The following is a 72,089-nucleotide window of genomic DNA, read 5'->3' as shown; positions in this document are numbered from 1 at the left end:
TCATGAATTAGCATTTCTTACGAACGATCAGGAGAGACAAAACAAAATGAAAGGCCTGTCTTACTCCAGTTCTCTTTTAGTTATACATTTTCTCATGTTGTGACAGTTCGATTGGTTCTCATTTTGAAGTGAGCCAAAACCTAAGAACATTCTCACTTATAATTTCCAAAGAGTATTATGCAGGCACGCAAACTCAATTTAGTTGTATTTCATTTAAATGTAATGGGTAAGAGGGTATGAGAGAGAATGCTGAGCTATGAAGTAAAATGGTAAAGTAAAAAGTTTGTCAGATAGTATTACAAAAGCCTGAATATTGCAAGAGCTCCGGAGTAAAAACAGTCAGGGAAAACCCTATGTATGATAACATTGTGAGAGCGTTAGAATGCATTGTGACGCGTCGTTATTTAATTTACATTCTTTATTCATATTTTTCATTAAAAACACAGGTAATGAGCCGGATTGGGTTAAAATTCTCACTTACAGCTTTGTAGAAGTCTGAGTCAACAGTATCACACAGTACTTCAAGACGTATTAGTACAAACGATTTCTTGAGCCTGCACCGTTTCAGGCTCTGTTCTGGATACGGCGGTAGAAACTCATTCTTTTTTGTTGTTTATTTTATTATTATTTACTAATCTCTTTTCTAACTTACAGGTAGCGGATTTCTTTGCAGGCCAAATTCGGAAATATACTGTTGATTATTACTTATACATTTTCTCATGTTGTGACAGTTCTGTTGGTTCTCTTTTTAAAGTGAGCCAAAACCTAAGAACATTCTCACTTATATATAATTTCCAAGGAGTATTATGCAGGCACGCAAACTCATTTTAGTTGTATTTCATTTAAATGTAATGGGTAAGAGGGTATGAGAGAGAATGGAAAGTGCTGAGCTATGAAGTAAAATGGTAAAGTAAAAAGTTTGTCAGATAGTATTACAAAAGAAACTCATTCTTTTTTGTTTGTTTATTTTATCATTATTTACTTATCTCTCTTCTAACTTAAAGGTAGTGGATCTCTTTGCAGCCCAAATTCGAGAATGCCTAGAGACAGGTAGTAACCAAATATGCTACTATAATTTAATAAATAAGAAATAACCATTCCAGTATGTATCTTAGTGTGCACAGTAAGACAGATCAAATCAAATAGGAAAACATCTGAGCACTAAGACTGAGGTCTGAATTTGCACTCAACTTCTTCCAATGGCTAACGGATGTTTAATTTTTGAATTTCACTGACCTCCAAATTTCACAAAGAAAACCTTCTTCTTGTAGTTGCATGATGGTTAATATGACATTTGACTGATATTGGAGATGTTTGCGAATCTGATCTACTACCTTTAATATTATTAAATCAAAATGATTATTTGAAAGTTCGGAAATGCTGGAAATATCCTACCACAAGGAGGCAAAATATAAATGGTTCACATTTACAATTCATTTTGTTTTAAAAATTTTCTTATTTATTTTCGTTTTTGACAAACTCGCATACCAACGGCTGATATACTAGTAAAGTGAATGTTTCATCTTCCAAACAGCATCCAATGGGATGGAAAACTCCAACTGAAAGGTGGACACCGTGACCATACTCGCTAAAGAAAACGCGTAATGGGGGTCGTTCTTTCTCACGGATTAGATGGAAAGTGTGATGTACGAGCGTATATAATCAAAGGGTATCAAAAAGGCCGAAATTTGGGAAAATGGTATATTGTTCAATCATGATGAAGTACTTCTTTAGGGTGCAGGAAACATTTAAGGAATACTTGTTTTTAAGGCCCAAAAAAATCATATGATCATTACTCGTTTAGGGGCCATTTTGAAAGTCCATGTATGAGCATGGTGTCCACCTTTTAATTGTCGCTACCCCTCCCGGGACAGTATCAAAGGACCGTTTTGTTAATTAACGCAATCCCCCCTTCCTTTAAAAATCCTGGCTTCAGGCCTGCTAACGCGGATATACAATAGAAAAAATAAAAGTTAAAACAACACCAGGAAAATCACTATTCTCAATTTTGCGGCGCGCTACGCGCGCAGAGTCTCGAACACAATTAAACTTTGCAACTTCCTGGCAAAATGAGTTTTTACTATTTCCTAGATGAAATACCGTAACGCGATTGCATGCAACAGACAAAAATACAAATTTCCTCGAGACTTTAAAACGTCATTAAAACAGTCAAAATTCACAATTTGCGGCGCAAATTCTTATACAACTTTTGTAGTTCGGTCGTCCAAAGAATATATATATATATATATATATATATATATATATATATATATATATACAATTGTGTGTGTGTGTGTGTGTGTGTGTGTGTGTGTGTGTCATCATTGGTATTGGTACCGAAGGTCCGTTTTTTTAGTGACCGCACCCCCCCCCCCCCTTGAAAAATCCTGGCTACGGGCCTGCTCTCGTTCATGAAGATAACGTGTTGCCAATGTCCCAGTGGAAGCGTCCTGAGCTGCCTGCCCTAAAGGAGACGAGCTACCCCTTGGCGAACCGCAGACGTGGACATCTAACCAATCACCGTGCTCGGGAGCCATGTTGAATCAATCTGAGATTGACTGTTGATCTTGAGACGTTGATTCCATGATGTCTCCTCCACAGTGTTGAAGACGACTCTACGGTAACTTCCGGTTTTTACGGCTAAGATTCAACAGTTGGCGATCATCTCTACTTGTTATCAGTCTGGGACGTCCTGGTGATTTCCGTGGCAGTACATTTCCTCTCTCACAATGACGCTTAAGAATTTTGGAGACTGTGCCCTGTGAACTCCATAGGAATCCTATACGAGACTGCTTGTAGCCCTCATGCCTAAGCGCATTGCCGTCAGCATTGGACCAGGCATAGTCTAGGGGGATTCTGTACCGATTTTTAATGCACACAGTACAGAGAACTTGGAAAAAATAAACCTTCTCTACGCGGTGCAAAATCTGCAAAAAAGGCAATATTTCAACTGCACAGGGCTTTATAGTCTGCACAAGGTAACTTCGTTACGTAATAACACATTCCTCATGTTAAAATATCACCTGAATAATGGGATGACACTACGTAATCAATAACATACCAGATTGTCTACAGACAGCCTTTTCAAAACGGTTGACTTTTATTCAAAACAAAATTATTCCACCTTTTTGACCAACAGTGTATATGTATATATATATTGTATTTGTTATTCTTCGTATCGCTGAATTTACTGTAATTCTTTTTTATCATTATTATTGAACGATTAAAATGAAATGAATTGAATTGAAGTGAATTGATTATATCTTCAAGAAACAGTTGGGATTTGATAATAGCTCGCACAAATTGATACATAACATTTGTGTTTGTGTGCATGGGGACGATCCGATGGTTCATACAACAAAAGGGTTTCGTACAATTATTTTCAACATTGTTAAACGTACTCTTCCACATTTACGTAGCATATAATGTGTCTTTATATTTATTTGGATTGTTATCTTGAGAATTGCTAAAAACCGTTATTATGAAAAAGTGGACCTTTCAGAATTTGGGGGGGGGGGGGGTGTGCGTACGCACCCGACGCACCCCCTTGGCTCCGTATTTCTGCGCTTCATTCAGTTTTACATTTTCTGAATTTTGAAAGCAAACTAAAATCTAAACGACATCTGTTTGGTCAAAAATATGAATTTGATGATTTTTCAATAAAACTGCTTTTTTTCGAGTTTTTGTTGACTGTTGAGGTGAGATGTGTGATATACTGAAGTAAACGTGACGTTAGTCATTCTTCGATAGGATGGATTTACCTGATCGATATCTATTTCGAGAGGGTTAGAGTGGCCTGGGAAGAGCCAGGTCCAGGTGCTGTAATTCACTCTAATTTTCACCGCTAGCGATTTGTAGTAGTTTGGATTAATTAGTAATTTGCGTTAGTTTGCATTAATTAGTAGTTTGCATTGAGTTTGCATGGAGTTTACATTGAGTTTGTATTAGTTTGCGTCAGTTTGCATCAGTTTGCGTCAGTTTGCATCAGTTTGCATTAGTTTGCGTCAATTAGTAGGACCGTATATATATATATATATATATATATATATATATATATATATATGAGTAGGTCGTCCTCGTGTTGGCATGATAATAAGATAAAAACACAAAACTGGAACAAAGTTCATGCTGTATTCACCAACATTTTATTTCTGCACAAATTTTCGAGCGATTCGCTCTTTCTCAAGACTTTAGAAAGAGCGAATCGCTCGAAAATATATAAATATATATAGATGTATATATGCACATACATACATATAAATTGTTTATATATATTTATACACACACACACACACACACACACTATGTATATATATGTATCCACGCTGCTAGTGTAATAAGTGACAAAGAACGTCTTTCTCTCTCACCTCCCCCGTCTCCCTCTTTCTTTGTTGTAATGATGTATCTTTAAGATACATTGATGCCAGTACGATGTAGGGTCAGCTTTACTTTGTCTCACTTCTTTCTTTTTTTTTCTTCCACTCAAAACTTAGCAGACAGATCTCAAACATTAGAAACTAAGCTTTGGTTTATTCGTCACTTGTTTCCCTTTTGTATTTGAGGTTTGTAGAGTAACGATTCTTCTTCTTCCACTTTGAGTCTGAGTGCAGGAGAAACGGATGAGATTCGTTATTTCGAAAGTTCGTAAATCCGAAAATGAAATTATTATTATTATTATTATTATCATTTCGTTTTATTTATACAGGGTGGCCCCGTCAGCAATCAAGTACTGTTTTCCAGGGGGCCCTGTAAACACATACATACAAGGTAACAATCACAACAAATAACATTTACGTAACTCCGAATAGTACATCAAACATAACAGAACTGATCATAACATTGGGAAAATGAAGAATGAGACTAAATGTAGCAGTTTGCAACCGGGATGGAAAAAAAAATGCAACTTACTGTCTGAGTTTATAAAGAAAAATGCACCCCCTATGATGAATATAAATATATCATATATATCAAAATATACATGCCTGAGAAAAAAATTATACAACCATTAAATTTTTTCTATCAATTTACCAAATCAAAAACTATTATCTACACCAAACTCTTCATTCACTTATACATTATACTATTCTGTACATCAAAATTCAACATTCATTTCCAACAACAAAAATCAACTATACTCAATATTAATCATCATACAATATCAAACAACAACATACAAGAATAAGAGAATTGGCGAGCAGTTTGGCACTATCTGTGGTAAGGTACTTTCTGACTCTGCGCAATAGGGCTAGCCTATAACCAATTTTGCTTGAGATGTACTTTACATGATCCTGCCAAGTCATGTACTGGTCCAGCCAGACTCCCATATATTTAACACTGTTAACCTGGTTTATTGATAGATCAGACACATTGATTTTGATTGTTAACAAATAGTGCAGAATAAAACGAGCCTTCGCAATTACTAACTTTATAAATAGGTTCGTTATTCGGAAACACATTTTCCCTATACCTAGATGTTCAGTGATACAAAATGAAAAAGAGTTCCTTAATTCCGAAGGACCGTCAATCCGAAAATGAAGTAAGGTTCGTTATTCCATAGGATCGTTAATCCAAAAATGAAAAAAAAAAAGGTGTGTACAATGTACTAGTTAACGAGCCTTCGCAATTACTAACTTTATATTACTTTTGGATAAACGATTCCTCGGAATATCGAAGTTTATATTTCATTTTCGGATAATAATACTTCGGAATAACGAACCTTCGGAACAACAAACTGTCCGGGTGATATTGCGTGCTACAATGTATGTTCGTTATTCCGAAGGTTTGTTAATTCGAAATTTAATAAGGTTGTTCAATTCGAACAATTGTTACGCTATTTCGAAGGTTCAGTATTCCAGAGGTTTGTTATTCCAAAGGTGTGTTATTCCGAAGGATCGTTTAAATGAAATGAAGTTCGTTATTCCGAAGGTTCGTTAATCCGAAAACGAAATAAAGTTCGTTATTCCGAAGGTTCGTTAATCCAAAAATAGATAAGGTTCGTTAATCCGAAAATGAAAGGAAGCTACGTGCTAGTCACGAGCCTTCGGAATAATGAACATTTGTTTGGGATTAACGACCCTTTGTAGTAACGAACCTTCGGAATAACGAACTGTAATCGCTGACTCGAAACTGCCGGGTGATTTTACGGGCGAGGTTCGCTAATCCGAAGGTTCGTTAATCCGAAAATAAAGTAAGGTTTGTTATTCCGGAGCACACAAATTTCATGTACACCAAGATGTTTGTTAATCCGAAAGTGCATAGAGTTGTTTCATCCGGTAATTTTGTGACGCTGTTCCGAAGGTTCATGAATCCGAAACTGAAACGAGGTTCATTATTCCAAAGGTTCGTGAGTCCGAAAATGAAATGAGGTTCGTTATTTCAAAGGTTCGCTGTTCCGAAGGTTCGTTCCTAAGGTTTATTGATCCGAAAGTGAATAAAAGAACTATACCTCGGAAATGACTCACTTCACACACTTGGTTAAATTTGGCACATGTATTACCAGACTGAGATTCTTATAGGGAAAGTTTTGGGTCTTGTGGTCAAAGATCATGGTAAAATGCTAAAATTACATTATTTCGTCACACCTTGCAAATGACTCACTTCATACATTTTAGTTAAATTTGGTGCATGTATAGTTAGATACATGTATAGTTAGATATATGCATCAGTGTACAATGCTTCTGTAAGTAAAAATTTGGTCCGAATGGTCAAAGGTCGAGAGTCAAACAAGGGTCTGTCCAATCATGTTTAACTGTCGTCACACATTGTCAGGATGTGCTGTAGAAGTCTTGGGAGAATAATGTGATATAGTGGAATCACCTATACTTATACCATCTTTCAATTCATTTTCGGATTAACGGACCTTCGAAATAACCAAACTTCGGACCACAGAACTGTAACCAATTTCGCTTTTAAAAAATGTAGTGTCCATCGAATTTTCCTCCTATCTATTGAATGAGTTTAACGTCTTTTTATGAATCAGACAACGCCAAAGAATTGTATCATAGTCCACTCGAGATAAGAAGAATATCGTTATCAGAGTGGATAGAAAATAATTCATGTGCAAGTGTTACCGTTTCCCTTGTATTGAAAGCTTTTGACAAATTTGACTGTAAGCTTAGTCAGAGGAAGTCTTTCTGAAGTTAGAGCAATTCAATTTCGTTTTACTGAAAAGAACTAGGAACCATATACATTTGTCCAAAAACAAAAAAGAGATAAAAACAAAAGCCGGTGGGTATTATATTTAAGAAAAGAAGTCTTGAACTGCACGATTCATCTCCCTGATTTGCTAAACAGTAAGCAGTGATTTCCAAGACAAAATTCAAGTTTCATGTTGCTCAAGTTAAAATCAAGGAGACACGGCAGACATCGAAACACAGAAACAAACACGTCCTTCTAACTAGAAGTGTACATGCAGGTAACACACGCGGTATCCCCCCCCCCCCCCCGTATTCAGTGCAGCTGTTGAAAATAACCGATCAACTTGTGTGAGATTTCAACTGGTATTGATAACGTTGACCGTGAGATGTTATTATTGGGTTTTTTTCTGAATTGAGGTAATGATTGAAGATTATATATATATATATATATATATATATATATATATATATATATATATATATACACACACACACACACACACACATATATATATATATATATATATATATATATATATATATATATATATATATATATAATATACACACGAGGCTGCCAAGCTTCAGGCCTTTCTAAATCAAATAGATTTGTCAACGATCATCTACATAACTGATAGAAAATGACCCTACTGAAATGCAGGTTGTCCAGGCACTTTAGGATGGTGTGCTGAATATAAAGAATATTATACGTATAATACCAGTAGGCCTACTAAGAGTTAGGGCATGATTACTCTGAATGCTAATATTCTTCTACAAGGCCTTGACATAACCCAGTTGCAAACTCAGGATGATTTCATATTCCGGAAGGAAAAAAAAAACAGTCGTAAACTCATTCAAACTCATTCAAAAACTTTTTTTTAATGCATGTGTCGTGTGTATGAGGGTTTGTGTTTGTCTATGTGTGATGATATGTATGTGAGTGTGTGTGTGTGTGTGTGTGTGTGTGTGTGTGTGTGTGTGTGTGTGTGTGTGTGTGTGTGTGTGTGTTCGTGTGTGTGTGTGTGTGTGTGTTTACATCGTCCAGTCCGCGGGGAAAAAGTCCAAACATAAGTCATAAAGTCATAAACTTGCAATTCTGATGGAGAAACCAAACCATCGAAAGAACCTCATTCAATATTCAGAGCCAATAGATGGGTAAATGTAAGTGTGTATACACTTCTGTGCATTTTTTGTCATTATGACAATATAAAGATCGATAGTGACAATAATAATGATGTTACTTCTACTTTCACAACCACTACTGAATTTGTTATTATTATCATTATTATTATTATTTTTAGCAGTAGTAGTAATAGTATCATTATTATTATTATTATTATTATTATTATTATTATTAGTATCATTACTATCATTGGTGACAGGAAAAAAAAGAATCTGACAATTCATTTTATAACATTTTTCCAATCTATTTTTCCTGGGTGGACATAAATCAGGCACCATTTACATGCGTCCGGAAGGAAATACTCATCTTACCTGACATTGTTTATGGTTGCTGCTATTGTATTTTTTGCTGTCTTTTGCGATACTTTTGTCTCTTTTTTCCATACATTTGACTAGAGGTTTTTCCTATTTAATGAGTATAATGTCAGTCGACTCCAGTGTGTAATATTATATGCTTTCATAAAATCAGTCTTGTTCGGATTTTTGCGCTTATATTAGATTACGTGCGTGGGCATGGTACAGAAGTGTAGTTATCATGAATTAAAGATTTTGACTCGCAATCGTACTTCGATTTCCGCGTACGAGCCAAAGTGATTGCATCCTTGAGGGTTTTGAGATATTCAAGATGGCCGCCAAAATGGCTGCCCAAACCGGAAATTCCCATGTATTTCCTTCTAGATGGTGAGAAATTGAAAACAATTGATGGATTTACCCTATTTCGAGGGTGTCGAATCCGAATCTGGATGATGCAACTGTTGCATCCTTGAAGATTTTGAGATATTCAAGATGGCCGCCAAAATGGCTGCCGAAACCGGAAATTCCTATATATTTCCTTCTAAATGGTGAGAAATTGAAAACAATTAATGGTTTTACCCTAGCTCGGTGGTGCTGAATCCGAATCAGAATGATGTAACTCCTGCATCCTTGAGGGTTGTGAGATATTCAAGATGGCCGCCAAAATGGCCGTCAAAACCGGAAATTCCCATGTATTTCCTTCTAAATGGTGAGAAATTGAAAACAATTGATGGTTCTACCCTATTTCAAGGGTGCTGAATCCGAATCTGGATGATGCAACCCTTGCATCCTTGAGAGTATTGAGATATTCAAGATGGCCGCCAAAATGGCAGCCAAAATGGCCGCCAATTAAAACCGGAAATTTCTATGAATTAGCTTTTAAATGATGAGAAATAGAAAACAATTGATGGTTTTACCCTGTTTCGAGGATGCTGAATCCGAATCTGGATGATTCACCTTGAGATATTCAAGATGGCTGCCAAAATGGCTGCCAAAACGGAAATTCTTATGTATTTCCTTCTTATAAATGGTGAGAAATTGATAACAATTGATGGTTTTACCCTATCTTAGTTTTGACTGAAAGATTTCAGGTTTTCGTCAATGGAACAGTTTGAAATTGCTGTATAATACAGTGAAACCAGCTCTACCGGATATCTTTGAGTTGGTACGATACAAGTGTGCAAGCGGTTCATCTAAATCATATTGTGATAGTGATGTAGAGAAGTTTACTGAAATTACCCAACATTACCTGTCTTAATCCATGAGCAGTTCAAATCTCTTCATCCATGAACACTCAAATTGGTTAATTGGTTTATATTGGTGGTCTTGATGACATTATTGGAGACACGAGTTGGACATTTTTATAGTTATGCTTCATTATTTTTTTTCGGCAATATGATGTTACATTATATATATATGTATATATATATACATATTTTTACACCATTTAGAAGGTAATATAGGGCTTACATGGAAAATTTCGTTTTTGACGGCCATTTGGGGGCGATTCTGGCGGCCACCTTTATTATCTCGAAACCCTCAAGGAAGCAAGAGCTGTATCCTGGAGCTTCAAATTCAGCAAACTCAAAATAGGGTAAAACCACCAACTATTTTATATTTTACACCATTTAGAAGGACATAGGGGGTCTACCTATGAATTTCCTTTTCGGCGGTCATTTTTGACGACCATCTTTACCATCTCTGAACCGTTAAGGATGCAAAAGTTGTATCCTGCAGCTTCGGATTCAGCACACTCAAAATAAGATAAAAACCACCAATTGCTTTCACATTGTCACCATTTAGAAGGAAATACATGGGAATTTCCGGTTCTAATTGGCGGCCATTTTGGATTTTGGCGGCCATCTTGAATATCTCAAAACCCTCAAGGATGCAAGAGTTGCACCATCCAGATTCGGATTCAGTACCCTCGAATTAGGGCTGAACCATCAATTGTTTTCAATTTCTCACCATTTAGAAGGAAATACATGTAAATTTCCGGTTCTAATTGGTGGCCATTTTGGCGGCCATCTTGAATATTTCAAAAACTTCATGGATGCAAGAGTTGTATCATCCAGATTCGGATTCAGCACCCTCGAAATAGGGTTGAACCACCAATTGTTTTCAATTTCTCACCATTTAGAAGGAAATACATGGGAATTTCCGGTTTTAATTGGCGGCCATTTTGGCGGCCATCTTGAATATCTCAAAACCCTCAAGGATGCAAGAGTTGCACCATCCAGATTCGGATTCAGTACCCTCGAATTAGGGTTGAACCATCAATTGTTTTCAATTTCTCACCATTTAGAAGGAAATACATGGGAATTTCTGGTTTTAATTGGCAGCCATTTTGGCGGCCATCTTGAATATCTCAAAAACTTCATGGATGCAAGAGTTGCATCATCCATATTCGGATTCAGCACCCTCGAAATAGGGTAGAATCATCATTCATTTTAAATTTCACACCATTTAGAAGGAAATACGTGGGAATTTTCGGTTTTGGCGGCCATTTTGGGGGCCATCTTGAATATCTCAAAATCCTCAAGGATGCAAGAGTTGCATCATCCAGATTCGGATTCAGCACCCTTAAAATAGGATAAAACCATCAATTGTTTTCAATTTCTCACCATTTAGAAGGAAATACATGGGAATTTCCGGTTTGGGCGGCCATATTGGCGGCCATCTTGAATATCTCAAAACCCTCAAGGATGCAAGAGTTGCATCATCCAGATTCGGATTCAGCACCCCCAAAATAGGTTAAAACCATCAAAAAACATTGGGTGGACGGTAAAACAAGGTTCAGGTGGCATTCGTTCTTTGGCAAAGCTGTAACCAGGTGGGCGTTTAAGCGTCCGTTATAGACTCCGTTATTTTTTTGTAAGTGCATGATTCATGCAAACGGCTAAACCGCTACCCAAGCTCTCCTCCCAGTAATTAGCTAAGGCTGCTTTGATTCAGTAATGAAATACGGCTTTGTCGTATTTTCAGGGATGTTTCATTCCTTACTTTTTCAAATGTTGCAGTCATTCCCATCATGAGAACTTTGTGGCCGTATTAATCCCGTTTGAAATTCATACACAGTCAGCTGATATTGTGGAAATGATCAGCCGTAATATGTTAAAAACGTTTATTTATCAATACTTGTTGGAAATCGTAATGGTCTCACCGATGTGAATTTAGAATTATACCAGAATTGACGGTAGACCCAAACTTTCATATGGTAAAAGTATAGTGAAAATGTAGTTAAACTTTACAGTGTATCTGCGTTGGCGTCTAGAACAGGAAAGGAAATAGGAAGTCTCTTTTTCAGCTAACCTGATGTGGATAACTTACTAGCAGCAAATAAACGAAGAACTTCATGATGCATGAGGTGGCAAAATGTTGCAGCATAACAACTGTTTTTGTATCTCTCAGTTTTTGTCCGTATGATTCGTGAGATGCTGTATTTTCTTTTTCTGACTACTTCTCCAATTGACTTTTACACGAAACATCCTCAAAACTTCTTGCTTTAAATCGATTACGCATGTGAGGAGTGATGCCTTCGGAACAACTTATTCTGGAGTAGAAACTATGAAGTTGAAAAATGATAACGCTTTACAGGCAGGGGAGTTGTTATAATTACTAAATTATATCGATATTGATCAATATGCTGATGATGATTATAATAAGTGAATTGAATTGTATTGAATAATCTATTTTCCACAACTAAGACTTGAAATATGCTTCCACCAGCGTTACATATCAAAATATGAATAACAATATATTTATCCAAAGAACAGAACATACTCTACAGAGAACATCTGACAAACAAAAATTAATGAAAATGATGACGACAACGATGATGATGATGCTGATGATGATATATAATGATAATAATAATAATAATAATAATAATAATAATAATAATAATAATAATAACAGTAGTGATAAAGATAATAATAATCATGCACAACACAATGGGAAAGTTTTAGACTTTATCATTATAATCAGCATATACCTTTGAATATATATATATATATATATATATATATATATATATATATATATATGATGACTATTATACATGATTGCAGGTTTTACATCTGAAGCCTAGGCTGTTTTGTTTTTTTTTTTTTGCCCCACTTTGATGGGACAGTTCTTTCTCTTTCTTGGTTTTTTTTCTTCCATTACAGTCAACTTTGTGTTTAATTCTACCATATATCAAAGCATTGGTAATGTTTGGAAATGCCAGTGACAGCTTCCTCCGCGCTTTCCAGTTGAGTATGAATTTGCATAATTTTTATACACAAAATCCCCTTTCTTTATTTTCGGGGAAAACACATGCGAGTACATGCATATCATCACGTCATTGTTACATGTATGAACATAACATGGGTGCCCATATACATAGACACTCTTGGAAATACATGATTTCGTTGATTCCGTTGAAGATTCAATGGCGGGAAAAGGGGGGGGGGTGGTAGACATAAAACGATATATGGTACACAAAGTCCGACTTGTCTACATGTAAGTATTATAGTGCGTTCCAGGCATAAAGACGAACAATGATAAGTTCTTTTATATGAACAATGTAATCTTCCAAAATGGCGTTTAGAGGACGTCACGGCTTAGTGATCAAGCTAACAAGGGGGAGGGGAGGGGTGTTTCTATTTCTGACCAAGGCCAAGCAAAGCTGATGCGGTCACAAAATTCGTAAAATGAATAAAGAAAAATCTGACGAAAACAAAAGCTGAAAGGTGATCTGCAGATGAGCTACCGATCGCATCATAAGACTGTGGCGCTGTATGATTGCACTCGGTCTTGTAGTCCTATTTAGCTTCGCTGCTGTCATTCATTTTATTCGCTGATAGTTTAAACTGTATAGCACTGTATTAATAGCATTCTATATTGTGTGCCTGTTCGAGTGTGCATGTGCACGTGTTAAATCGTTGATGAGCAGATGATTCTAGGTGGGTCGCTCAGAATGATATGCGGGAATAAATCGATGATGCAAACCTCCATTCATCATCTAGAATACACGAGAAGAGAACTTGAGACCCTGTGTGTCATCCTCTTTGCATGAAAGTCATTCTCAGTACCCACCCAACATGGAGGCATTATTAAGCCACTACGCTGGCGACACATTCAAAAGACTCTTCTTCTAAATGACTCGTCAACAGCATCAGGTGTGTCAGCGTGATCTGTCACTGTTCTGTGCCATCCTATAAAGGAACTACTGACACGAGAGAGTCTTACACTATACAGCAAAACAAACTGTTGCCTTCGAATTCAATGAGGGCACTTGGCATGAGAGCAGCATGGATGATCGCAGACGTCACGGTTGCCATGGCAACCCTTCTTGTACTTCTTCTTCGTTTTCTTCTTCTTATTCCTTTCCATTCGCCCTCAGTCCGCGGGTTACGAAGATCCGTCTTGCATTTCATCTTATACCGAATGGAATCAGCCTAGTCGATTGTTTGGTGTTAATTCTGCGTGCGTGGCTCTGAACCAAATGCATTATTGCGAGCAACCTGTTGTTTGGTTTGCTCGAAGGCGCGACTGACATTTATATAGATCGACGTTCGCGCTGTAGGTTTGATCACGAGGAGCAACATCGAGATACTGACGACTGATTCTGATGAAGTGACCTCAACTCCCTCATTTGTTTTAGTTTATTCTCTTTTCTGTCTAGTTTCAAATCTCTGGAACCAATGTACTGATAAGACGCTCCCAATGCTTATAAACTATTGACCGCAATGAGGATAAAGCAGGAAAATTACCATTTTATTGAAGCAGTCGCGTGTGTTTGTTCATTATTTTTCCTTTCGTTACATGGTTGAATTATGTTAAATTGCACTGTCTTCGCGGCAAAATACAAGTCAGAAGTAATGCACATCAATGAATATAAAACAACAAAATAGTACACACTTAATCGTGTGTAAAATACTACATGCAGTGTTTGTATACTCCTTTCCGAGTTCTATCAAACGTCATCACAGTATGTCGTGTTTTTAACACAGCGGGCGCTCTACCTGCCCTTCTCCTTTTTCTCATTGGCAGTGTGCTCCTTGTCGTCTTTCAGGGATTATCTTATAATAGGTTGAGCCGATAATCGCATCGGGCACAAATTTCTGGCTCGATCGATCGGGACCGACTTGTACCTCACGATATCCGCTGGTAGTGGATAGAACTACGCGCGGAGTGACGAGCCACGCCACTAGCTGTGGATAATGTTTGCCTGTGGACCGATGTCGTGGCTTGAGAATTACGCAACACCGTAGGAGCTCGTCTCCGGCAGTGATCGATCCTCGGCGGTTTGGACGTTGACGTGGACTTCGACGGAGTTTCGTACCAAGGGAAAGAGGAAGTACGACGGAAAGGAAGAAAGCAAGAGAGTGGGTAAGAACAAATAACTTTCACCCTCTCCGTGAATGCTAACGTCTCTATGCTATTTCATTGGTTAGCAATGAGATGGTCAAGTATACATAATCACACATCATTCTATATAAATAAGTACACGTACTTCTGGACATGTAATATCATGTTCTCATGTTTTGTTCACGTGGAATATGCATTCTCAGTTACTCATGCGTATGTCGACAAAAAGTAAAGAAAGGAATAAAGGAAAAAGTCCCTATGTCTTTTTTGCGGGTAAAATATGAGATTATTAAGGCAAGACGAATATGAGAATATTGACAGTGATTTTTAAAGTTGATGAACAAATCGTCGGATGACATAATTATCCGTATTTTAGGGTCGAAAGGGAAATGAACAGTATAAGGTGGAAAGATAAACTTGATGGGTATATAGAGGATGGATGGATAGATAGGTAGAGATAGAGATAGATGGAGATAGAGATGAGCATATAGGTATAGAGAGGCAGAGAGACGGTCATCAAAAAGTGGTTCCGTCATGAAAAAAGTACAGTAAATAGACCTACATGCATAAAATCCTGTTCTTCAAAACTATATGGTTTACTATGATTCAGTACAGATCTTACGTTCAAGGTACTTTCATCAGTATGTTCTGTATGCCAGTCTTTTATTGCACCTTCTTATATCGAAATCATCATTATCCTATCTTTTATTACATTACATTTAGTTAAAATCTTATCTTCTTCATGATGTTACGTAATATAATGCAAAAGCATTTTCCTGGCAGCATTCGCTCATCGTAGTATGACGGAAAAGTTCTCGGAATCTTACCAGATGGTCCATGCTTTTTAACGATAACATCGGAAATGTCAGAATGTCCGAGTCATCCGTGTTGAAATTATGATATCATTGTAGACAAGCGATCCATCGCCGGGAACATTAGAATCATCACATCATCAATCAATCATCATCAACCATCACATCGCGTCGAATCCTCACATCTTTTAAAATAACCTGAGTTTGTAAACATCTTCCCTGGAAAGAAGGGCTCATCAAAGAGGTCTTAGATTTCATAATATAGTTTTTGTTTTGTTTTGTTTTGTGTTTTATTTTTCAACGGGGTATGACACAATACAATACAATACAATACAATACAATACAATACAATACAATACAATACAATACAATATGATTCAAGACATTGAGTGTTTGATTCGCTCTTCCCATTAGGCTCAGAACGCTTAAAAAATTACAGAATTAAACAAAAATGACAGAAAAAGGAATAGTCAATAATAAAAACAAATATTCATTTTGAGCAGCGTTATTATACAGATCTATTATTAAGATCTGCAATACGTAAACACAGGCATTATCATACATAATTATGAACACAATTCATATCATGTATTATACATAATTGTACACGGATGCATATATACATTCACGTATACCTGTGCAGAGCTGAAGATTCGATTTAAATAAATATGTTTGTGGATACAAAATAATCAAGGGGACTGTATAGCGTCAATTTCCGCAGAGGAAGAATCAGTCAATGTTCACTGGCAGGTGAAACATGGACGAGGCAGCGTGCCACAAAATGTTGCATTTTGAAACACTGATGTGCAGCTTGACAGTGCATGTGACACAATGATGCTGCGCAGGGTTTGTTGTTACAAAGATGTTGTCCTCTGAATGTGTTCATGGGCATCCATTCTGTCTTGTTCAGTCTATATCATCGTTGATTGGAGTGACGTAAAGATAAAGTGGTTTTCCTGTTTGTTTGGGTTTGTTTTTTCAAGTGTTTTGCTATATTTATTCTTTTTTTTTAATAACAAAAGAACATCCGTGAGTAGCACAAGGAATATGAACAAGCTTTACACACGCTCTCTCCGCTTCGATAGTGAGAGAATGAAAACATCTTTTGATTTGTTTTTCTGAATGATCAAATCGTCTTTCACTCGTCGTAGCGCCTCATAAGAAAAAAAAATCATTGTCACTGGGAATTTCCCCTAATGAATAAATCCACATGAATATAGCAACTGGTATAAGAACTGCATATACTAATTTCGCTACAGCTACCTGACGGTATAGCGGCTAAAATTAAAGTATACACTTTCTGTTCTTTGTACCTTTTAGTGACAACTACATAGTAGAATAGGTCCTATAATACTGTGAATCAGAATCCATTCGAGCAAAGCGAATACAGCCCTGTGTTGTTGTTGTTTTTTTTTCAGCGAGTCAACGATATTATGATGACTTCGGAAACTTTTTGTAAGAGAACTTGAGATAACAATCTCTTAGCATACAAAATTACTTTCTCGGTCCTACTGCTTACTATTCAAAAGTCATGGTTTGGGAACTTATGTATGCAGACAATGAACTTTTGTTAGTGGTCACTTACCAAATATCAAAGGATGAATACCTGTGTTCTTTTATTGTAATTGATCATACTAGTTATTGGCCTCAGCATTAGCTCAAGATGAGTCGGAGCACACCATCCTATTTAGATTATATGGGTGAAATCGAGGAAATATTTCTTCCCAGTAAATATCACGCCAGGAAGATTAAACAGTAATGAGAAACAACAGTCACGAAAGTAAGTTGGTTTATGTGTCGTTGAGGTGCCAAAGTTACTAGCTAAATAAGGTTATGGGAATATAGCTTATTACGGACAATCAAAACGACGAAAACTCTCGCGGGCCAATTTTGTCGAACATTATAATTCACCCCCACCCCATCTCCCTCTCCCTCTCTAAAACAGTCCTCATTTTCACTGTACGTACGTTTCATTCGAACACTGTTTCCTTTCTAGAGAAAGTTTCCGTTTGACTGAGGCCTGTTTGAAGCCCAAATGTAAATGCACTTTTCCTTCCAATTGCACTGTGCGGTTTTCATTAAAGATGAAATCAAATTCATAAAATTCGTTGCTCCGAAGCACGGGATTACGTTTACCCCAATGTTCGTATCAGCAATTATTTTCATGAAAGATATACGACACATGAACTTGAACTCCTGAATAAATCGTTTTCTGATCTACGGGCGATTATTGCAAACTCGGTTAGTTGTTATTCAGTTTGTTTTTCTTATATTTCTTGCTTGTTTTTGTTTTTTGTTTCTTTAGGCATTTTCTCACATCACTCTTGCAGATTACTAACTTGTAAGTCCAACACACAACCGCTATCCAAACGCGAACTGAACTATTACCTTCATCATGTGAAACCAGTATTGAGCAGGTCTCATGTATAGAATGGCCTAGACGGACACTATTACACTGTATTATTGTCCATCACGTTTTACCAGGTCAGGGCAGGCCACATTTTGGTATCATCATGGTCATGTTTGGTGGTGACGTGTATATGGAAGCCAATGATCCCCGCCGTCGTATCATGTACAGCTGTCATTGCGAATGGCGATGGGGGGGGGGGGGGGGGGGGGGTAGCGCAGTGCTGCAAACGGTGACACAAAGCATGTTAATTTCTACAGCAAAACACAACTGTGATTTCGTGAACAGAAGGACTAACGCCTGTAACACGCAGTTATACTTTATAATCAATCCGAGGTGACATTCAAGAATATTCCATTGTCATGTACGAGCATGAGTGACGCACTGGTTACAAATAATAAATATTGATTATTAGTAATAGCAACAACAATAGCAAAACGTCAAAACCACAGTGCTTAGCCTTGTCAGACCTAGTTCTGTCAGCAACCAAATCTTTCATTGGCGGGAGCGAAAAAGAAGAGCGGTTGTTTTAAGATAAACAAGATAAATTTCGATTTACAGCGTGACATGTTTCGAACGATTATGATGTCTCTGACAGAGTCTTTGCATGCGTTGTCATATAACTCGATAGGTCTAAGTTGTCTTATAAGTTGTTTAGTTCGTAATACCTTCGACATTAGCTTTGTGTCTTTATTCCGATAACTGAGAGCTTGCTGTCTATTATACCAGGGAGGTGGAACTTCCACCTCCCTGATTATACCAGTTCGTCTCACCTCCCTGTGATCATACTAGTGGTCGATACCGATAAGACCTTTATACACACAATACATTCTGAGTCATATTACATTAATGTTCACCGTATGATACCCAATACCAGCAGCATGCAATAACCTGAACCATCCGACAACTTTACCTGACAAGTGGGAGCAAGGTGAAGAAACTCTGGGGACCAGGCAGGGAGGTATCACCCCCTTGAATCCTTGGTCGGTACGTACAATCCTAGCACAGATACTAGATATAGGGCCTACTGCATTTCAACATCTTCCAAGTCACCGTGTTGAGACATCGAGGAAAGATTGGCGCGGAATGAAACATGACATTGTTTCTTAGGGTGATTAAATAGCTTTTGGCTAAAAGCAGTCTCAATGATTGTACAGCGTCTAACTCCCTCCCTACCCGACCCATTCCGATTGTAGTAATGGAAATGAATGGAAACAGTATAGAGGAGAATTTAGGCCCTATGTGGATGCAATATTGACAAACCGCCAATAACGGAAGCCGCTGAAAACGTATGACACTTTTTCTTCAGTCTTGTGCCGACGCAGTTTTATACACTGATGGAACAAAACTGACACACTGACAACTGATTAACAAATTTGTAGTGCTCTAAACACACTAGAGATTTCCTCTTTGGGTATACATGTCATCTTCCAGATATTGTATTTAACGTGGTACTGGAAGCATGTAACAATTTACCCACTCAAGCATACAATACGTGAACTTCGCACCCTTTGCGATGCTGATCATGACATTTTGTTACGTGTGCAATGGTCTAATTAGGAGTCCCTCGGCGATCGAATTACCGTCGCTTTATAGGGATGGGAATCAAACTCACCGCACGCAAGAGGCTTAACAATGATGTTCAATAAGGATTAAAAAGACAGAGAGAACGTCTTGATTAAAGATCAACAACTGGCAATCACCGGGCAGCCAACCGACTCACTTTGAATGAATGGCGGCTGACCGACTGAGGTCCATTGATGGTTTCTCATCATAATGAAGCCATTCTCGTAATCATCGTTCGAATAATCACTGAAATTTGGCACATTTTATACTCATAAGTATAACCATGGCATTATTATTCACAAAAAGAGTTCAATACATTTATATTCATGTAAAAGGTCTAACAATTTGTGTGTTATAATGATATTCTATTATAAAATATGTGATGTGTTTGTGTGAAATATCCCTATACAACATTGCATCATGCAGAATCAGACTATTCAAATACATGCATCATCTCCCATGTGGGTCAACCATTTTACACGACGAAATTTAGCTGTTTCTATTCTAACCCCCTTCAGCCCTCACACACACACACACACACACACACACACAGACACACACACACACACAGACACACACACACACATGCACACACATACAAAACCGTCCTTCCTTGAAAAGCAGTGCAACATGGCTATGATAACATAATACCAAAAGCAAACGAAAAAAAAACAACAACAAACAAACCCAAAACTAAAAACCTAAATGCGAATGGACAGGCGTTGTTATTGTTTTTGATGTAAGCCTCATAGATATACTGCATACGGAAATTATGATGTGATCTTGTTATTTTCAATGGCCATGGTTTACGCGTACGGCAATGCCACTTCAGAAGTAGACCTATCACCCCGCCCCATCCCCTGTCTTTGTGCATCATAATATTGCAACCACAAACGAAGTTTGATCACAGCTAATGAGCAGAGAATATTAGTGTTTTTGAAACAAGCCTCTGGCAAAATGTGAATAAGCATGGCCTTTGTGAGACACATGGAAAACAACAATTTTGTTAGAACATTTCTCCTATAGTGCTCGGCATGAAAACAACAACCTCTATAGGGAGAAGTGTCAGTCGGGTCACATCACAATCCAATGTGGCTAGATGCTGCTTATTCTTCTTCTCCTTCTTGAACTCCTCCTCCTCCATTCGTTCTATACTATGTACGTCTACTACTGACTACTACTACTACTACTACTACTACTACTACTACTACTACTACTACTACTACTACTACTACGTACTACTACTACTACTACTACTACTACTACTACTACTACTACTACTACTACTACTACTACTACTACTACTATACTACTACTACTATACTAGTAGGCCTATATATAGGCCTAAGTACTACTACTGTCCGGTGTTGCTGCTGCTAAAATGTCGACGGCGATATCTACTACTCATGTACTATACCACTACTACTATTAGGACTGTGCATAGTCTGTAGACATAATTTAAAGGGATGGTATACAGTTTCATTTGAAATGGGACTTCAGGTTTCCAATTTTTTAGTGATTATTCTCTTTAATGAAAAGCATCTTATGATATATGAAAGAGCATATACAATTATGAGGAATCCCAGGTTTATTTGGTGAAAATTGGTTTCGAAATGGCCGAGATATACAAAAACAAAGCAACCCTTATAAAAGGTGAGTCCCATCTTTAGTATTTATAGGATTGCCTTGTTTTACTTTTTTCTTGATATCTCAGCCATTTCAAAACCTATTGTAATCAAATAAACTTTGAATTCCTCTTGGAATTGTATGCTCTTTAATATTCTAAAGTGATTTCTATGTATCTCGCGAAAAGTTCAAAGCTAAATCCTCATGCACCTCAAACAATATAATATTACCATCCCTTCACTCTAGGGTCTACTACTATTATGTCGGACCTACAACCATGAGCAGAATATTTATTAACATAATCCCCTTACTATCCTCTTTAAACACACACACAAAAAACCTTTTATTCACTGCTCCGACCGCACATTTCATGGTAATGCACTGTAACTTTTTTATGTTCTTATTGAAGGAAAAGCATAACATACAAACAAGAAAAAAAAATCATGCATTATGATTTGATACAATTAGGGACAAGGCATTACACATTTTAAACATGAACTTATTAAAGTAGATGCTAAGATTACAATTTGTAATGCAATGTTTTACTCTGCTTTTTTGTTGTTGTTGCTGTTTGTTTCACACGAATATTGAGAGTATTGTAACTTTGTTCTTTCATGCATGCATTCTGGTAAATTCCAACTTCTGCTTGTACAAAGCGCAATATTCGACGTTCGCGATATCGTGCGATTGCCGACTGGGAGCGATTCTATTCTCTATGCTTGCGCTGATCTTTCGATTGCAACTCCATGATTTGAAGTTTACGACAGCGATGCGCCTGTGCGTTGCTTGTGAATGTACCCGCAACTGCGTCGCGCTGCCTGAGCTGCTTGCCCTCCTGCGCTGCGTTCACCGTCGATCGATCGTGCGTGCAGGTTTAGTACAATCCATGTAGTGCGGGTGTGCTATTCAAACCGCAATCGTCTGCGACCGGCCACAATCTCCATGGTATCTGATGTTGGAATTTGTCATGAATTTTCCCATGACATAAACTCTAACTGCACAGTTGAACCCTTTTCTTATCCACACATGAGCTGTAATAACGGACATGGACTGACGGTGTTAGTTAGCCGCAGAAAACGTAAGAATCACTGGGATATTCATATGTTGTCAGCGCTCTGAGTGATAGACTTCACTCTACTTTCAGCCCGTTCTGTCAGCTGTGCGGGGAATAAAACCGCACATGTACAACGTCTCTACGTCAGATGTGTCGCTCCTCTTATGTACCATATCTCACGTCTTGTGTTTTGTTATTGTCGATGTTTTATCCATAGAATTTGGATACGCGTTGAAGTCCGTCCAAGATGTATCGTTCATCTAGTTTCGACGACCAGTCAGATGGATTTTATGATCAGCAGGTGCCGTTCTTAGATCCGCAGGTGAGTTCTTTTCAATCGCTCTTCTTCGCTTGCATTTTGCTTTGAAAGTAATCACATTCGAAAAGGCCCGTGGGCGGCCATATTGCGCGCTGGCTTCACAGTACACGCAAACTTTATGAATGACCTAATTTGCATACCGGAAACATTCGTTTCCGATTTGCGTTGAGCTCGGTGAGCTTCTTATTTCAAGTAATTTAATCGCGTTTTTTTGTTCGTTACTATGATTTCAGACTGTGCCAGATGTGGATGAAGTTCCAGATCATGAAAGCTGTCCAGAGGGGGCATCTTGTGGAAAGTCAAAGGCAGATTTAGACAAGGATTCAAAAGGTGAGACTTGCTAAAATTATGAGATGCTGTGAGTGTGACACCTGCACCTCTCAGGCTGAAGTGCTCAGTCTTTTTTAGACAAGATCTTGATGAATACAAGGTTATGGTTTCTAGTTGTCTAGTGAAAAAAAAACCAACTATTTTATTACACTGTTTCATGTGACAAAATGTTCACAGTACTGTAACATATTCAAGTAATAGGTATTAGCCATTAATATGATGAATACTGTAAAACACAATATATTTGCGGCATGAAAATTTTGCGAATTTGAGCTGACGGCCTTTCTCGCAGCATGAAATTTTCACGACTTGCCACCGACATCCAATGCATATAGTGTAGGCAAGAACTTTGGCGTGCATTTTAATTTTACATGCGAACATACACTGTACCTTGTTTTTCAGTACCGGTATGTGGGCTCCCCATGATATTGCATCTGTGAACTTCGTAATTGAAATTGTGCTAACTGCACTCAATGTCACTATCAAACAGTAAAAATGAGTAACATTACAATCTTTAAATATTGACATTTATTTGTATTGGTTTACTGAACACTGTATACATCCTTGTTTAGTTGTTGGCCTTGACCGTGTTGACTACAATGTAGTTCTTCTTCTGTTCTTCTGTGAGACTCCACTGAGAGTGACCACAATCAACTTGCTTACTACTTAGTATTCTGTCACTTTTGGGGAGGTCTAAGTTGCATGACTTATTTAGTCTTCAAAGTGTTCAAGTACAATAATGTTATATAGTCTGCAGAAAGAAAAAATATTATCCAAACAAGTAGGGAGTAAATAATAAGATAAACTGGCAAGTCCATGAATAATGCAAAATGAAAATTTACACAATTTGATAATAAAAAGAGGGCGTTAAGCAACTACTCCTGGGCAGAGGCCTTGTGACACAGATGTGTCGATGATATTTGCCTGGACTGCCTCCTGTAGTAATCTGTTCCAGTCTTTTTCTTTGTAAGAAGATCTCTATGTGATAAGATCTAGTCCATCTGTTTTTATTTTTTTCAACTTTACACTCTATATTCTTATAGATGGTCATGTAAGGCATGAATTCCAAAGTTTGTGATTACACATACCATAATTCCAATGTTTGTGACTCCAGAAGCGGATCTGGGGGGGGGGGGGGGTTAAAAAAAAATCCGGGGGCCATCATGGGGGGGTTAATTTGGCAATGACCTCTATACCAAAAATAGTGGTGTTTTAGATGCAAGAAAACGCCATTTTCACACACAGATTTTCAAAAATTCTCCCTACTGTGGGAGGGGGGACACCCCCCTCCCACACCCTCCCCCCTTTGTAAAAAGCTAGATCCGCCCCTGGACTCCTTCATATATGTGTATGAGAAGTATTTCCCTGTGTACTCAACTCTGCCTAGATGAGAACACTATTTTTTCAAACACATATGTACATAAAGAATCTCAAAGTGAATTTCACTGATATTTTCCCAGAATGAGAATGTAATCTTGTGAAGGTTTCAACATTTACAATATTGGATTGCAATTGGGATTGCAGAAGAAACAGAAGAGGATCAAAAGTCAATAGATCAAGATCAAATCATACAATTTCACTAATTAGCAAATAAAGACATTAGAAAGAGTTCCTTAAAGGACAAGTTCACCTTCATAAACATAAGGATTGAGAAAATGCAACAATATCAGTAGAACACATCAGTGAAAGTTTGAGGAAAATCGGACAATCGATGCAAAAGTTATGAATTTTTTTAATTTTTGTGTTGGAACCGCTGGATGAGGAGACTACTTCAGCTTGTGAGTCATATGCGTACAACAGTATAAAGAAAATGTAAAAGAAAATTCAACATATTTTCACTTTTTTCGCATAATAAAAGAGCACTTGACTTGCCTCTTTCTAAAGGCAGGGGGGATAATATTACCCATAACATTTGTCGGTAAGGAGTCAGAGGAATGTGTACTTTTTTCAAAAGATGGAATTTTGTGAAATTCTCTTTATATTTTCCTTATATTGTTGTACGCATGTCACATCTAAGTTATTCATGCGTTGCAGTAGTCTTCTCATCCAGCGGGTACTGCACAAAAACTTCAAAAATTCATAACTTTTGAACCGATGGTCTGATTTTCCTCAAACTTTCAATGATGTGTTCTACTAATGTTGCTACATTCTCTCAATCCTTATGTTTATAAAGGTGAACTTGTCCTTTAATATCCCCATCCCCCATAAATGTGCCCTGGTAGTCACAATAATACGGTAATAGTAATAAGGTCAAGATTGTCACATTTTTCCCTTACATAAATTGTTATCTGTATGCCTTATGGATAGAATGATTGTGATGTATACTATACCTACTCAGCTATGCAACACTCTGACCTTAATGGTCACATTGCAATGTGCTTTATATACCTCATGAAATATGTGTATCATTCACTGTATATGCCATATATTTTACAGATGTTATTTTGCATATTTTGTGAGTGAGTTACTGTACTGTTTGCAAAACTAACAACATGCAAAAAAATAACTCTAATCCCAACATGAATGCATTGTTCATGCGTACATTTCTCTATTCACTACTATAATATATGATCGTGAATTTTAACCACTCACAAAATTGTTAGGAAGTCCCAATTCGTGAGAATTAAATACAACATTACAAAACGCAGTTCCCCATTTCATTTAAGTAAGGGCTAGCTCAGTACGGTAATTAAGAACTTTGTTACATTGTATTTGTGTCATGAAGACCCCTCATGGAACTGTACATGAGAAAGAAGAATTAGCAAAGGAAGAAGAATGAGAAGGAAAACTTGTTCAGGTTTGACTCTTCATCTTCTGTCTTGAATCTTTTAAAAGATGAAGTGAAGTCTTTGAACTAGAATATATTCTGATGATTGATTTCGGTCATATTCCATGCTTCTGAAGGTGCTGTAAGCCTCGTAATACTGTGTCAGTTTTCTCACTGTTTGGATGTATATGATATGAAAGTAAAGGGGAATCATATATCATGGCTTCACATTTGAAATTAGACATCTTTGCTGAATATCAACATTGATAGCAAACATGGATAATTGATAGATTTCCTGTGGACTGTCTTGAACTCCCTGTGGATCATTTCTAAGAGGAAGGAAACAAAAAGAATAAAATGAAAGCAACCTACATTGTAGCTGTGAAAGTCTGAGAACAACTGAGAGTCATTAGACATTACCAGTGTTCTAATGTATGATTCTCATTTGGTCAACAAATGGGACCATAGATATATATTTTTTATAACGTCTTTTTTTTTTCTTTTTAGTTTTCTCGGGATGGGTTGTTTTTGTTATCAATTCTTTTGTTACTCTGAGAAAATTAGTGTTGCTTGCCAAGTTCCTATTCAGCAGAAATTTAGATTTTTTTTTTACTTGGGAAATCATAGCCACATGCAGGATAGATACAAATTTGGCTACATAGATATATCTATTTGTAAAGCCATGTATAATCAGTTTATATGCATATATTTGAATTATGATGACATTCTTCAAATGTTTTGTCAAAATCAATTCATTTTTTACAATGTTTTCTCACTGCTTTTATTCATAGAATTGTGTCCACCCACCAAGTAAAATGCTCAGCTCATATATTTGTGACAATCAAGGAGAAGTTAAAGCATTCCATCCTGATGGTCATTTCAAAGCAGAGAATATTGTTAGACACCCTCTTTTGTGCAAACTCTTGCTGTAAAAGAAAAGGAAAAAGGAAGAAAGAAAGAAGAAAAAAAAAACGACATATGAATTTGATTTGCAGTAAAATAGGAAATATTTAGGTCTCTCTTAGCATTTAGGCTCAGCATTTTTAGCTTGTAAAAGGAACTGGATGAAGCCAGCTCATGGAGGCACAAATGGTACTAAGGTAGAGTTCTCTTCTATGTACAGATTGTGCGGATTACTTGCAAATCAGGTATCATTTAGGACAGCCTGCTCTGTGCTTGAGAGGTACAGGGTACAATACAGCGTATCTGACGTGCTGCCTAATGAGAAGGACCAGTGCAAATCCAATTTGTTCGGGACGATTTCGGCTCCTTCTGGAAAATTGTTTGCCGCGTTATCTCTGCACTCTCATGCATGTACATGTATAGATGTATTCCCTCATTTGCGATCAGCGTGCATTAGAGTACTGCATCTACCATGAGTCATGGGATTCCAAGCTCTCTCTCATTGTGGAAACTAATGTCATCACTGATTACTGAAATATTGCTAGGGAAGCCAGAAAAAAAGAAGAGAGAAACAGGTTTAAGAACAACATAAGACCAACGAGAATGAAGTGAAATTTCATATTATGCGAAGAGCAGGAAAAGCATGAGTGGCCTCATTTTGGTCTGTTGAGAGTTTCAGTGTTTTGGGAAGTTGAGGTTTCCGTAAATTCTGATGTGTTTATCATGTACAAAATTGTATGTCTCATTATGCATAGTATTTATGTTGAGTGTTGAGAAGGGAATGGGTTTATTAGAGGTGTAGTACACATCAGATGCACTGTACTCCATTTTAAAAGTTTGTTTTTTGGTGTGTGTGTGTGTGTTTTTTTTTTTGTGTGTGTATGTGTGTGTGCTCACCTAGTACTACCATTTACTTTTTCCACAAACCTGGCACTATGTGTGTTTCAAACTACCCATTTAAATGATTTACACATATATACAACATGCATATTGCACTATGAAATACCTAGGTAAACTGAAATTGAGTCTTTGTTGAAATCAATACAGTGATGATCAAATTTGTACAAACATACATTGTACATGTAGAATAACATAAAATTGCAACTGCCAAGACTCATCCATCAAACTTTGTACTCAGTGGCAATACTACAGCTTATCCTAACAAGAAATATACTAGTAATTGTCTTGTTAGAGGCCAGCACTGCCTGAAAAGCAGCACTCCATCCATCAATCAGAGTTAGATAGCTTTGTTTGAACTGTCAAAGTGAAATAATCATCTTATGTAACCAGGATGGGTACTAGATAACTGATTGATAAGAGAATTGAGATTAGGTACAGTAATGTGTACTGGTAAATTTGTGTGTACTATAGTATCCAAGACAAACCCTTATATTTTCTTGCTCAGTGCATATCAACTTGAAAGTCTCTACTGTAGCATGCATATACGGCTACGGGTAGATGTGTACATTGCATGTATACATGTATGTGGGATGTCTTCCACTGTGCATTGTTATGTGTGCGCAGTATCCATGAAGAATGATGTGAAGCTGTAATAAAGTTGTTGGAGTGTAGGAAAGTACAGTTGAACCTCTATTATCCGGCCTCCCTTTATCCGGATCTCTCTATTATACGGACGCAATCTCGCCGTGATTTTGCCCAACTCCTTGAGAACTCCTACACAAACACACATGAATTACATATTACTTCCAACATGATTAACATACATTACATCAAATTTCCTTCCAAATTGCTTACCCTCAGACATTTTAACATCCCCAAACATCCCCAAATGTAACAATGAAAAGGTTGCGGTATACACATTACTACATGTGGTACTACAATGGGCTAGATCAGTACATGTGTATGTATGTACATGTATAAAGCATTGAGTCTCCCGTATCCGGCCAAATCCCTTATCCGGATGAGCCCCGGTCCCGACTTGTCCGGATACGAGAGGTTCAACTGTATTCAAATGATCATAGCAGCAACTCTTAATCACCAAACAACATTAGGAAACTTTCCTCTCTCTGAGGGCCACAACTTTAAAAGAGTTTGTCTGTGTGTAGCACATACAATTTGTACATTTGGTGATTTCATGTTCGGTGCTAGTGCTTGTGCTAGTGCTAACCCCCAAATGACTGCCTTAAATCAAGCTCCAACACCAACGGTCAGAGTAACGAAGCGATACCGATCAAAATCGTTGATCCCAACACTAGGTGCTATAGCACCACACCACTGCGAAGTCTGGGAGAATTGCGTGACGAAAAAAGTGATGGGGCATACAAATGTAATTAAAGTCAAATATCAAAAGATATAGTTATGATTGCTTTGTTTTGGACACATAATGAGGAAGATTGATTAAAATGCCACAAATTTCATCCATTTTCCAAAGCACAACAATTTCAATTTTGCTCGCAGGCTCAGATTTGTGTAGCCATGTCTAGAGTGTTCGTGTCTGTTACGTAGGCAGCCATTCCATTAGCACCGACTGTGCAAGTACAATGTGCATCTATATGGACATGAATGTAGGTCTCGCATACAGTAGCAATGCTTACACCAGCTCCGAACTTGAAATGACAAAGATAATACTCCCTAGGGGCTAGTGTTAACCAATGTGAAAAGAGCACATACCCAGTAAATCGCCAACACAAAAACAGTGGAGCTCGGTTCAGCAGATGACATTCAACACTGGGCCCAGCACCAACTACCAGGGTACTGGAAATATGTCATAATATGAGGTCCACATCCCAACACCGACTGATTCCAAGTTCGGTTTTATCGCCAATACTAAAGCTGAGATAGCACTAGCTCTTGCACCGAACTTGAAATCATCCATCATATTATTGTCAGTGGTAATGTTAGGGTTAAACCAGACCCTGGCTCAAATATATTATTATGGCAGAAAATTGTGGCTCATGAGGCAGAGTCACAACAATCAATACATGGTCATATAATGCTGTAGGGGGGTTAATGACATGGTAACTACTCATAGAGAGGGTTTCAAAATCTCTGCAATGTATCTCGTGGTTTATAACTTACATCACTCATAAGTTTATAGATTCTAAACATACAGTAGGATGGAAGTATTACAAAGAGTTACGTAAATCAGAGTGTCACTAGAGAAATATAATCACACCGCGGGCAGTCAGCCATGCTTATAGTATGGTTATGGCAACGTTCATACGTTCATTCTATCATGTAGAAGTATACACATCCACCTCAACCATTGTACAATATTGCTGGTGGTACTGGGAAGCATGAATCCACAGACTTGCTTCACATTCAAATGTACACAGAGGAGTCTACGTGTGGACACAACACGTATTCAAGGTGACTGTACTATGTGGTGGCCCGCTGCTTCATGAGCTGTCCGTATATAGCAGCAGGAACCCGAAACAGATTCGAGGACTGTCGTAGTCTATCCATCAATGAGACTCCTGCAGTGTATTATGCATCTGGAACTGCACCTGATGGCGTCCCATCTCTGGTGTGTTATGACAGCAAGGCACTGTGTCCTCATAGGGTTGACAGCATCTGATCAGCAGTGATTAATTCAATTGAATGTTTCCGCCTGCTCCACTCGTCTGTTGCATTCCTTTCACCCTGTCCAAGCCAGGTTCAGGTCTTGCGAGCACTGTAGGGCGATAAACATATAGTGATGCTTCAGCGACTGGATGTCATACATGTGTTTCATGCAGTTCTTAGGACTTTTCATACATAAATCACTGTAGTGTGTGTACAATCACTGTGTGCAAAGTGTAGTCTTAATAAATCAAAAGCGTGTTCGGAAATGCATACTGAGTAGTTAATTGCCCCTTCTGTACTTAATGTGCATTGTTCATGAGCTGCCTTAGAAAACATACAAGTATTGTACTTGCAAGACAACATATCACATAAGAATATGTAGCAAATCGGAGACTGATAGCACAAACATGCACACAATATCGCGTGCTCAAAGATCAATTTTTTTTACCGTCATTAATACTCAAACTTAGATTCAAGTGGGAAAGCGGGAGATTTTAAGAAAATGGCCTGAGAGCACAAGATTTGGGAGTCCCTCTCAATGCTGCAATGTTGAGACATTACAGGCCACAAATTACATGTACATGTGATTTGTTAATTGAAACACTGGCCCTCCACAAAGTCTTTGTATAGTATGATACATGTTTTAGATATCTGTACATTGTACATGCATACTTAAACAGCACTACTACTGAGTTTGTGGAAAGTTACTGGTAATACTAAGGTGATGATGGTGCCAGTAGTGCTATGAAATGGTGGTAATAATGGTAATAATACCTATATCCAGTAGCATCATTGTACGAATTCCAGTAAATGATGTACATGCTGTAGCAGTGATAGTAGAATTTATAATGTATAGGGATCAGTCAGTATCCGTTATTGTCACCATCATCAACATCATCATTAGTGATGGTGGTACCATAGTGGCAAAGCATCATAGAAATGATGGTAACTTTGTTAAATTTAGTTAACAGCCAGCTTCACACACCACAAGATGGGTCATTGCAAAATGTATATAATCGATCACAGTTCAGGCCTTTGTTTTGAATTTCCTTAGTGAGTTAGTATACGGTAATACATGATTGCGTGTACAGTATGTGCGTTTATTTTTATGTATGTGTGTGTGGGTGTCTGTGTGTATATGTTGTATGTTCAAGCCATACTGTAAAAGTACACTTGGGTGCAGAACTTGGTGAACCCTTACCATGCACCACATTTTCCTGACCTTTACATCATATCAGGGACAGACTGCATACCCTTAACATTTCATTAAAATGTTATTAAATCATCTCTTATTACATGAGACAGTGTTATGTCACCGCCAACTTATATCTGTAGATGTGGATCCACCCAAGATATTTAATGGTAGTTCTTTTTTTGTTTTTGTTTTTGATTTTTGATTTTTTGACAATGCACATATTATGTTCAGGACAAATTAAAGGTGCAAGTTTATATGAGATTTCCCTAAATTATAGATGGATTCATCGTTGTTCATTCTTTCTTTGCGACAGTTTTTACATGTGAACATGTGTTCAGTATGTAACATGGAGTTTGGTGCATATCACAAGTAGCTGCTTCAACTGCATTCCAGCTGTGTTACAATATTGGTACACATTTGTCCATATAGTAAAATTTAAACTTATGAGATGCTGATCACGTGTGAAATGATAAGATGTGTAGCTAAAGCATTCTACTAAACTCAAAGTGAAATATCTATTACTTCTGTCAGAAACCCCCTGCCAGTTTATTCTTCTTTCTAATGCAAATTCAGTATTATTTAAATAAAGAAGAAAAAATAACTTCAATTTTATTTAGGGTGAAAAGGTAAAGAGAGTAGCAGGAAATCTGTACAATACTGAAGCTTACACGTGTATTTCTTCACATTGTGTGTTGCTTTCATTATGAAATTAAAGGTGTATACAGGGTGTTTTTTTTTTCCCTTCAAACATAAAAGCTTCTGTTAGTCATTGCATTCTAGAAAATATGATCATCTGAAACTGATCATGTTTTCTGTAAAAACACAGTGTACACTGTATGTTGTTTTTTTGCCAAATTGAACATTTGGTATTGGAGGAGATAGAATTATTGATTCTGCATTGTGTGTTCTGTGGCACTGTAGAACAGGAAGTGTTCAATTTCCCAACAGTGTCATTAATCTTTAGAAAGCAGTCTAAAAGAACAGTATTTGTTGCAAAGTGCTGTGTAATGCACCTTGTTTTGAAATCTTGTATTCAATGCCTCGGGGTAGCTTTGAGAACACTGATAAAAAGAAAATTAAAAAAATGGCGAAAGATTGTGTTTATTCAAAGAGTAATTTTGAATCAAATGCAAAAATATATATATATATACAACAGTATGTATATATATTTTATATACATTTTGTATGGATATTATGCTTATAAATGTCTTCACAGACTCACACACACAAATTGTATTCAGTATTCTTACATTTTTAGGTTGAAAATGCACATTGATATACAATTTACATTGTTTGATTCTACATAATTGATAGTCCTACAGTAGCTATCAGTTATCATGGAGATTTGTATTTTGCTTTTTTTATGTAATGTCTTAGGTTTGCAGTTAAGTTTTTTTAAGCACAAACAAAATTATTGAATATAGATTTTTCATACATCGATCATTTTAAAAAGATTTCTGAGGATTTTTTTTTTCTCTTTTTTGAAAGCAAGAGGAGTTGGGGCTATTTTATATGACTACATTGTATATAGATACTCAATCAAGTTTATACACTGTATTAATAATCTGTGCCGTGCAGTGTTTGGCTTGCAGCCATGCAAACACGGCTTTAGTACACACAGCTCCTTGTAAGTTTTGGCCAGCAATGTGTATGATTGTCTTGGCAGCAAAACTATGGTAATGAGCTTGACTAGAAACAACATTTTGATTTAAACTACTGTTGACATTGACTCAGCCATGCCACCCCATCTGTGCAACTTTCCCCATACTAGTTTGGCAAGTTTTAATCTGTAGTGTAGACAGCTCTCAGACTGGATCAGAGTAGCATGTGACAATGGTCTTACAGTTCAAGCCACTGAACAAGTTTCACAGGGCAACAGAAGTTCGGTCTTCATGTACACCTTTATGAAACCTCTGAAAGAAAAAGAGAAGAAAAAGGGACATTATTTCTTTGACGAGTATGGCAGTACCATCATGGCTCTCTAATATTGCAGTTTGGATATTGAATAGGTCTTACACTGTACATTCTACATCAGTGCATTATGCCATTTACTCCAAAGTGCTTTGATTTTGTTGAATTTCCTATTAAAAGTCAGCTGATGTTCATGAAAGTAACTTGTTAAAATATGGTAGGGCCTACATTATTGCCTCCCAGAACAGAAGTGCATTGTATACATCGTCTTCAAAGTTTGGAAACAGCAGATGTTTTTTTCTTGAAAAGGGATAGTATGAATTTTTTCATGCTGTTGCTGTATTTCTCAACTGAAAACTCAATGACCCATGAAGTCGTCTTTCAAGTCCAAATTCACAGATTTTTATGCTCTCCAAATGTGTGGCAGATACAGTAGTTGCAATATCATGAGATATTTTTGCCAGTTGTGATGATGTTATTTGTCCTTTTATGCCTAGTGTCTCACTTTTTTTTTTTCTTAGTAACTCGAGGAGATCAGTAGAGAAGTTGCAGTACATGTGGAAATTACACCGTGAGACCTGTGTTGACATTACGTCATGATACAAATTAAGCCAGCATAAATTTACACATGAATAGATTCTGGAGTGGGTGTGTGGTTACCATGCGTAGAATAATGATATCACACCTTTGGATCGATGCACTCATTTTTGTGTCAATTCAAGGCCGACCTGACAGGCAACTATCAGTTGTTTTTCGTTTTCATCCATTATGCTTGTACATGTATTTCAGATTTCATATTTGTCTACCATACAAGTGAACAATAGAATAGCCAGTGCATGATCACTGAGTAATGTTCTCTTCTTTTCTCTTTTTTTAAATTCTAAAGTTCAGTGCAATCCATTTACTATCTACAGGAAGAACAGACACACATTCTGAGAACTATCCTAATGATAATGTAGTTGTATGGGGTGCTGTAGCTTTGTGCACTCATAGTACAATGATGAAGAAAAGCAAAGATGAGTTATATGGGTAAGCATGGAATGAAATAGTCCTGCGAAGTGTACATTTATGGTTGTTGTTAAAAAAAAAAGATGCATGAGAATGGACTGTGGCAGAAGTAATGTATACACGTAGGTGGATAAAAGGTAATTGTGTGCCATCATGTGGCACAATGTTCCTTATTCAAAGTACAAGGTTATAGGGTTTATTTTTATGTGAATTTCAAAGAAATGCTCATTATATTTATTCTTTTTTTTCCTAAAAGTACAACAAATGAAGATTTCAGCTGAAGATATTTCACGGTCCCTAGACCCAGACAATCAGGGTTTTCATGATCACTGCCCAGCCATCATAATTGTGTGATGTCATCGATGTACTGCACATTTTGGGAATGTGGAAATACTCATTGCAATCATGCTGCACTATGACGGCAGCAAGTGCGCTGTATGTCACTGTTTGAAAGCCCATAGTGACTCCCATGAACAATTGTATGTATCATGTAAAGCAGGAGCAATCAATTAGAGATGAGGTCTTTAGCCCCATCATGAGTCTACAATTGTACGTACATGTACATGTAGTTTCCCCATTATATCAAGACAGACTTAAAGGACAAGTCGACCTTCATAAAGATTGAGAGAATGCAGCAATACCGGTAGAACACATCAGTAAAAGTTTGAAGAAAATTGGACAATCCGTTCAAAAGTTATGAATTTTTGAAGTTTCACTGCCACCATTGCTGGATGAGAAGACTACTACAGCCTGTGATGTCACATGCATAGAATGATATTTGAGGAAGTAAAGGAAAATTCAACATATTTTCACTTCTCTTGCATAATGATAGAGCACTTGACTTGCCTCTTTCAGGAAGCAGGGGGAATAATATTACCTTTAACATACATTGTATGTATGTCATTAGAGAGACGAGGGAATGTATTTATACCTTTTTCAAAAAAATGAAAATTTGTGGAAATCTCTGTATATTTTCCTTATATTGTTCTACACATGTGACATCATATACTGTAGTAGTCTTCTCATCCAGCAGTGACTGTGCAGAAACTTAAAGAATTCATAACTTTTGAATGGATTGTTTGATTTTCCTCAAATTTTCAGTGATGTGTTGAACTACAATCACTCAATCCTTATGTATAATGAAGGTGGACTTAGTCCTGTACATGTACATAGCTGTATGTAGGACATGTAAAGGTGTTGTACTGTGTCCTGCACGTTAGGCATTTTCACATAGCCCGATGTAGCGTGATATTTTCTGACTTGGGAAGTTAAAAATATCTCGAGCTGTTTTAATCGGGCTGATGTGAAAACGCCTGTTGAAGATAAAATGAATTAGCAAGGCGGGCTCAAGTTCATCCATGTCATTTTGGAAGGGGGGGGGGGGCTGGAGAGGAAGAGAGAGAGAAAAAAAAAATCACTGTTTGTTGGGCCGTGGATAACAAGTGTAATCAATACCTCAGAGAGCACCGTAATCGAATGAGCTGAATTTTCTGGTAAATGAATTTTGAAGAGTACACAGTAAAGGGCAAATTCAATTGAGTCGGGAGGAATACCAATACTGGAGGGACGGAGGAGTGGCGACATTGATCTTCTGATAGTGTACAATGTAACTCAAGTATGAATTCATCCATACCAGCAGAGGGACCATCAAATTATCAGTTATTCTTGACTCCGTGTTTGTTCCTTATGTGCTGGGGCTACATGCTAAACTTGATATGCAGTACCGCCTTAATCCCAGAGGCAAAATTGGTGCCGATAAGCTCACACATGAGCACACCAAGGGAAATGTTTTTTTTTTTCTTTCTTTCTTTTTTCTTCCTTGAAAATGAGTTTAGATTTTATTAAAGTAATGCATCAAAAATAGGGTAAAAACATGAAAATAGACAACACAACCAAAACATAGACAGCACAACCTAAAGAGAGACAGCTAATATCCAGTTTATTGTAATAGTAACTCTTCAAAAATTGTATCATCTGACAGGAACTGCAGTTGGCATTTATATGCTTGAAATTTTTCTTTGTGTTGAAACTTTTTCATCTAATGTAAGATGGAGATGGAAATTGAGTACATGCTTTTGGTATTTCCACTAAATAATCATACAGACCTGTTCTTTCTTGGGACACTCTACACAGTGTACGTGAAAACATGTTTTGCTCAGATGCCACAAGTTTGTACAAGTTTCTTTGCTTTGTTTTGTCGAGTGTACAATGTAGAGACTACAAATGTAAGAATTCAACATATTCGTTGTATTCCATCTCTAGAGTGATGGAAATGCACCATTTTCTGCTGAAGAAGGTGTATACTGCAGTACATACTACAATGCTTAGACTATGCCACGGCAAGCTGTGTTCACACACCTTAGTCTCTGTCAGATGCTCAAGCCTGTATATAGCTCTGAATAATCACCCTCCCAATGCCGCTAGTATAGTCACATCTGTACAAATGATATGTCACAGTGAAGATGAACTACATGTTTGCTTTACACATGTACAGCGTGCGTGAAGGTGTAGGGATTGCGGTACAGCACAAACTTGTGTGTTTGATGGTTGTGTGGCTCTGTGTGTGTTGTTCGTGTGCACAGTGATTGTGAATTGGCCTCAAGAGTGAGTGATGCATTCCCAGACAGTTTTTACCCTGCATCAACCCCCTCAGGACAGCTCTCCATGTTGCTTAGGGTGCATTGTCCTGGGTGTTAATTGTCTGTGAAGGGATCAATGTTTGAATGTGCAGGTCACATCTAGCCTGGGGGGGGGGGGGGGGGGGGGGGATCTAACATCCTGACTGGTTGTAGGTTGAATTTTTATTACAGGAGAAGGAGGAGGATTGTGCAATGGGCGCTCTTTTGGCTGTAATTACCTTTATATGAATGCCTTAATATGGATTCAGTGGAAGACAGACTGTACTTGACACAAACAGACTAATTTCTACTGTAAATGGTTTGCTGACCGTCATTCTCATGTGCTGTGGTGTATCATACTGACTACCGTACTGTATGTGTATGAAAGCAAGAATGTTAAAAAATAAGAAGGAAATGTCACAGCATAATCTCATTTGTGTGATTAATAAGAAATCAAAGTACGTTGTAATTTGGGGGTTCTTCCCGATAGTGTTCTAGGGTTTTTGTGGCCTTACTTTTGACATACCGGTACAGTAAATGAAAATTCAGCTTATCTGTACCCCCCCCCCCCCCTCCCCCATCTTGGATCAAATCATTTCTAGTCTACCTCCCATTCTGTAGACCATTTTTCTCACCAATTGTGACCGTGCACCTCAAAACGAACATAAAGTCGCACACACTGATTTTGCGTGAGGACTGAAAATAAGTGAAATGGGTCAACCTAGCCGAACTTGACTTTTTCATATTTTCTGAAAGAGCGGGTCTTCTTTTATATTGTGCTAAAATTTGGTACCATAAAACAGACAGGAAAGTGTGTTTTTTAGCAGTTTATCTCGAACATTTTTGGTAGAATAGTGTGATTAGGAGTGTCGTTAGAATCCCTTTTTCATTTCTGAAAAACCTTGTCCACAATCTGCACTTTCAACTCTAATAACTTTTAACAGGATAATGCTACTGCTTTGAAAGTTGGCATTGATTATGGACGGAATGTGTTAATGAGGCATGCTTAATTTCAGTTTAATCTGATAATCCCTTCATTGTTGTTACTCTGGTGGTTTACTTCCTGTTTTTTGTCCCATTCATCACACAGCCAGCACGGTTTGGTAAAGATTAAGCGCTTGAATAGATACTGTACTTCAGAGCCTCTTTTCTCAGTTCACACTTTTCCTGCGTTTTTGCTTTCTTTCCAATATTTAGATAGGTTAGGAGAGTCCATTTGATTTGAGTTATACATCATTTTAAAGTTTAAAGTCTGCTCTTTCAGAATACGGTCTTAACTAAACATTCATGTCTGGCGACTTTTTGTTTGTTTTGAGGTGCAGGGTCACAATTGTTGATTCTCACCTTTACTAGCACTGGAAGTGTAGAATATTTTGTGGTGAGAGATATTTTCTGGTTTTCCCTTTTCCAGGTGCAAGTCATTAAAAATTAATTGTGTTGTCTGTGGCAATATGTTGTAGTCATGTGATTGTGTCATAGTATGGTGGTGATTCATGCTAGAACTGTGTGCTAAAGGTACAGATTATAATATGCTCATCTCAATATTGACAATCAGTGTATCATGATTAATTCAAGGCCAGGTTTCATACACAGTAGGCTTTATACAGTGTTGAATTTTATTCATTATATAGCATTTAACAAGCTCATGAAAAAAAAACAACCTAAGTCAGGCTTGTGATGTGCTTCAGCCTTCAGTGGGGATGTCTAGCAATATGATTTATAAACAGCAAATATAAACGTGAACTGATTCAAAAATTTCATTTGATGATATGGGAATGTGGAACTATGGTTGTACATATGGAACTACTTGACAATTTGAGGTCATAGTTTTGAATTTCAGCTGCTTTGGGGTTAAAAGTCCGTGAAATAAACATGTAAAAGCTATGACTGTATGCATATAAACCAAGCTTTGTCTTGTCATCAGTTTTTGCTGGTAGTGTGTACCTACAAAAATTTTTTGATACACCATACAGGAGAATTTCATGGTGTGTAATATGAGAATATCATGAAGAATTTATGAGCCATTCACAAACACTATGGACAAATACTGTGCACCTTTGATCCCATGTTCGTGTGTAGACAGTAATTGTAAAGTTCCAGAATAGGCTTGAAAATAGACATCTTTTGCCAGAAACAATCCATAACTTGCCCAAACATCAGGAGTTTTTAGAATAAAACAAATCATGAACAAAATTGTAATCATGATAAGTAATTTTTAGATAAAGACGAAACAAAACTGAATGAATTTTAAATTCATAGTACAATACATAAAACTATGGCAATAAATTCTGAAATGGACATTTAGGGCCAACTGTTATGGAAGTTGGAAGTAATTTATCATTCACAAGAAATATATTGTATTGACAATTTCTACTATCACTACGATCTATATGTAATGGCAACTATGAATTGTGAGATTATGTTTCTATCATATTTTTGGCTGATTGACGTTGAATTATCGTTGCTCTGGTTGTTTCATTTTCGTCTACTTCAAAACATGAGTGTAGATTTCCCCCTTACCCCTTTCCCAACCAAAGGAAGAGCTACACATGACATGTTTCAAGTTCAGCAATGGAATTTGATACCACACAGTAGTCTTGAATGGGCTCATTTATTAATTCCCTTGGTTCAGATGTTATAATGTCAGTGATGAAAGTTTCTCATTGAACACATCCCTGTCACATAACCTCTAAATGACATGACCATTGAGTGATTGAGAAATGTTATTTCTAAGAATTCTGATCAAGCCTCCCTTTACCAAATACTGCATGGGAAAAACAACTTGAATAATTTAGATTATGTTGCACAAGTCTGGGTGTGCTGATTTCTCAGGCAATAAGTTTGACATGGCATGACAGAGAACGATCAAGGTGCCTGATTATTCCACAAGCTCTACTATATATTGTACACTCTCTTCTCTATTTTAGTTATGTAAAATTTATCTTCAGATTTTTTATTTTATTTTGTAACTTAATAAAAAAAAAACAGATGAAGGAAAGTTAATTATGAACAACTTATGACTGTATGCATGACTGAGAATGTACATGCATTGTCCAGCACATTGCATTTTCTTTGTACATTGTGGCTCTGCAATGGATTGTATCCTGGCCGTCAAACTATATGTTGTACTTGAAAGCATAAAATACTTGCAGTTTCTTTGGTAGCGATTGAACAACCAAGCATTTCATCTGATGTAATGGTGATTATAATATGAAATTGCAATAACTGTAATCTGCACATGAAATTAGCTCGGGGGAGGGGGACTTCAAAATGGCGTCACTTTATTTGTTCATGTTGGTTTTGAGTATTCAATATTCAATATTCAGTATTTCAAAATTCTTATTGCAACAAAAGTTTGATTTGAGTATCAAATGCTCACCTGTATTGCAATATGTGTTGGGCTAGGTCTGCAATGCCTTGATTTAAATGTTTCTATGAAAAATAACATCTGATAGTGCATTATAAGTAAGTGTATTACACTAGTCAATATTTGTTTTCTGTGCTGTTTCAACATATTTGTTAGAATTATCCAGAATTGATTGGTGTCCATCATACCAGTTACAATAGTTAGCAATGTGTTACATGTAAGTGGTTGTTGTCCTTCATAAGCAATTCATATTATATATAATTGATAATAGTATGCAATGTATCAAAGTGCATAAGGCAACATGAATTTAACTGCCATCCATCAGCAACCGACCCAATTCCTGTCTACGTGTGATTGTGGTATGCTATCATAGAGAAGTATAATTCAAGTCCTCTCATTTCTTTTTATTTTCATTTCAAATCATTTAAGTTCAGTTGTGGAAAATATTGCATGCTCTATGGCATCACAACCACATCCTCACCAGTGAATTGCAGGTAGTTAACATATGATATGGAAATATGAGTGGAAAACATGCATACTAAGTCTAAATGCAATGTACCAACATACTGAATATTCATGGTTACTTGAGTGTAACAGTAAATTAAAAACATTTGTTTTATATCTTTAAATTTCAGAATTATTTCATGACTTGGATCTACTGCAAGAGGAGTGGCTGGCTGATGGTAAGTCTTCCATATTGAGGCTAAAGTTTTACACTATCATGATACATTCCATTTTGCTTAAAGAAACAATTCTGTGTGGCATAGAAACAAGCTTGTATACCTGCATACTCGCATATGACCGTGCACCTCAAAACAAACAAAAGTCGCACACACTGATTTTGCGTGAGGACTGAAAATAAGTGAAATGGGTCAACCTACACTCCTGTAGCCGAACTTGACTTTTTCATATTTTCTGAAAGAGCGGGTCTTCTTTTACAATATGCTAAAATTTGGTATCATAAAACGGGCAGGAAAGTGTGTTTTTTTTAGCAGTTTATCTCGAACATTTTTGGTAGAATAGTGTGATTAGGTGTGTCTTTAGAATCCCTTTTCCATTTCTGAAAAACCTTGTCCACACTCTTCACTTTCAACTCTAATAACTTTTGAAAGGATAATGCTACTACTTTGAAAGTTGGCATTAATTATTGACAGAATGTGTTCATGAGACATGCTTAATTTCAGTTCAATTTGATAATCCCTTCATTGTTGTTACTCTGGTGGTTTACTTCCTGTTTTTTGTCCCATTCATCGCACAGCCAGCACAGTTTGGTAAAGATTAAGCGCTTGTATAGACACTGTTCTTCAGAGCCTCTTTTCTCAGTTCACACTTTTCCTGAGTTTGTGCTTTCTTTCCAATATTTAAATAGGTTAGGAGAGTCCATTTGATTTGAGTTATACATCATTTTAAAGCTTAAAGTCTGCTCTTTCAGAATATGATCTTAACTCAAAATTCATGTCTGGCGACTTTTTGTTTGTTTTGAGGTGCAGGGTCACATATCATCGTACTTTGCATTCAGACTTGCATACGCTTGTCTGCTTTGTATACTGCACATACTGCACATGCAGTGTGGCTTTGAATGGAAGGATATTGTTGCTCATGGGAAGTATTATTAAGGTTACTGATCAAACTTTAATGAAGGCAGGCTGTTTCATCACTCTCTCATGTTTGTTATAATTTATTAGATTTTCTTTTTAATGAGAAAATTAACCATGCATGTCATAGACGCACATTTGATGGCTTGTCATGAAAACTGATGCCGTCCAGAATGAAATAGGTAAGAGTGAAGTGTAGTTTACTACTAGATGGGCTGGGGGAAAATGGTTGAAGCTCCTTGTCCAATACCCCAGTGCATCCCCCCACCCCCCTCCCCATCAATTGCTTCTTGCTCTTTTGCCTGGGGAAACATGCTCTCAAATACAACTGTATCTGCATGTTTAACAAGTATATATATTAATGAATATTACTGCATTTAAAAGAACTTAAGAAGAGGGAAGACAAAACTAGAGAAGAAGAAGAAAGATAGAGAAGTGAGGAATCACCATGCGAAGAATAAAATGAATGCTATATGAAAATAATACAATTTGCTTGCAATTTCAGTAATGAATGTTCCCCAAAATACTTTCCTTTCAACGTGCGGAAGTCTAGTTTTCTTTGTGAGCACGTTTGTGTATGCTGCTATAAGTGTTTAATAATTATATCACTTGGGATCAATGTGATGAATATTGGTTATCAGAAATTATTGCAAAGAAATTCAGCGACTCATCCCTTTCATAGAATTTTCAAATGTCACAAAGTGTGATACATTTCCTCGAGATGTTTGAAGTCAGCCCAAGACTTGCATTCAAAATGAAATGTGTTTACACCTGCACTTTTATTTCTGCCATCCATTAAAAATTAATGAGAAGGCAACCCCACCCTGTTCTGTGTCAAGTGTTTTGCTCTTGTTAGTCCGCATGATCTTGTGGAATGCAGAAATAAAAATGCAATAAATGTCATCAGACCACTTTTTTTGTGGGCGTGCAGGGGGGGGGGGGGGGGGTGATTACAAATATCCAAGGCCATGATTACATCATGCAGATAATAGACTAACCTGCCTGATATGTTGCATTACAAGGACAATCACAAGATATGGTGTGAAACGGAAGTGCAGCTGTCTTTTCCTATCAAAACTGTTTTTGTCATGCCAGTCCTATCCATTCTTGCCAATCCAGACAGTGCTTGCTCTCTCCTTCTCCCCCATCCTCCACCCCCATCGCCCTTTCTTTATTTTCTCCTCCGCTGAGTGGAAGAGGAAATATACTATTGTCAAAGCCCAATAAAAGAACCTTTCAACAATTGTAACATAGTCTCATTCAGAAAGAAAATGGCGATATTTGGTCAGGGAACCAGTAGGTAATCAGAGAGTCACACGACGGCAGTTGCATAGAAAAACTACCATAATTTTGATCATCACAGTTGGATGGGGAAAAAAAATGCAGAAGAGAGAAATGGAAAAAAGAGAGTACATAGAGCAAGAGTCAGCAAGACAGAGAAAAGAATGAAAAAAAGATGGGGGGGGGGGATAGGGGAGTACATGTAGGCAAGAGTGACTGAAAAGCAGAATGGCTGAGAATTGGGGGGGGGGGGGTAGGGGTAGCATAAGAATGCAAGAGTCCCAAAGCCCATTTACAAGTACCATGACAGCCAGGTTATTTTTATGCCCTTTCAAAAGTTGTTTACCCCAAACCCTCTGGAGCTGATTTGCATATGAATGACAGTAGGAAGTAACGGCTTAGGGATCCCCTCAACTTTCAGCCCCTTTGCAGACTTCTTGAGAAGGGAGGGGTGTGGGTTGTATGACTGACAGAAGCAGAGAGAGGGAGAGAGGGAGCTTGAAGTATATAATATTAAAGCAGAAGGGACTGCATGAAGTTTTTCTAATGACATCATTCCATGTTGTGATTATCCATGGGCAATTCTTTGGAATAGATTCTGTGAAGAAAAAAAAAGTATATTTACTGAGTTATGAAAATGAGTAAATGAAATTGTAAAGCCTTTCAGAGAACAGACATATTTTTCATCAGATCAGATCCTTTTTATTTATAAGACTTTTCCCTTTTATAAACATTGTTGTTCTTCAGCAAATGATGATTAATTAGCTGTAAACCACAGGTCATGCTCATATCTTTTTTTCCCCCTTCACATCATGCCTCAGGTATAATAGGATGTTTGTTCTTCCATGGGATCTTAAAATGCAAAACAGAAACATCCATTTTGTTGGTTTCTCACAACTTATAAGTCATAGTAAGACACAAGAATACAAACTTGTCTTAAAGGTCCAGTTTACCTTTGGGAGCAGTGATTTAAAAGAAAATTAAGATATCACATTTAATGCATAATGTGTAGGTCTGTTGTATTACAAAACATCCAACCATATTAAATTTTTGCAATAAAGGTAAAAATATAAGGAGATATCAGTGTTATTCTTGATAAACCATAACTGTAGATGGTTATTAGAAGTCTGGAAACATTTGAATTATAACTATTGTTCAGATTTTGTGTATTTAGCAGTAGTCTACTTAATATTGTATTGATTCAGTTTTTTACAGTGGTTGTTTCTATCCCTAACTCACATTTTAGAACTATTCTAAAGCACTAATGCTGGGTTTTTGTTTCATCTGCAAATGATAAATTATGCATTTAAATGTTCACATGGAATTCCAATGCCTGTCACACCTTGTAAGTGTGTAACTGTAATTGAAGAATCCCATATCAGTCAGGCACTCTTTTCCAAGAATATAATGGGGGGAGGGGGGAGGGGGGGGGGGGGGGGTAATGCCCTGTGCTTTCAGCTTGAATCTTCCCCCCTTTCATCTGTACTGGGCCTCCTATATATCTGAAATATGAAGTTTATGGCTCTGAGAGCTACATGTACAAGTCTCACCACGATACATAATTGTTATGTTCATGAAATACCACAGTTCAATTCTCTCTCTCTCTCTCTCTTTATTTATCTGTCTTGTTATTCTTTTTTTTTCATCCAGCTCTTTTTGCTCATGATATTTCAAGGACATCTTGTTATTCGACATTTTCTAAGTGAGAGTTTCAAAACCTGTGATGAAGAAGACTATATTTGGGTCTTCTTTGTGTGCAGAATACCAGAAGCATGCTATTCTGATGGACATGTACATTTCCAAAAGATGTCCATTAGCAGATGTGTTGTTGACATCAAGCTCTTATAGCTTTGATAATTCTTTGGGTTTTTTTATCTTTTTGTTCTCTGATTGAGTTGTTGCTTTTTCTTTAAGTTTTCTATGGCTTTTGTGTATGTTTCTGACTCCTAAAATATTTGCATTTATGTGGAAATTTCCCTTCATATTATCATTGAAAACAAAACATGTAAAACATCTGCTATCTTTGTCCTCTGGTTGGGTTGTTGTTTTTTTTTTCTTTAACTTTTCAAAGGTTTTTGCATATGTTTCTGACTCCTAAAATATTTGTTTTCATGTGGAAATATCCCATAATACTATTATTGAAAACAAAGCATATAAAATATTTGCCATCCAATGGCAAGCTTAAAAAAAACATTTCAGCCACTATTTTGTATGAATCCACTCTGGTATTGATGAAGAGGAGAGTCTGCAGGTTATGTAAGCCAGCATGAAGATGAAAAGCAAGCCTGTTGTCACAGCCAAGATGTTTATAGTAAAACTCCTCACCTACAATTTGTATGTACAAATTGTAGCAATAGCACTCTCGAAAGTAGAGGCTACAGGTACACTGTAGGACCTACCTTCTAAAATGAGAAGTTGTTAAGTTACTTTTATCCCAATGAGAAACTGTTGGGCTGTGTGCCAACAATATAGCTCCAGTAAAGTTGGTTGTAAAATTGTTTATTGAGGAGAGACAAGCCAAATTTTCATTTTCATTTTAAAGGCTGTATGGTAATATCTGTTCATTCTTGATTCTGTTTACAGACTAGAAATAAAATGTCCAAATGTCAGAAATTTACTATTCCTTTGGCAGAAGCATTTAACATAATTAAGCCCTACGATAATGATAATGATATCTTAATATCTACTTCAAAAAAAATTATCATTTTGGATAGTGAGACTACATTTGTATCTTAATTCAGATACTCAACCAATGATTAGGCCTACTTATTTTTGTACATGGGCCAATAATGCATAGTGCAGTGGTACTTGTGCTGTTCCAGCTGCATGTGTATGTTCTGCCTGATTGATATCATTATACTGTTCAATACTGTAATCAGAAAATTAATAATGATGAAGTAAATTACAGGAGTTACATTGTATTTCAAGGATTAGCTTTCATTTATAATTCTTCTGAAATTACTAACATATCAAATATTCTGGTGAATAGCCATAAAATTTACTTTCATCCATTTTCTTTTCGGTAACCCAGGGTTCAGCGTTTAAAAAGAAAGAAAAAGAAAAATAATGATAATAGTAATAATGATGATGATGATGATGATAATAATAATACTATAAATAAATATAATGATAATAACAATAATGATAATAATAATAATAATAATAATAATAATAATAATGATAATAATAATCATAATAATAATAACAATGATATTGAATTGACAAAATAGCAATTTTTAGATGGTATACATTGTACCAGTATGCCACAGTACCAAATACCCCATCATGTGTCTAAATTTACTTTCATCCATTTTCTTTTCGGTAACCCAGGGTTCAGCGTTTAAAAAGAAAGAAAAAGAAAAATAATGATAATAATAATAATGATGATGATGATGATGATGATGATAATAATAATACTATAAATAAATATAATAATAATAACAATAATGATAATAATAATAATAATAATAATAATAATAATAATAATAATAACAATGATATTGAATTGACTAAATAGCAATTTTTAGATGGTAGGTGCCTATACCAGTATGCCACAGTACCAAATACCCCATCATGTGTTGATTAATGCTGTTTGCTTGACCATTTTTTTTTTTTTGGGGGGGGGTAGGGGGAAGAAAAGTAGGGAGGAAAAAAATCAAGTCTGTCAAATCATGTTAGCTCAAGGGATAAATCCAGGGCATAAAGACCTGCTGTACTATATATGATTGGAGATGTCTTTCTGGCCTTGAGTCAGGTTGGAGGACATGATTGTAGACAGACAGTGGATGTGGTCAGTGCTGTGGTCAGATTGGTTTCCTGTATGGGGACACACGTTGTGGATCAAATAAAGTGTCTGACAGCAAAGGACTGAGCTCCATAGAGGTGGACATGTATACATAGCAATGCTGTCAACCAGCTCCTCTGCCTATTAATGTGCTTGATTTATTTTAATGTCAGTTACTTCCTTTATGTGATTCTAGAACATATCAAATAATGTGAATCAGAAATCCAGTGCTTCAAAATGTCACCGAACTGTCATGCCAGAGAAGGAACATTATAGATACAGTTGTACAATGCATGTTCTGCACACCTGGACAGTATTACAATGATACCAAGTTTACATAAACTTTTTTCCTCCAAAGTTAGACATGAGGACATGAATGGCAGTCATATTAAATTTGTATTGATGAGCAAATCTAAACTGATCTATTTGCCAAGATTACATAAGAATTATAAATCCCTGACTAATCAGTAAAATCTGTCAATAAACTATACTAAAGCAAGAAACTTGAACCTGTTAAATACTAGCCACAAGTAGTCTCTGGCAGATGTCTGATGGAAAATGCCTGTAAATAACACAATCAAATTGTCTTCATTAGGTTTAAAAGAAAATATGTAGGCCTACAGAAATTGCTATGAAAGAAGTAAGAAAGTAAGGCTGAGTTTGGTTGTCAGTACATGCAGGGAGATGAGATAGAGGGAAATAATACTTGATAGTAATATGTACATATTAATCACTTGTATAGCATCCTGTGGGGACATGAGAACACATTGTCCATTCAGAGAAGATGTTTTTGTGGAATAACACCTGGAATGTCCTTGTGATATTTTCCTTTGATTATAGATAAGATCACTCAAAATGTTTTCATATTTGCTAGTATTTTCATTTGAGGATGCGGTAGAATCTGAGTGCTAGCTTGAAATCTGTCAAAAGTGGTAGTCTACCGCCAAAAGCGGTAGAGTTGGCAACTAAGCCTATGTATTTTTTTTTTCTGTGAATGCAAAAATTCAACGGACATTTCATGCTCAAAACAACAACTGAGGATAAATAACATGTCTGTCCACAGTCATGTGACCATTGATCAAAATGTCACATGATATTCTGAACTGGCAGTCATATGACAAAAAAAACCCACTTTTTTTTTCAGTATAAGTCTGAAGTCTCACTTCTTGCTAAAGAATTCAGTGGTCTACAAATTTGGTGCATGTTTCCAATGGGAATATGCTCTTTTGTCTTGAAATGTTGCTTTTGAGACCCATAAGGGCTTTTTACACTTGTGTTTCTTAACCCCAGACTTTCTCTGACCCAGGACTATCGTTAGTCCTGTACCAATTTTTTCAGCCTTTTACACTCGCCAATTAGTCTCGTACTATCTCTTGTCCGGGGCTAAGGAGAAAACTGACCTTTTTACACTCGTATTTCTTAGCCCCGGACTTTCCAAACCACATGAATATTCATAATTACGCTGTGTACTGTACACGTACACGCACGCACCGGCAGCACTTGATTACCTCGTTTCTGATTGGTCAGTGAGGGTCGGACTTCGTCTCCGTCGCTTAGCCCAGGATTATTTTTTCGTTCTGTTTACACTCACTTGCTTGGCACCGCAATTGCGGTGCTAACCCCTGCTATTTTGCAGGGCCAGATAGTACCGTACTATCGGTGGGGCTAGCCCACTTTGGCAAAAACGAGTGTAAACAGAAAGTGGGCTAAGGATATTCCCGTACCAACGGTGGGACTATGGGGGGGGGGGGGCCTTAGCCCCACCGTTGGTCCGAGGCTAAGCAAAATTTTACAAGTGTAAAAAGCCCTATACAGTGCCTGGCCTTTGTCTCTAACCAAAATGAAGTCCATCCAGTAACAAGAACTGTGTCTCTTCTTACACTATACAGTTGTACATAAAATATATGTCTCACCAAAGACAAAACATGCTTCTGCTCTGTTCTGTATTGGTACATATGCATATGGGCCAGAGTCTTTGCACTTGGAGGACTGGAGGTATAGAACCCTTCATAAAAAAAAAGAAATAGGAGCAAATTCCATCATCATGTCAGTTATATCATGATTCATTATGGCATTAGTTATATTGGGTTTGATGAAATATAGCCCAGCTTTATAAGGAAGTTTTGTTCACCAGCAAAATAAAGAATACAAATCCCCAACTATGAGATAATTGCTGCCTAATTGCATGTAGCCCCCATAAAATCTCCCAAAGAGCATAAATACTTAGTTTAAACTTTTTATGAATATGTAATGATGATACATAATCATTTGTTTTGAACTGAAATAGAAATATACTGGTAGCATATTTTTGTGATGACTTTGATGTATGTCTGAAATGTTGACATTGTTTCGGTTCCATAAAAATGTAATTCTTATCCTGTTCTTTCTCTCACAGAATATGGCTACGGCGCCGAATCCGAGCCGGAACAGTCAGTGCCAGACTTTCACTCAGAAAACTGTAAGTATGCAGATATGATATTTTGCCACTCAACATGCAAGAGTACCTTTTACTATTAACTGTAAAAAAGATTGCTTTTATTTCCATTGCACAGAATTTTCAAAAGCCTCTTCATGGCAAAATTCGTATGTGCTCCTTTGATTAGCAATACATTCCAGACGATTAATTTCAGTGTTTCTATTTGCTATTTACAGAATTTTGATGCATTTTTTATTTCTGATTTTGTGGTTAAAGATTCATTGAATTCAAGATCCATCTAAACTTTCTCCGATAAAGAATATACTTTCAAAGTGTTTTGAATGTTCATCCAAAGCATCGAAATATTTGACTAAACCCAGAACTAAGAGTTTGTGGTGAATGTGTGCAGTGACATTGATTTCTATCAAATATGTGCTTCTTTTGTAATACAACATGTATCAATCTTTTACTGTGCATACACATAACGTACCATCACATAATTTGTATGTATGCAAAAGTGCTTGAGCAAGCTGTTGCAGTGTTTGATTTCCTTGGCTTAGATGTATCTGTGTAATTAATTCGACTGCAGTTTAATATCAGTAAAAATGTACATTAAAAAAGAGCTTGTGTATAGAGAGTCCTTGATAAAAGTTGTATATCATACTACATAGTGTAGTCACCATGTCAATAATCTATGTGAATGAATAAAATGAGGGAACAGTCCTAAGTCTTTCTGCTGACTCGCTTAAATTTACAAGAGAATACCATCTCTTTGATGATAATCACCAACAAACATCTCTTTACAGTGGAATAGAAAGGTGACAACTATCCATTGATTCATGAAATTCAGCCTTTTTTAATCCTCACCATATTGGTACATTGTAACATCTATTAATGTTGCCATACCCTTGCCTTGTGGATGTAAGAATTGGCGGGGTATTCGCCTCGTCAGCCACAAATTTTCCGGGATTCCGAACCCATGATCGCTTTCTCACTTTGCCCCTGTGTGTCATTGCATGTTACAAGGCCTGCCCACAGGTGTAATGCTGCATAACATTCTGAGGCCAGCCCTGACTAGATTGGGGCAGGTTGATAGTGATGGATCCCACGTAATGAGCCACAAACTATGCTTTTGTGTTTGTTGCCATTTTGGTGTTTTAGCATGGGGGTGGGGGAAGGGGTTTAAGATTTTAGAAAAGTGTGTTTTTTTGCTTGCTCTTTTGATAGAAATGAACAAGGTTCATGAATTTGGTGGTACACGCTTAACTTTTTTGTATGTGTGTGGTGCAGGCAGGCACATGTAATCCTTTCATATCTTACTGCCATTTGAAATGTGTGTGGAAAAGAAAAAAAAACAACTAAGCAACTTACAAATTACCTTAGGATGATATGGAAATCTTTCATGTGTTCTTTTGTAGGGATGTGTCACATATGCATGTGCATGAAGTAAAACTTTGATTTTCATTGTCTTCGTCAGGAGGGGGGGGGTGGTCAGTGTTGTGGGAGGAGCTTTTCCCCCTTCAATGGTAGATTTCAAAACTTTGGGCTTTGGCATATCAAATCCTTGGAATATGAGGGATTTTGGAGACTTTTTTAAAGCTTTTTATTTATTTTTTTCGGGGGGGGGGGGGGGTTCAGAGTGAAAATTCATGTATCAGAGTGACGCAGTATTAAGATATTTTTTTTTTAAATGAATTCTATGAGTCTTGTGCAGATTGGGTGTGAGTGTGCCAGCCCTGCCTCGTTTCTATTCATGAGAAGGAGCGACCACTGTATGAACGTCAATTGAGTGGGAGACATTTTGTCCTGAGGTTTTGATCTTCCACGGTATCTCCCTTTAAGTGTTCTCTTCAAACTTTTTGATGAGTTCATGTCTTCTATCAAACATCTTAGACCAGGCTCAAGCCATTACATATGGCACAAAGCACAATTGTTCTAAAAAGAGAGCTTGTTTTGAGAGCCGTTCCAGTGATTTGGTGCTTCCTCATGTGTTCACCGCACTTCCCAATGACGCTTCAGTCTTACACTGCCCATGAATGAAAGCGGAAGGTAGATTTTGTTTTGTTTTTTAACTACATCCACATGTGTTCCTAAAAAGGCAGTGTTCAACAATGTTTCCCATCTGAAAATCTGAGCTGCATGATCATACTCTACATGTTACCACTCATTTACCAGTCTATGATATTGTGTAGATATGAAATATGGAAAATGTAAGGGTTGAAAAAACAACAGATGGGCTGAAATGCTTCAGAAGGTTAAACTCTGCAGTTAAACTGGATTTACCTTACCCAATATCATATCCTATATTATAAACAGTAGACCTATTGTAAGAATAATCCAATGCAGAGAATTGTTCATTAGCATTGCAATAATTGTTCATACCATAGATTCCTTAATAGTGACAGTATTATATGAAACGTAGTTATGCCAGAGCATCATCACACTGTTCAGATAGTGAAGTTCAATCATTCTTAAGTTGAGCCACTACCAAATCAACATTCTTTTAAGAAAACTTTTTGCTGTTTAAACGCACATTACATGACACAACTTGTGGTGCAGCAAACTATTGCATTTAGTTTTGAGAATAATAAGTTTCTATTTCTTTCCATCCATTAATAAAATGTCTATATTCTGCCCATCCTGCTTGTTAGAAATACTGCAGTGTGCATGTCGATTCTGTTATATTCCTTGCTGTTCATCTCCTGGTATTCCAAGAGACCAGGTCTGAAAATGGAAGACTAGCCCTAATGACCTCTGGTTCAGAACATGTTTACCTAATGCCACTTAGAAAAAGGATGTTTTTGTGATAACTGAACTGGAGTTTGGGGGTGGGGGAACCATGCTTGTTTCTGAATGGAGACTGGGAAGAAGAGAATGGAAAGAGGAAACAATTTATTGGTCATGGTTGAATTGGCTTTGACTGGGTTCTGATGGAAAGGATTTTTGTGTTGAATAGGTTTCTGTGGTAAGCCAGTCTCTAAAACATCTATTGTTGACCAGGGTAGGTGCTAGAGTAAAGGTAGGTGCTCTGGCCTGATCTATCCTGCTCTATGGATGAAGGCATTGAGGCAGTTAATAAGTCGCAAGAGTCTGGTGGCAGAGTCTAGATAGATCTCTCAGTGAGGATCCTAATCAACTCCTGTTGTATTTGTCAAGATGGGTTTCTAGTGTTTGATCTTCAAGATACCACAGTTAGATCCAGAAGGCATTTTATATATATTCTATTTGTAGACTTATCTAACTCTTGTTGACAAGGAAGGAAGAATAAGTTGTTTTGGTGTTATCACCCACTCCACTGCACAAAGATGACAAGACTGCCATTCTTAAACTAGATTGTACAATGTATGGCTCCATCTTATGTTTTGACATTACATTGTCCTGATAGTATAGAGATGCAGTACTTTGTAGTAGTATTGTGAATGCATTGTCATGTAGACTTGTAGGCGACCTACCGCATTAACAATGTAGCCTGCAAAATATATAGAAGACTGTACTCTTGAGCTGCAGTTATAAAGTTAACTACAATGTAGCTGGTAACTGAATAGTGACTCGAATGTCAGGGGTTCAGATGTCATTTACTTGAAAGTATTCAAATTTTGTTTCAAAATGCTTCTCCACATTAACATTATGACAAAAGGTAGGCCTACTGACAGAATATCACAGAAACAAAGTGGAAGAAGTTTTGAGAAGAATGGACGTATAAAAGATGCTTGGGTAATTTTAAAGTTGATGCACTTTTACAAACAAGTGGTATCAGTAAATAATGTTGAAACTAACTGTTTTGTCTATTTGTACAAAGAGGCCAACATTTGAATTGAAGTCTTGCTTTTCTTGTCTTTTTCTTTTTTTACCTGCATTGTTAAAAAGAAAATCAAGAAGAAAATTTCAATTTAATGAGCTGTGGTAGAAGATCTCATAGCAGTTTATCAGATGGTGGGATACTTGATGGCCAAGTTGGCATACATCATTGCTCAGTAAAATGCTTGATGCACATGCAGGCAATGGTAGAACTTTCTCCAGCTTTTATACTGTGATATGTACATAAAGGTAGTATTGTTGAATATTTTGGGAGTATGGCATCACATTGTTCATGAATGAAATGGCTCCCTGCATCCTTCCGAATCTCATCTCCATTTTTTTCCTCTCTTGGCAAAGTGGAAGCTCACTTCCTATCAATAGCATTCTTCCCTTCCTGTCGGCTTCCCCTCTAATCAGAGCATATCCCATCTGTGTTTTTAAAGTGCAGTTTAACGCTGTGTTCAAGTTCGCTTTCTCGAATGAGTGCAAAGTTAAACAGACAGAATTAAGTGAGGTGATTTAATGTCATAGGGAAATTGGAAAAAAAAAAGCCACCACAACCTCAAAACCACCATCTGAGTTCAACCTGCTATTTTCAAAGATTAGGTGTGTGTGGTTTTTTTATTTCTTTCCTCTTTTATTGATTTTTCATCATATCATGCACAAACTTTGGTTTGACTCCTTCATTTAATAGTTTGTGTTAAAAAATAATCATAAAATCAAGTTTCGTTGTTGTTTCTAAAGAAACAGTATTGACTATAACCACCTCCCATCCTTGCCAGGTTAATAATATTTGCAACAGTGAAGATTTTTATTCTGAGTAGTACCAGACTTGTAAGGTTTAATGTGATCATCAGCCGAGCAACCTTGCATTGCAGTTACCACTAATACCACCTTTACATGAAAACATGTGAAATGTTCATCTTCCATAGCTTTCTAATGTCAGTCCTGAATTTTATGAAATTGATACGGTCCCTTTTCATCTGATTTTGCTCTCACTGTCAAAGTCAATTTAAACATGATGTGGAATTGCACTTTCAATCCAAGTGACTGATACATGTAGGTTTGTGTCAGACATGCATTTAGGGCAGTTAAAGAAAAAACAAACCCTCGAAATGACCATGTGAGTACAGATTGTCATTTTTGAAGATTAGTTTTAGTTCTTTCCTCTTCGGTTAATTTCTTAATCATATTGGACACAAACTTCAGCTGTAACTACATTATGTAGTCAAGCAGTTCAAAAGTAGAATAGCATTTATTTTGCTTTGAAGGCTATTCTCTATACACATGTTTCACAGGCATACATAGATGTGTAGATGTGCATGTATATTTTTATCAGAGACTTGTAAGACAAGCTTATAAGTTCTCCAATTTTAGAGCAAGAACTTAAGCTATAAGATTGAATGTGTTAGAGTTGACTACAATCTTTGCTTTTGCATGGCAATTTACCTGCAACAACCTTAAGTCGTATAACAAGGGTAATGTACCTTGGCTTAATTTAGTTAATATTGAATGACTCACAAAATTTGATATGAATAAACCAAAGGTGAATTTTTACAAGGAAACAGACAAAACAAAATGATTAATTGGGTTGTATCCAGTAATATCTATACCAAAGGAATGTAAGCATTAATTTTGCTGTTGAGTACTCAGAACAAATGTTTGGATACACGTTTGTTTTTCAGATGGTCATATCTGCGTGGTACTTACTGTTAAATACACAAATTGTCATACATTATCCGGCTGGATATATAGGTGCGGTCAGACTGGCAAAAGATCAAGAAGTTTAATATCTTCAAGTCTTCGCAATCTTTTGTCGTCTAGTCACACTGTCAAAAGATCGAGAAGTTTGGCGAAAGTGGCATAGGGGGAAATATCCCTAGTTTCGTGGGAAGTTTTGCGGGAAGTTTGCAGTCACACTGGCAAAACTTCTTGATCTTTTGCCAGTGTGACCGCGGCTTCTGATTCTGTGATCACCTGGACCATCAGAAATTGAGGAGAATCAGCAGACACATCCAAGGGCTGTGTAAGACATGTAAGATGAGAGTCTGCCAATAGGTCTGTGCCAAGTGGACCAGACACTACTGCTGCGTACTCTCTTGTCATTGTTACTTCACTTTATGCTCATAAATTTAAAATTTTATATCCTTCTGTACCACTGCAAACTGGGTTACCTGTATGGATATAAAAAATATGATATCCATGCTATAGATTACAACATTTTTCTATAAAACAGGGCAATAAATATTGATTTAAGAATACCAGTATAGTTTGGTGAGAAACTGACCTGTGTTCTCATGATAATTTTCTTTCCAGTTATCTGAGATAATTGTACCACTGTATATTGGCATGTAGGCCTATTCCTTGATACAATTACAACTCTCTCTGTTAGTGCATGGAGCTACATAGCTCCATGGTTAGTGTCTTCATCCCTCATAACTCATGACTGTCATGCAGTTTCTGTGCAAGTTTATCTAAATGCTGAGGTTGACTTCAACCTTTTAAGTGCCCAACCACTAAGTTGTACTTGACAAGGTTTTTTCATCAGCATTCAGCAGTTCATCTACACTTGACTTTTGTTATTGTGGATTAGTAAACCTGCTACTTACAGGTGTAAAGCAATGTGCCTCAGTTCAACTGAAAGGCCATGGTGACACAATAGGGATTACGGTTAATGAGGTAACCTCTTTAATCCATTAGGTAATCAATTGCAGATTTGCTCTTAACCCGTTCCATACGGGAACCGGGTGGCCTGCTAATTAAGTCTATGGGCATTTCAGAATTCAGTGTGGAACGGGTTAATAGGAACTATAGGGAAGTTTGTACGAGGTTGAACATTCATGAACAATGTAGTGTTAAGCTTTCAATGTGAATCGTCCTATTGATTTTAAATTCTTGTGTAAAGAATTAGACTGGTCAGCATGTTTATGGCCAAGAAGGCTTCTCTTCATATCAGATGACATTTTTATATTCTCTGTGAAAGTAGCATGAGAAATGTTCAGTCTAAATTTTGATACACTCTGTGAATGAAAGTGAACATGATGTGACTGGGCATTTAAAAACTACCCCTCCTCATCCCCCCCCCCCCCTAATGATTCTGTCTGGAGCTGGAGGGGAAGGGAGGGCAGCTAAGTAACTGTGTGCCACAGTAATGTGGACATGAAGGTCATTGGGAGCCAGGCGGGATAAACACTCATGGTAGGAGTGACATGATTTCTTCTGACATACTTAGTTTACCATTCAGACCTTTGGCTTTGGGTGCGTTTATCTAAAAATTTGTTAGGCAGACTCACGGTCCGTAACGCATTTGAGCCATTTTCAGGCGATGGATAAACGCAACCGTGTTTTCTAATGCATTTAAAAACGTCGATTTGAAACGTTATGCAAAGAGTTGTTTGAAATGCATTTGAGGTCATGATGGCCTTTCTGCAAGTTGACCTCTACTTCCCAGGTTGAATGGCGCAAAGCAGCTCTGCCATGACAACACTCGATTCGCAGTTATATGTGCTTTTAAAGACAAATGCGGCACCCTGAGAATTGTGTTTCATACCATGTTCGTATACGCCATTCAAAAAGCATTTTGAAACATGATTCTCTTAAAATGAATGCAGCCTTAGAGGGGTCCCTACCCCCCCCCCCCCTACTAAAGCTGTGAGGCATGACAGGCAGGTGTCACTGACAAACTGTTGTGCTCCATTTATGGTAATGTTGGACAAATTGCTGCTGACTGCCAGTGGCTAATGTGTGCAAGATAGATACCCATATACTGTCATTTTCTGCAGTGAACACCACGGTCGTTTGGATTCATTCATGCACACCATAAAAGTTTACAAAGGATACGAAGGTAGGTGGGGGTGGGGTGGGGATTGGGAGAGAAGGAGAGACAGAGGGAGAGAGAAGACAGAAGGGGGAAGGGAGAGGAGAGAGAGCAGGGAGGGGGGAGACAGTAGGGTGGGATAGGGGAGGTGAGGCAAGATTGTGTGCAACAGGGCTTCATGCCAGGATAATGGAAAACTTCCACATGCCTGAGGTGAAATCGGTTGTGGTGGCTGATGGTAAACAGCTGCGCAGGTGCCTAGTCTTTATTTGTAGACTTCTCTAACTTTGGTCATATGGAGCAAACACATCATCATGGTCACAGAAGTAGATTTGTATGTAACTTAATGGAAGAAAAGTAATGGGAATGATAGATAAGGCAGAGTAGTGTTCGAAGCCCCAGAAGCTTTAATACAGCAAGCATGTTATATTTAAAATCATTTGAATTTAGTGATGAAGGAAAATTGGCCCCACACCCACAGCTATGAGAAGTTTAGTTGAGGACTGTCGAAGCACTTCAGTGAAATCCATCCATACTTTTCTTCAGAATGGTTTGACAACTGAGCCTTATAGACCTTTCTTCCACCTCCCTGATTATACCAGGGGGTTCTAAAGCCTCCTGTAGCAGCCTCGAGCAGCCTTTCAGCCAAGTACTGTAAAAGGCCGAATATTTCGAGAGGGTTTTACTTTCACAAATTTTGTGAGTCGGATGCTATTTGCAAAATTAAAAACACGCAAAAATATTAACTCTGATCCCGACATGAATGTGATGTGCACACATGTAGCACTTCTCTGTTCAGTACTATACTCCACAAACATGAATTTATAAACCACTGGCAAAACAGGGGGTGGTTTCAGAGGCTCCTGTACCAGCCTCGAAGAGCCTTGACTAGCCTCGACTGCAGGGTTCGAGAAGCACCATTTCTGTCAACCTGGAAGATATCACTTAAGGTCGTCGCCAGCTAACATAAAAAAAAAAACAGCCATTGTCACTATTAAACTGCCACTGATAAACACCGCACAACTTGCACACTTTCGAACTCAATCACGTTTGCGGTTATGTAAGAAAATCAAAAGCCCATGCCGTGTATCCTTAGAGAACTCAGTTACGATTGGAAAGGAGCCAGTTGAGCCTTAGCAGTATAAACAGACAAGAGACTACTTTTTGGAGCGGGCTTTTGAACCTCTTCTAGGACTCCTAGGAGGCTCTGAAACTTGCCCGCAGTATAAATAGGGTATCATGATTGACTTGGATGCCGTGTCAGATTTTTAAACTGTCAAAAAATTTGCCACGGCAGTCCCGGTGCTAATGAGAAACTTTGTATGCCATAACAAACATTAGAGTGAATGCAACAAAACACAACAGCACGTAATACAAGTAGGCCATAACAAAACTTGGAGGCAGCCCATAGCGGGACACCGCAGAAAATACTGATAGAATCCCCGTAACAAATTGTGTACAACTCTATCACTGATCTTTATGTAAATACACACACAAGCGAAGAATCTCAGCTGGAGTTGACCGATATTCGCTGTCACATGGCTGATGGGTAGTGCTATTCATGGTTTTTCCGTGCCCCAGATGGGCAGTGAATTCAATTCACCTTGTTTGATTATTGTGTACTGTCTAAGACCTAGCGGCTTGAGGAATTCAAATTTTGAAGTTTTCTCCAAGCTTAGACTGTTCAGATTCTGTAGGCCTATTCATGTCTACATCCTATGAGTTTCATTTTGGACAGAATTTCATTTTGCTCATATACGCTGCACATCTTACATAGCAAATTTGAAAGGATACAATCGATTTGTGACTTCTCTTAGCTGTTACTTGTTGTGATTGTCTTTCATAGTTCATGCACATGGTACTCTTGCTTCTGCAGTCTTTAAAAAAAGTAATAGATGCAGGAACAGATTCATTCTGGTCTTACAGTAATATTTTTCTTGACCTTGTGATTTGGTTGCCTGGGGCAAGTAGAGAGTTTGGCCTGTAGTGTAGCACACTAGGTGTGTCTTCATCAGCTCGAAGTTCAAACTAATGGGATATTTTGCGGTCATGGAAAATAGCCTGATACTGCGAATGTGCGTCTTCATCAGCTTGAACAGCCCGCTCAGGGAAATTAGCCTGAAATTTGACAGATGCGCACTTTGCATCATTAGGCCTACTCTGCTTAGCTCGCGGTTCGAAAGTGGGTTTCCCCGTGCAAAATCTCCTATATCACCGTATGTACGATACTACAACCAGGGAGGTGAGCAGTACAGCATATTCTCTCCAAAGGGATATCAATAATGCTACTCTTTCTTCTGTCCAGTGAAATATCTTATGAAATTAATGATTTGCAGAGTCTAAACACGTTGTAAATACTCACAATCTGCAAGAATCTTGAGCTTAGGTAGAGTGGACCAGAAAAAGAAGTACAAACAAGGATGTATACAGCCAGCATGCATGGTATGGAGTTCTAAGAAGATGTCAACAACAGTAGGCCTAGTACTCACATGTGATCCTTGAATACACTGTGCATGTATGTACACAGTCACTAGCTTGTACATGCACTTTCCAATAATTCCCCATAGTCAGCTGGCTAACCGGAAGCGTGGAGGGATCGAGAAAATTTTGGGCTAATGGGGACGCACCCAAAATAGCACGTTAGTTCACGAATCAGAGCGCTATTAAATGACTTGTAATGCACGAACTAGCCCAAGATTTCTTGGGATATTTTCCTGACCAAATAGCGCGCTATTTGTGTCTTCACCGCACAAATAGCATGCTAATTTGACTTCGGGAAATTTTCCCAACTGCAAAATAGCGCGCTATTTTGAAAACTCGGGCTGATGAAGACACACCTATCGATACATCTGTCACTTGTGTTCTTAAAGCTTGTCAGAGCATTAGCCCTCCTCCCAGCAAGAACTCCCAATTTGCACAGAATTTAATCTGTCACGGACATTTTAAATGGGAATACCATTTGGACAGCTCACAGATATGACAGCACAACTGGCAAGTAAAGCCCATTCCAGATGTGCTCTGTTCAGTCATCTGAAGTAGGAAAAAAAGAAATCCAAATCTCTGTTGGGGGGAGTGGGGGACACAGCTATGAGTTGACTTGTATGATATTTGCTTGAACTGTACATTTGGTTATCACTTTCAGAATACAGAAAGTGCATTTCTTCTTAACTTGAGTAGGACTTTCTGCATCAGTGTGTAGAGTTTTACTGCCAACAAGCTTGCGAAATGAAGTCTGCACGGAAAAGACTATCATGCCCTGGCTGCCCCTTCTGTCATTGTCAGGGACGATCTTAACATGCCTCAAGCATTACCAACTTGTCCGAATGGGCAGCTAACTAGCTGCCAGGCACAAGAGGTGTGTTGTTTAGTTGGTTAGATGTGCAAACTGTTTCTCTGGGGGATGATATCTGTGGAAGAGGATTTGAGGGGGGGGGGGGGGGGGGGAGTAATGAAGTGTGATAGTGTGCAATATGGCTCATTATTCATTTGATTTTCCCAACATCCCAATACACTCTGTGTTCTCTCACTGTGGAAACTTCATTATGAATAGGATTCACTCTAGTTCCCATTAATATTCATGCTGGAGTCATGTTGAACTGGAGTATGAATATATTCTTCTTTTGGATTCTTTTCTCTCTCTTTTTTTTTTTTTTTGGGGGGGGGGGGAGATGCTGGAAGGATTCCTCTGATTAAGACTGAGCAATTAATCATCCTTATCATGCACATCATAGTCACCTAGCAACGACGTCTTTCTCTGTATTAAAGAAAAAGACAGCAAGTACTACAGAGCCAAGACAAGAGTGGATGTCACCTTGTAAACTCATAGGAAGTAATAATCCCTGGCATGTTTTTAGTGTAACACTTTGATGAGTACTGTAGCTGAATATGGAACATGAATATTCCTGTTCTGAAGCCCAGATCATCATGTGTTAACAATATCAAGTCATTTTGATACAGCAATTATACTTGCATTTTTTTTTTTAAATCAGAAGTCGTAAAAGGTGTTGTATTTGAATGTTTTCAACTTCATGTGCTACATTCAGGTCTGAATCTTTTATAAGTTTTTGTTTGTTTGTTTGTTTGTTTATTCATTCAACGCTGAGAAGAGGATAACACAAAATTGAGAGTATGTAGGACACCTAAATACCGGGTAGGCCTAATCATTTCTGCTACTTAATAATTTTGTTGTACATGTACTTGTCTTGAAAGAAACAACTCATCAGCAGTGTACTACAATGTACACTGTATATATACAGATCTAATTTTTAGGCCTTCCTGTCAGTTTCCCAAAAGAATACCTGTTGTAAAATTCTGCCAAATTTTGGTCTCTAACCACCCTTCCCCCAATAACTGCTACTTGTATGTATATACATCGCCCATAGAGCCTATATAAAGTGTTTTGTCTGATATCTGTCAATCACTATTTAAACGTGTTATCTGACAATAGAGTGTTGTTATCCCATTTCAATACCGAGAACAGCATGTCAGGTTCAGCTGCAGTGATCTGCAATATCACATATTTTGTTTGTCAAAATATACACGTTTTGACACGCTGGTTGCTCAATCAATAATTTTAGTAGGATTCAATGGAAACACACAAATGCAGATGGTTCATCAAGGCACATGCCAAACTAGAAATGAGTGGTTGCATTTCATAACCACAGTAGCAGTTATTGAATGATGTTGAAATGATTTTCATTCTACATCATGATAACTTGTCTTTTTCATGGGTAGGGGCAATGATAAATTTGTCCTCACATCTTGTTTGTGATTTTCAGGATAATGATACCCTCTGTGGTAACATGCCTTTCTGTGACGTGCAATTCTTTACAAGTTTCCATGGTACCCTTTGCATCAAATTATGATATGGTAAAAATTAGCACAGTATATCTTCGATTATTGTCAAAAGGGGTGTTCTGTAGTCACAACACTAAAGAAATTGATTTTGGAAGGTTTTTCATATTTGATTTTGTACAAACCATTGGGAGAGTTATGAGGTGGACATCTCATCATATTTCCTATTGTATTTGTGACATACATCATTTGTCTTCGAAGAATAGATATGTGAAAATGTACATTCCGTCACTTTCCTATTTCTATGTCCAGGTAATGACAGTTCTGCCAGGTGTGCCATTTGTTTGTTTGTTTTTTGTTTTTTGTTATTTTATATAATCAACTTGAACATGAAATGGTATTTCACTTTATACTGAAATTGCTAATTAGATATGTATATTGCCAACTGTAGACAAACAAAGAAGCTTACATTCATTGCGGAGAGCCATTCCTTATTGTCACTGAAAAATAAGACGGTAAAAAAGTTAGGTCACATCAAGGAATTGTGCCAAATGTCTGCTTGAATTATTGTCAGAAATGATCAAACACTGGATAACAATATTTGAATTTTGTTTGAAGATGTTTTGGTCTTGTTTTTTTGTTTTTGTTTTTGCTGTCATTATTCACATTGAGAACTTTCACTGCAAAAAATGTACAGTTTTTGTCATGTGCCGTCTGTTCCATGTTTTGTGTACTCTCTAATACCACGCATGGAATTTGCAGTAAACCAGCTAGTCTTTTGTACCATTAGTTGTGGGCATCAGACGGCTTAGCTAATTGCACACGTGTTGCACGGTGGCAGAACTTACTGTTATTAGTTGGAATGGAAAAAGGAAGGTCAAATATCACGATCATTAACCAATCACAGCCAAGACACCACATTTCTGTAGTTTAATGTTGTCCTATATCTTATTATGATATTATGATTCATTGTTATTATTCCATAAGGGTGAATAAAAACCTTTGTTTTCTTTCATTTGAGCCCTATTGTGTTCATACACCTTTGTTTATTTTAGTCGTGGAATTATCAAAAGCCTGAAAATCACTAAATCTATAACTGAAGCTTATGTTGGCAAATGTTTTTAAAGACTGAAGTTAATGACTATGTGTCAAGTAGGCAATTTGTATTTTCTGAATATCTTCCTGATTTTGTGCATATTTGATTATTTTTGCCAGTAATATAATCTTGCTTTCGTGTAGCTGTAAAGATAGTGAAATTCAGTGTTGCCAATTTCATAATGACTATATGATGATTTTTGCAGGAAAATTTTTCCAGGATGTGATAGGGCTATATCAGATGATATTTCTCAGTGACAATGGGCCTTGTTAAAGAATTTCAATACCTGACTATTTGCAAATTCATCATGAAAATTGTTTATGTGCTCAAAATACAAAGACATACATTTCAATACCAGATTCGAATTGGCACTGTAGCAGAGACTCCAACTCTCCCGTTTTCGACGGGAGATCTCCCGCCGAAAACCCAATTTTGCAAAATCTCCCGTTCTCCCGTTTGAGATTTAATTTCTCCCGCCCTGGCTCAATGTCTCCCGTTGGAAAGTATTTCTTACTTATTGCTATCGTATGTTGCAAGAATAAGCCTTAGATAGCACCAGAGAGCATCTGTAACCCTAGGAACTTCGCACTTCGCACACATAAACTTGGAGTCTCCCGTTTGCTAGGGGTTTCAGGCGGGAGAATCTCCCGATCAGAAGGTGCTTCGGGTTGGAGTCTCTGCTGTAGTATTGTAGCGGTATGTCATGAGATATACAAAGTCTATGATGCATTATTGATCTACAAAAGCAAGGGCCATTAGCAGTTATGCGCATATCCAGGATTGTAGAGTTAAGTAACTCATCGTCATGTATTCAGGTCATCTTGTCGACTAATATGGGGCAATGCAGCAAAATGTATGTGTGCTTGTAAATCTGCTTCATTGTACATTGTATCTTCTTGTTTTAGAATGGTAAGATCTTGAAAGCAAAGGCTAACAACATTTTGTGTGTTTGAACACTATGCTTTCAAAAACTTTTATAAGGATTGTTATACATACGTAAGTCATAATTTCAACCGTGAGTTTCTGAAACAGAAAAATGGAGATCCAGTGAGTACACAACAAGAAAAATCTAAATTACCTCTGACATGTTTTTTTTTTTCTCTGCTTCTCTCTTCGAGGAATAATATTTGGATAAACACTGTACACGAAACTTCAGTGCCTCTAAGTTGAGAAGGTCGTGTTAAATTGTGTTAGAATGTGTGTTTGTGTGTGTGTGTGTGTGTGTGTGTGTGTGTGTGTGTGTGCGTCCACTTGTTGACTGTGCTAGGACAGCAGCCATTCATTTTCAGCCATTCATTTTCTCTCTGCCCCCTCTCTATGCCCCATTTCTAATTGATGCATTTGCGTCATCATCAGTGCATGTAATGAATTAAATGCAGTCTTGCTCCGTGTCTATAGAATTCGATGCAAAGGGGGGAAATAAAGAGCAATGGTGAGAGACGCAGGCCGAAAGAAAGAGATGGAGGGGGGGGGGGGTGGGGAAGAGGAATAGGAGAAAGGGAGAGAGAGGATGGGGGCATTGAAATTGATTGTTTAGTGAAGAAAACGGGACGCATAGACATGTCTCATGATTTTACACTGGTTTGCTGTAATGCTGTGATATGCAGCATACATCTTTTTTTGTATTCCAGACATGAAGTGCCATTTTAAAAGTCCCACTTTCTGGAAGCATCCGCTGCTTTTTGATTGATTTTTTTTTTCTATTTATTTTCTTTTTCTGTAATGTATTGACACAGTTTCTGTTTTTGTGCTTGCCCGGCAGGGTTTGAAAAACTGTTTTTCCTTTCGTTTGCAACTTCACAACAGGCAGGCCATGAGTTTGTTTTTGCTTGCTTTTTTCTTTTCTCATTTTTTTATTGCGTATATTTATCCCCACTCCCCATCCTAGGAGTCTGTTACCAGTACTTTACAAAAAGCATTGAGAAATGAAAATTCTGTCTTTTTATACTTTTCACCATGTCCAGGCACAAGAAATATTAATGCCTGCTTCTCGTTGAGGCAAATTTCATCATTAAGAGCAGAAACTTTATGAGTTCACTAGTCAAGCTGTCACCCTGCTCATTGTTTTCTACTTCAAAATATTTTGAGAGCTCTAGCAAACAAGCTAGACAAAAGAATGTTGCTTGTGATTAAAACATGTACACTTGTAACAAGAGTCCCAGACAAAACTTGTTGAGCATATGACATTTTATTTACCCCCCTAGGCTAAATATACAATTGAATAAGTCATAGCTGTTTGAATCTCGTTCATGACGATAATGGTATGTAAATTTTACAGCTGCCAGAATTGTTGGTGTTTCTTTATCCCAGTCTCGGCAAATATACACAGACATGTTTGTTCCTCTGTACCTCTGCAAGAGTCCAATTATGCACTCTCTAAATAGATTAATGACTGTTCTTTGCACTGAGTAATTTCTACATTTCCTCTTTTTTTCTTTTCAACACAGTGCTTTTATTGAAGTAGATCTGTTTGTGTGTCACTTGCTGTTCACATTTACCATCATTTTGAGATTGTAAACTCACAAGAACCCTGTGGAACCAGCTAGCTGCACCTGCACCAGAGCAAATATTTTCAACGATGAGTTCAAATATGCATTGAACTTAGTCCACCATTGAGTGCAAGATTTTTGTTCAAATAAGGGCACTTCCGATGGAAATGTTCGGTCAAGTGCAAGAATCAAGTTGAAAGCAAGAATGAAACAGAAGACAAATAGGAATTCTTTCATCAAAAGATTTGTGTCAGAAAAATAGAAGAGAAGCAGGGAAGGGGGGGGGGTGTTATTTTATGAGCCTAAAAAACAGTCATGATTTTATGGATATACAGTATCTTTTAGTAATGCCTCAGTTTGTTTTGTTTTGTTTAAACATGAAATTTATTGTCTCATGCATTGTCATAAGAAGAGAAAGTCGCCATAATAATGATTATGAGGTGATTGGTAAATTCAAACATTTGAGTTTTGTTCACTGACAAAACTGATCTAGATCAGTGGAAATCTCCCTTTTTGATAATCATCCAATTTGACTCGAAGTTTTTCCACTTTACTACTTCAATTCTTTTTTAAAGTGCAGTCTGAAGGATGTTTTCTTTTGGGGGAATTATCTTCCCATTTCTAGCCATAACTGGACATAACATATATGAGCATACTACTGTTCGTATACAGGAGGTGAAGGTTGTCAGCAACAGAAATGCCTCAGTGGTAGAGGATGTCGCTGTACTGTGATATCAGAAATTTTCACACGCATGAAACTTTTGCGAATTTGGTGAAGAGCCAAGATTCCTGAAAGTGAAATACACATGAAAGGTTTTGTCTATACAAAACATTGAATGCCAGTAGTGCTGTACACTGTACAAGTTATCATACTAGTAGTGAACATTTTGATTGTTTTTAGTACGCATGTTTAGAAGTGCGCATTTGGTTTTGTTGTGTGCATTGTATCAACCAGCAGTGTGGGTTCAACATATCCCTGTGGCTGTAGTACAAAGTCCATGTAGTACTCATAATTTTTTTTTGTGGTTGGCAATTTGCGAAAGTTTCATGCACCGCAAATGTTTCTGGTTTGACAGTATTTGTTTGCAATGTGTTTTGATACATCTGTGTACATACATGTACTGTGAGATGGGCTTGCAAGCGGGTCCAGGTGCGGTATATGCTATAGCATGATATGATTCAAATCAGGGCTAAAGATGGATTTTAAAGTGAAATGGTCATGATGGAAAGAAGTGAGATGGTTGAGGGTATGCCACTGTGTGATATAGGGCCTATACCACTTCTTTCATGTGCCCACTTGTTTGTCCCACAGTCCTGGTGTGAGAAATAGGATCTAGATGGTACCAGCAGCATTGTGTATTGAATGTTTCCTCCCCCTGGTGTCAAATTAACAGCTTTGTTTACACAGCAGACAAATAAAAGTGTAGATGGGACTGGTGTCGCGGCTAGGTGTGGATTGCAAGACGGGCGTCTGGCTTTGGGGCTGTTATAATGGTGCACATGAAAGATCCGTTTTGATGGCTATATTGGAGTGTGTGTGTAGTGATGCCTTTATAGTTATACTTCATGTGTAGAGTGTATGGTGGGAAAAAACCAAAAGTATTGTCTTGTGGAAAGAAGAGGAAGAAGTAAAACTAACAACTTACGTACTCAGCAGCGGATAGAGATAGAAAACTAATACCCTGAGGGTTAGAATTGGGTTGTTTACATGAACATACCAGTATCTGCATACATTTTATATATGTTTATATTTTTTTAATGTTTTTATTTTTTGTCAATCAGTATAAATTGTGCATGTGTGACATGAGAAAAAAAAGGAGGTTTACCAAGTTGTGTTGTGCTGATTTGCTAATCACTAATGGCACAACATGAAGGATTCTGCTACTACTGATATGAAGACATGCAGAGGCACTGCTGAAGATTTGGTGGACCTTGGTGTATGTGTAAAAGCATACATTAACTTTTAGCTCTTCCTTGGACCAAACATTAAGTCATTTGAAAGCTACAAGAACATTTAAAGCAATGCGATTTTCAACCAAAAATCTGTTTTGAAAGCTGGAATTCTAACAAGTGTGAATCACTGAATTAAGGTATCCTTGGCAAAATCTTGAGTCACTGCAGAATGGGCAGTTCATATGGAAGATGCACACAACACCACACTGTCGTGATCTTTGTCTAAGGGTCGGTTCCATGGAAGTCATATGAGAGACTTTTCGCTCATAAGACACACTTAATATGAGAGACTTCACGAAATGGATTTTACTTCTCTACAAAGCTTCATAATATGAGTGACTTTAGCCATTCTGAGATTTATGTAAAGACTTTTACGTGATGACTTCATGAAATGGACCCCGCGTCCCAGATTTGATACATCAGTCCATTCAAGTGAATATAAATTTTGAGTGTGTGCAGCGCTGTAGGCCTGTACTATGAAACCTGCTATCTGGCAGGCATTGATAAAGACAAAATTTCTGCTTGATTCTGATGTTAATAGAGAGGAAAAAAAGAACTCTGAAAAGAAGATCAACACCAAGAATTGGTTTATGCATGGAGCTACGATGTTGTACATGTAGCTCCATGGTTTCAGTGACTGAGCTGTGGATGTAACCCCTTGGGTGATCTACCAGACAGACTAGTAAAATATCTTGTGTATGTTACTGTCTTTCCACAACTTTTACAAGCTGTTTGCCAACTACCCTTTGATATACAGATGTAACTATGTTATTCCTTTTTAACATGACTATACGACATTGTACAACCAGGATAGAGATGACAGTTGATTAGACAGTCTGGAAAAATGGCATTTTGGCAACACTACACAAGCACACACATTCTCATAAAGTGCTTCAACTGGGGATATGATAGTTTGCTCAAGGCAATCGGGCATATTTCATTATTTGTCTTTGAAAAAAAAAATATTTTTCTTTCTGATAAATTGGCTGATTGAAATTGAAACCATAAAAGAATGATACTTATATTCAGTTAAGTATAAATTAAATTACCAGACTTCATGGAGTGTATACGTGTAGGTGTATACACAATGATTGAGGATACTTGTAAAAATTTTCAAATTTCCCCATTTGAAATGGTGTGAAAACTTTTTTGCCTGCATACAGGACCTAAGTATGTGGAATGGGCAGGTGCATTATATACCCCTATTTAAAGGTACCCCTAGGTCCTTACGGGCACTTTTTCATTTTTTTCTTTATATGCTCTGAACAAATGGGCATATATGCACATTATGAAATATATCCCCAGTTGCCTGGAGTGAACCACTACAATATCCTTGATTGAAGCCGTTTGCGAGAACACACACACACACACACACACATGCTCAAATGATTGTGCCTTGCAAGCCAGCTTCATAGTTCTAGAAATAGCTGCTGTAGTAAACAACATGCCTTCCTCATTGCCACCCTATCCAAAGGCATTTATTGTTGAACTCTACGTATGTGCGGTCTTGGCCACCACCACAGTTCAGGTCACACTAGATTATTATGATCATTGCATTTAATTATCTTTCTTTTTCCACCTCGACATTCTTGACTATAGTGTCTTTTCTCCTGGTACCATCATATTCCAATGTCTATATACTTGTTGAAAGAAGGGGTTGTTTATTGTGGAGCCACGTTTACTTGCCCACTTTTAGCGTCAGAAGAAGATTTATATGACAAAAAAAAAAGAAAAAGAAAAGAAGAGAAGAGAAAGGTAAAAGGGTCAGATGAAATTTTGATGATGTGTATAATTTTTTTAGAGAATGCATTTATCAGGCAATTGTGTCGGATATACATACGTATGTGATATCACCAACATTTTTGACAGTTTCAAAAAAATAAAGAGTGGGATGTTTACAATTGATTTCTGGAAATGGCAAGGCTGTTAGTCTTTGAACTGACAAAACAACCAAAAACAGCATTTATAGAGTTATGTTTTTCTGTGAAATCACTATGAACGTCTTCCACGGAGTAAGGTTAGTGATGATTTGTGCACTTTGTAGTTTGTGTTGTCAGTTTTTTATCATGTTTCAGTACAAACTGAAAATAAATAACTGAAAGATTTTTGCAAAACGCATCCGTACCACATTTTATGAAGTGTTGTGGCAATCCAGAAAAGTGTAGATTGTTCTCAGTGTCTACCATTCAAGTATACCTTCTTGCCTAATAGTTCATGCAAACTGTAAGATATTTCTGCATATGAAATTATAACCACAAATTGAATTGGTGCTAGGTATAGCCACATGACATGTAATGTTATATATTTTATAATGAAGGGAAAAAAAGGACATTTTTGGTTGCTGTTAGTGTTGTAATAATTAGCATTTCAGTGGCCAAACAATATTCATGTAATAGAAATCTGCCATACTCCTTTGTAGATCACTGATCGGTCAATGGTGCGATGGTGAAGTGATTGGAAGAGCAACTTCAAGTGTACTTAACTGCCCAGGGAGTGTACTGTAGTATTTTAATCATGCTCTTGTTATGGGGTGAACTTCTTTCACCCCACCACAGTTTGTTACTCTCCAGATGCGTTCTGACGGCAGGAGGAGTGAGATTTGAATCCAGATGCGTTCTGACAGCAGGAGGAGTGAGATTTGGATTGCGATCCAAATCACGATCCATATCTCACTTTTCATATCACCATCAAATGAGGCGAAAATTCTACTGAATAATCGCGATCGAAACAGTAGTGTTTTTTTTTTTTTTTGCGGTCATTCACATGTTAACTGAAAATCTCATTAACCCACTGGAGCGGAACGCCTGTGACTTCAGCCTGCATGACCCCCAGCTGCTAGAGCTACCCAGCATGTAGGACGATTGTGCATGTTGGGCATGTTCACACATTGCAGCACACTCGGTGCAGGCCCAGGCCTGGACACACACACACTCACACGCACACCATCTGCATGAATTATATACACTCACTGCTGACCTGTTTACGTGTGGCTCGATTGGCTTGACCGAACTACGATGGCTGTCCGTATAGCCTCTGGCGAAAACGGCTGATGCATTGTGGGCTTATATTAAACGTTTTTGTTGAAATGACCGTTCTGACAGGACACAGCGTGGATTAATGATTATATGGCAAAAGTCGCACATAGTAAGATGTGGACATGATCCGAATTGTGATACAATACATTATTTTTTTTTTAATCTGCCCAGTATTCACTCGACAAATATTGAAGTGAAATATGAATGACTGGATCGCAAATTAATCTTCCTTCAAAAGTGTGTGTGAAACCCCCTTCTCTAGCGTGTTTCATCTCAGCCATTTGAGTTATGCACAGCTGCTCTTGAGTTTGAGCAACAGCACGATATATGAAGCCTGCATTGCAGGTCTTGCCTTCAAGCCTTGGGATTTGGGCAATCACCATATTTTGTCATGTTTCTTCAGTGGTCATAAATTTAAGAGAGAGACACTCAAATTTGTGGAATTGTTTGCAAGTACATGTACCTCTTCTTTATAGCAGCAACCTCTACCTCAGTAAAGAAGAAAAACAGCACAAAAAAGGGGGTTGATAAAGAGGAGTTGAAGAAACAGGAGTGAAAGAAGAAGAGGAAGGGAAATGAGAAGAAAAAGAAACCATTAAAGGAGAAGAAAAAGAACCAAATGAAAATGAAGAACTTGAAATAAAAGAGGAAAAGAAAACAGATAGTAGATAAAGGAGAGGAAGGAAGGCTTAAAACAATTGACTGTCTAGCTTCAGCAGCTATGTCTCATAGTGTGTCCAGTCATACAACAAACTATCAGCATATTGTCTTCAAGTGTGATTAGCTCTTTATGTGCCATGGCGGAAACTCTCTGTGTGCCACATTATTCTGAGACACCAATGTCGTCATTCTTTGGGAAAATATTTCTGTTTTCACATTTTATAGAGTTCTGTTAAGCTGGTTAGTAGTACCATATGCAAAGTTCTAAAGAATATACCAAGTTTTGCTTTGATGGAAATTATATGGCTAATCTATGATTGTTTTTCTTTCAAATCAACAGTAGCTGCATCATTGTCAAGGCATGACTTTTGCACATAAAACAGTAACAGAAACTTAGAATTTACACGCAAATCCAGTAGGGGACACCACTTGCTAGTCAATGACTACATTAAATGCCACCTATGTGTGAGAGGAATGGAATCACGACAAATGCTTTCATTGTACTGTAGCATTTGGCGATTTATCAGTCAATTTTGAGCAGGTTTGTGCGTTTGATCACAATATGCGAAGTTGGCACGCTGTCGAGTGAGTCGGATGTGCGATCGTGGCACATAAAGAGTTAGTAATTTCAGTAAAAGTCACTCTGCAAGATCAAGTACTACTCATTATCAGTCACATTTTTGGAGGCGTGCTTCTATCTCAACACCATTCCTAGCATTTATTAGAGGATTGATTTTGTTGTGTTATTAACATCTTTTGATTGTATGATGTCTAGCCAGAATGTTGCATTGTGGGCTTATTGTCAAAAAGGCAGCAATAACGCTTTTTAATTGGGCAAAACAATGAAGGAAGGACAAGGTTGATAACAGACTGTTTGACAGAAGGCTTAGAATACTGGCACCCAGTCAAATCTTTCACTGCCAAATAAATCACCCAAAATTTCTTTTCAAGAAAAAGGAAAAAAACGGACCAATATTCCAGAAAGCACATTTCTGCA

General features: G+C 37.4%; 1 protein-coding gene across 2 annotated transcripts; it reads left to right on the top strand.

The window, feature by feature from the left end:
• The first annotated feature begins 14,757 nt into the window (after positions 1-14,757).
• LOC139739543 (ETS translocation variant 5-like) lies at positions 14,758-49,566 on the top strand. Of its 2 annotated transcripts, none has more exons than XM_071650146.1 (5): positions 14,758-14,987; positions 22,649-22,753; positions 22,984-23,080; positions 41,010-41,057; positions 49,430-49,566. In XM_071650146.1, the coding sequence occupies exons 2-5, from the start codon at positions 22,679-22,681 to the stop codon at positions 49,549-49,551; spliced, it is 342 nt and encodes a 113-aa protein (XP_071506247.1). In that variant the 5' UTR covers positions 14,758-14,987; positions 22,649-22,678; the 3' UTR covers positions 49,552-49,566. The 2 variants fall into 2 exon arrangements, with proteins under 2 accessions (XP_071506247.1, XP_071506248.1); XM_071650147.1 differs by lacking the exon at positions 14,758-14,987 and adding an exon at positions 22,368-22,455.
• The last annotated feature ends 22,523 nt before the right edge of the window (positions 49,567-72,089 follow it).

Source organism: Diadema antillarum, unplaced genomic scaffold, assembly GCF_040938485.1.
Source record: "Diadema antillarum isolate AM-2024a unplaced genomic scaffold, OU_Dant_1.0 seq00000804_RagTag, whole genome shotgun sequence".
NCBI classification, from domain to species: domain Eukaryota; kingdom Metazoa; phylum Echinodermata; class Echinoidea; order Diadematoida; family Diadematidae; genus Diadema; species Diadema antillarum.
The sequence above is the reverse complement of the archived record's forward strand: the minus strand, read 5'-3'. Positions and strand labels throughout refer to the sequence as shown.

Coding starts and splice junctions, on each gene's coding strand:
- LOC139739543 (XM_071650146.1), top strand. CDS start 22,679: ATGTATCGTTCATCTAGTTTCGACGACCAGTCAGATGGATTTTATGAT. Junction 22,754..22,983: donor TGCCGTTCTTAGATCCGCAG/GTGAGTTCTTTT, acceptor CTATGATTTCAG/ACTGTGCCAGATGTGGATGA. Junction 41,058..49,429: donor AGAGGAGTGGCTGGCTGATG/GTAAGTCTTCCA, acceptor TTTCTCTCACAG/AATATGGCTACGGCGCCGAA.